The sequence below is a fragment of the Astatotilapia calliptera genome, chromosome 3 (assembly GCF_964374335.1).
Source record: "Astatotilapia calliptera chromosome 3, fAstCal68.1, whole genome shotgun sequence".
NCBI lineage: Eukaryota > Metazoa > Chordata > Actinopteri > Cichliformes > Cichlidae > Astatotilapia > Astatotilapia calliptera.
Genome location: NC_137424.1, coordinates 63206050 through 63278138, shown reverse-complemented (window position 1 = coordinate 63278138; position 72089 = coordinate 63206050). Strand labels below are relative to the sequence as shown.

Sequence of the window (72089 nt, the reverse complement as noted above, 5' to 3'; positions counted from 1 at the left end):
TACAATTCTTCTAGCACAAACTGGATTTATTTTATTATAGGTGCAAATCCAGAACAAAGCAGAGTTGCACTCCTGTTAATACAACGTTTATAATCAAACATTAAGTTTGAAGTAACTACAACATTCGTAAATACAACTTTTTATTTTATGCTCACTGAAATCATTCACAGACCCTGACTTGTTCAGTTTTCTTTTTAAGCATGTGCACACAAATGTTTCTATCCCATCATGCTTTGCAGGAATGTCTGTTTTTAGTATAAGCAGTCTTAAAAAAGTCCCCTGAGGGTTGTACTTTAGTGGAGCCAGGTACAGTGTCAGTACATCAAAGTAGTCCATGTCTTCAGAGACAGCTCAAACTTGATATCGTGATACTCAGCTATGCCTTTATGCTGGTATGCAGGGCCTCAATAGGGGATGTATGGTGAGGCTCTTAATATACCTCTCTATCTCTCCTTGTAGCTGGCACTTATATACTTTTTGACCTCAGAAAACAGAACTTATGTCTAAATAATAATTATAATATCCACATTTTAAGATTGAATTCATTATTTTGATTTGATTTGATATACCTTTATTAGTCCCACAAGGCGAAATTTCATAATTTCATAAGGCTGCTGACCTATTGCACGCAATGGCGGCGCCATCTTACCCTCCAACCATACATATATGACACAAAACATCACATGGGGAAGACAGGTCAGAGAGGTATAACAATGGAAAATGCACCACATGAGGAAAGAGAAGGAGAAAAAAATAACTCCCCCCAGACTGAGCTCCAACAGGGAGATCAGTTTGAGAACAGAAAAAAACACCTCTGCACATAGCACACGAAAAAACTTAATACACCAAAGAAACACATAACAAGCAACAGGGGTGGGTAAAGGGTGAGAGACAGCCGATTTAGACAGTACATCCGGGCCTGCAGCCTGTGTGCTGGTCTCCTTGATCCACCGTCAGCATCGGAAGGGAATAAGCGTCGAAGGCGTTTGGAAAGGGAGGGGGGATGAGTGTGTGCGTGTCCAGAGTTCAGCTGAGACAGTGTCCTTCGCCCTGCTAGGCTAAGTAAACAGTCTTCCAGCCAACCCAGGTGGCCTTGCATGGAATGGGAAGAACAGTCTAAACACAGTTGTTATCAGGGTGTTTTGTTCAGCTCCAGCCTTGAGGCCGCAGCTGGCGCCAAGAGGGTATCTGCATGAAGTGATGGTGCTTTTTACTTTAGTTCGAACAGCTCATATGAATTTCAAAGCTGTTCTAACAGTCCAACACTGGTCTCTCAATCTCCCGTTGGAGAGCCGTGAGCTTTCTATGATGTTATCCAAACTTACGTTCCGTGATGTTGTCGTTCTTTTTGCTCAAAGAGCAGGTTCTGAGAACTCACGACCGCAGTGCACTTCCCCAAGATGTGATCTAATTTGCGCTCAAAGGTGTTATTCGAGCTAGCCCCTCCAGATGTAATCCAGTTTTTCACTCAGAGGTCTTGTTCTGAGTATTCACGGCAGCCGTGCGTTCTCCAAGATCTTCTCCGTGCTGCACTCAATGAGCCCATTTTGAGAAACTCACGCCTCGTCCCATCATTTCAATCCCAGCGGGCAGCCTTGTGGGGGTTTGAACAGCTGGTTCCGCTTCCTTCATTCTTCGATAAGCCAGGGCCAAGCCAGCTCCGATCAGCAAGAACCCTGTTATCACGGTTCCGAATAGGTAGATATCTTCAGCAGTCAGGCTCACCAAAGCCCAGACTTCTCGTTGAGACCAGTTGATCAAATCCATAATTCCTCTTTTAGGTTTTAGAGAACAGACTGTGAGAGAGTGTTCCAGGGAAAAGTAATACAAAAAACACAAGACTAGACAAGGACATAAGAGGCTAAGCAGGGAAGCTACGGGAGAGGAGGAGGAGGAGAGGAGAAAAGTGCGACCGCCTTCATCAAGAGCAAGAGCAGAGATTATTTTCTTTACTTACTTTCAACACACTAAGGCACATATTACATATTGTCTTTCGGGTTCACATAGTTGTGTGATATTTGGCTTAAAGTTTCATAAAACAGTTTATTCTGTCCCCTGCGTGCGTGGTTCTGGTACACGAAGTGACAGATAGCTAAACATATGCAGGCACTGAAAGTGTTGAATAATGAGTCAGACGTGAAATAAAGTTGAGGGCTGTTTACTTGTTTGTCTTCACCAATGTATATCTTACAGTGCTTTCCCAGAACTTGTGAAACTACAAAAAAGAAATATGCTCAACAAAAATAAAGAATTATTCATTTGCATAATGTACATATAGGCATGTATATACAAATACTTTTGATTTTACCTCTATATTTCACCTTTAAAATATGTTTTTCTTGCCTTGTTTGATATCATTATTTTCAGCACAACCTCAAATATCTGAAATTTGAGTTATTTTTTCATTTTAGTATACTATATTAGCACAGTTGACCTAAATTCAGACAAAGAATTCAAAATCCGAGTAGAAAACAGTTATATTTCTTACTGTAAAACCCACAAACATGTTTAATGAATCATTTTCACAACTTGAAATGCAAATAGAAATTGTACATTTCTAAAAATTATGCACAAGTTTTGCAAACAACAAAGTTATATGGTACTATTTACCTGGAAATGCAGCCAAGGCCTCAGGCCTTTATATAGCCATTTAAATCTATTTACAGAACAATCAGGTGTGCTGCATCAAATAAGAAGGCACACAAATTATTTGTGCCAGTCCAGAAAAATAGTTTGTGTTCAGTATAAGACAGAGGAGAACACCACAGGCCTAAACCCTGCAGGTCTGACAGCAGGAGGTGCATCAGTCCAGTTTTCCATGTGGGAACAGCGTTTACACTGGAATCTGCCTTTGACGGCTTTTTTTGGAGAAAATGTGAAATTCAGCAGTATAACTGACACACAATACAAAACAATAATTGCACAACACACTAACTACAGCCTCCAAATACGCTAAACGTCACTAATGTCTCACATATGAAAACTCGCTCTCTCTCTGTGTTTCGCTGGCCTGCTTTCCTTTGCGGGTGTCACTCCTAAAAACTTCCCCCTCTCCCTAAACAACCAAATGTCACATGTTGCCATATCATTTTTTTTGATTGGCTGACATGGTAAACTCACACCAATAGGGAAGGGGTGTTTTTTCTTTTTCTTTTTTCACTCGCCGGCGGAGACAGTGTTGCCAACTTAGCGAGTTTTCAGACCCCTTAGCGACTTTTTTTCTAAAGAAAGTTGCTAAAAAAAGACGTGAAAGCGCATATCGCTTTTACTCTCAACAAGCAGCGGGTGCTGTAACGCAGTCAGTTCTTCTTTTACTCTTATGCTGTTTTGTGGATCACAAGGTTTAAAACTACTTATAAACACACACACACACACAAAGTAACTCCACCAGAGCGCCTATTTCGGGTCACTTGCCGGTCCAAGCCCGGGTAAAGGAGCAGGGTTGGAACTGTTACATTAAAAAAAACCAATAATTGCTGTGCAGAAGAACTGAGATGCAGCAGCTCTTTTCTTTTGAACGGCGTTCAGAAAAAAGATTACAAGAAACAAATAGTTTCATTTAGAATCCTACATAACAGACAGCATGTGAACTTTATTGGTACTTTACACATTCGTTATAAACTGTGACACAGATACCTGTGACAAACAGATACAGGCTGCGAGACAAAGACAGAGATCAATTTCATGTTAGGAGTGATAACAAATATATCAAAGCTAAATGTTTTAATCTATTTTCTGTAACTTTTCTGAATAGCTGCTGCTGCAGTATGACATCAGCCACAGCTTATGTAGCCTGTGCACTATATAAGATTTTATGTAGAGACATGCTCAGTACCAAATTGTGCAGTTATACATACTTCACTGCTTACCATAAATTTGGTTCATCTGTTTCAGAAAACAAAGCAATGCGACACATATACATTTATGGTTGACCACAGTGAGTACCTGCTGTTTAAAAGGAAAGAGCTTCATCAGCTGTTTGTTTTTTTATAACGCCATTCATGCACAAGCAAAAAGAGCAGAAGCAACAAGTGTTTTAAATTAAACATGTAAATAACAGACAGAAGTTTTTGTTAGCATGTGAACTTTATAAGTACATCAGCCACATTTGACAGCTAGCTATTTCTGAATATACATTGGACATTACATTGTACACACTGACATTCACACCAAACCCAGCAGATGATATACAACTTGTTAAATTGCAATAATATGTGATGAATTTGGATTACTTCATCAACTTCACTTTCACTCAGATGTGATTTTGTCTTCAGTCAGCTCTCTTTTTGTGACCTGTGAGATACACAATTAGTTGTTCATATTACACACCAATGTTAACGTCACAGGGCAGCTACTAAACAACCATGAACCTTTTGCCATTAACCATTATATATGTTTTGTATTTAATATTTACCACACATCACATATTACAGATTATCTGAATGCAACAGTTAAAGATTTATTAATCAAAGTTAATCTCACCTTTGAGTTCAGTCTCACCCGGGCGTAAGGTGGTGTAAATGGCTTTAGAATATAATGTGTCATCATCTAATGGAGAGATACAGCCGGAGTGAGAGGACAGATGACCACAGCAACATCAGTGATGATGAACAATATTTGCTATTCACTGTAATTTTTAGGTCTAATTTAAAATCTTAGGAAAATCTGACAATCAGAAGAAAATAATGTCACTCTTACATCAGAATATTATTTTTCTGCAGTTTCATCTTATTTATTTGTCATATTTACATAAATCTTCGACTGGTAGCAGTGTGACTCTGAAGTGAGGGGTTTTATAGCCTTAAAACATCTATAATAATTGTAAAAAATAAATTTGGCTACTTTGCGGATCTCACCTATAGCAGATTATTTTTGGAACTTAACTCACGCGATAAACAAGGGAACACTAAATAACAGAATTAAAACTGTCAATGCCATCAGTGTGCACTGGGGAAAAAAAGTCTAAAATGTCATTAATAATAATTTAAAAAATTAAGACGTTCAAGCGATAGACACATACATTTTGTCCTGTTGTATTGCACCCATCCCTAATTGAACATACTCATGTTATTGAGTATTAAAGCACTTTCTCTATATGATAATAATCTCAAAGTGAAGATAGGTAAATGAAAGAGAAATAGCAAAACTGAAATGATAATGAAAATGTTTTGTTGTTGTTTTTTGGTCAATAAGTTGAAAAAGCTTTAAATTGAATCTTACTAAAATAACCAAACTTAACACATATATTACTTAGATCTTACGACTCTGAAGGTTTTTATCTCTATCAGTTACTACAAATATTATCATGTTGCGGGCTAACATTAGGGGAAGGGAACATTATTTACTAAAGGGCTGTGTTTCAGATTTCCATGATCCTGCAGATTTGAAGTAAATGGTTTTTATTCTTAAACAGATGTTGGCCTTCCTCACCTGTTTGTGCAGAAGAGGGATGGCCACCAGAAATCACTAAGCAATCTTATTGTTATAAAATAAAAGTTCATCTTTTGATGTCAGCATACCTGGTGTCAAAGACATTTCTTTCGTGTGACTTCTGATGGTTTGTTGATGTTTATGATGTTGAAACAGTCCTGCCAGTATGAGCAGAATAACCACCAATAAAAGACTTAAACCAGTGTAGAGCACCAGATAGAACTTGAAGTAAGGCACTGTAGGATGACCTGCCAGAAAGATAATTGCACTGTGTATTAGAAATTATTAAAGAGATGTTGTCAATCTTTCAGTCAAGTTTCCTGTAGACTCCTGGTGAAACATACAGCAGAAATGATGTTGTAATTTAATCTAAATATTTATATATTTATTTCATGTAAAAACGCAAACAAATCCTATTCAGTACAATTATGTACACCCAATATGATTTAGTCCTCTTTGGGAAGGTGCACGCTGTTCCAGATAATTTTCCAAAGATTTGGCTGAGCTGCAGATGATAACTGGAGATGCATACAAAGGTGTAAACAAATCTAAATAAAACTTAACCTAAGCTAATAAAAAAGACAAAACAGGGACTACAGAAGGGGTATAAAAGCAATTTTAAAAAAAGATGTTGCAGAAAAGATGTCTACAACGACCACATTTGGACTACAAATAGCCTATGCACAGAAGTCCTATGGATGTCAACACCAGATGTTTAGTAGATGTCGAAAAAAAGATCTTGCCTTGTGTTACAAAACAACTTCTCAGTGGACAAAAACTGGATGTCCAAAAATGACAAATGAAAGTACCACTCTGATGTCACTTTGCACAGTGGATATGTTCATGTTTATCTATCTATATATATATTTGTATTTATATATATCAGTGTTCGGGAGTAACGGAATACATGTACCGCCGTTACGTATTTAAAATACAAAATATGAGTAACTGTATTCCGTTACAGTTACCGTTTAAAAAGGTGATATTCAGAATACAGTTACTTTGTTGAAATAAATGGATTACACAACGTCATTTCCTGTTTAATATGTTAGGCTATGCCCTATCCTGGTAATTCCATGCCGGTGGAAACCCAAACAAAACACTTTAAGAGGCTCTAATGTCTGTGTTTCAATCTTGCGGCCCATGTCAGCTCTACTTGCAGCGTTATGTGTCTGTGAGCGCGAGGGAGGGAGAAAAAGGAGAGTCGAAGTTTGCGAGTTATCACCAACCAGAAACCGGAAATGGAAGCATCTAAATATGATAATAACCACTGCAGCCAAAAAGAGTGCCCAAGTGTCTAGTTGTAAGTAAGCTATTAAGACTCGATTGTACACTGTGTTCGTATTTTCCTCCTGTTTTCCACCCTTTCAACGCCTCTCTCTGTCTCTCGCTAGCAAAGTTGACGCAGACAACAAAGTAAAGCTAGTTTTCAGCTACAAGCCTGACACAGAACCCGAAGTTTTAGCCAGAGTTCCCTTTACTACAGTTCAGAGCCGCTAACCTGTTTTAAATACGCGCAGAATAGTTTTCTATACGAGATCGCAGCAAAAAGTGCAGCCTTACCGAATGTCCACCTACTGTTACACATTTTATATTAAGATTTTAAATAGTTACTGTATGTGATAAACCAAACAGATTTGATTGACTAAATATATAGTAATATGTAATATAACGCATATTTTTTCCCATGTACATACCAGATACAGTGATGTTGACAGAGTTGCTTTTTTGTATTTCTCCATGTTCACACCAGTATTCTCCACTGTCAGTTGAAGGATATGCATTACAAATATTGCAAGATCCAATCAATGTTTCCCAGGTTGAAGCACATATTCTAATATCTCCATTTATCTTTTTCATCACTCTCCATCCAGTCCGCCCATTTAGCCCTTCACAGCTGATAGTGATAGGTTCTCCTTGAAAGAACTGCTGTCTGTTTGGAAGAACTTGAGGAAAACCTAAATCTGAGACACAAAATCCAATAAAGACTCTTTTTTTTTTAAATTGAATCTCTTCTATTTAAAAAATAACAATTTTAAAGACAAGGTTCTTGCACATGTGCTTCTTTTTATTATTGTTTTTAGTTTTTTTTGACAAACACCAATATATACACATTAAGCACTAAAGCTTTCAAATGATATCGATTTATACATATACAGTTAATTTAGCAGTAGCATCAGTCTAACATCACTTTGCATAGGGGATATCGTCATCGTAGACCATACAAACTTTGTTAGGACAATTTTAAATCTTTTTAGTTAGAAAATATTGATGCATCTTACCTGCAACACTAAGCCAGCTCTCTGGTGATTCTCCAGCATCAGCAATACTACATTTGTAAAGTCCTTCATCAGATTTGGATACAGTGGGAGCCATTATGTTTCCTGATGAGCTGCTCCCAATGGAGATGCCATTTTTATAGAATTTTGCAGTGTAGCTGGAGTTTGCATCCTTTTTTCTACAATGTAAGCTCACATTTTCTCCCTGCATCACAGGATAGACAGGAATCTCCAGGATCACATGACTCTCTAAATCTAAATGGCAGAAAATATGGCAGTTATTTTGTGTAAAAAGGGAATTTTACACAATAGTCATGGTCAACAGTCATGACATAATAGCTCACATCATTTTTAAGTAAACATCTGTGTCAAATATATGCTTTTTCTGCTTATTACAATGCACTTGCAGCTTGTGTGTGTGTGTGTGTGTGTGTGTGTGTGTGTGTGTGTGTGTGTGTGTGTGTGTGTGTGTGTGTGTGTGTGTGATATTAAAACTACCATGGTACAACAGTACCAAATATGACACCATCTATTGCTGTAAGTGATGTACTGAACAGAATTTTTAAAAAAATTGTTGATGGAATAAATGTCAACTTATAATTTAGGATTTTTTTCTATGTACATACCAGTTACAGTGATGTTGACAGAGTTGCTTTTTTGTATTCCTCGATGTTCACACCAGTATTCTCCACTGTCAGTTGATGGATATGCATTAATAATTTTGCAAGGTCCAATCGTTGTTTCCCAGGTTGAAGCACATGTTCTAACATCTCCATTTATCTTTTTCATCACTCTCCATCCAGTCAGCCCATTTAGCCGTTCACAGCTGATAGTGACAGCCTCTGATTGAAAGAACTGCTGCCTGTTTGGAACAACTTGAGGAAAACCTGAATCTGAGACAGAAAATCAAATAAAGACTCTTTTTGAAAATATCTAGCAGCAGGAAATCTCTCTCTCTCTCTCTCTCTCTCTCTCTCTCTCTCTATACATTTTCTGTGCTTAAATAATGAATTGGAGAAAGTGAAGTGGCTTCAGTTAATTTCAAAATAATAATTTCAACAAAATAGTAAATAAACATATGCAAGTGGTTATTTCAGAAGTGTTTTAGAGCTGTATTATAGCTCTATTTTAGCTGGAAAATAACAACTGCAGTAGTTTCAGAAACTAAATATTGTTAAAAGATATATAAAATTTATTACACACCTACACACACAAACACACACAGAGTTAAAAATACGTAAAAAAGACTTAAACTTACTATATGCTTGAGAATCACTGGATTCAGCTACTATAACCAGCAGCAACAGAACATTCATCACTGAACAGATTGAGAATAACAGTTTTAATATTTAACATGTTTTTTGGCCATCATTACTAATAAGTCCTATGCATTTATTAGTGAGCATTTTCACATGTCCAAAATGAGTACATGCAAATATGTGGGTGCATTTTGGATATATTAATTTCCCTTGCATGCACTTTCTCTGTTGCAGACTCAATATCTTTTTTTTATAAACAGACAAGGTCAGTACTCACAGAGTCTGATGGTGGGAAATCTGACCTCCATGTTGTCTTGGTGCTGAGTGCATGAGCATCAGACTGAACTGAGGATATATCCTCTTGTAAGAACTTCCTCTTCCTGTGGTGACTGAGGCCCAACAGGGTTCCATTTCAGTCACATGTGATTGCATCTTCCTGTAGCCTGCTTTATGCCGTTGTATTTATTGAATTTCATTTTTTATCAATTATATATAATCGGGGTGCAACAATACATGTATCGGTATTGAACCGTTCGATACAGTGCTTTCGGTTCGGTACGCATATGTATCAAAAATACAACTTTTTTTAAATTTATTGTATCAACTTTTCTTCTGACGAGGCTGTCTGTGTTGAGAGCTCCCTGCGTTCGACTTATCCGCCTAGGCTGCACTGTCGAGCAGTGTTGCCAATTTAGCGACTTTGTCGCTATATTTAGCGAGTTTTCAGACCCCCTTAGCGACTTTTTTTTAAAAAAGCGACTAGCGACAAATCTGGTGACTTTTTCTGGTATTATTGGAGACTTATTTATGACAACTTTTTGACGTGATAGCGCGTATCGCTCTTACTCTCAACAAGCAGCGGCGCTGCCGTGGGCACTTCGCCCGTGCCAAAGCGCTCAGAGGCGGAGGATGGTCCTCCCCCAGCTGCTATGAGGGCAGGAGATGTGCACACCTATGTGTTCAAACTGCAAATGAATCGCGCATGAAGCCGCTGCTCCCGCACTGACTGTAACGCAGTCAGTTCTTCTTTTACTGTTGTTGCTGTTTTGTGGATCACAAGGTTTAAAACTACTTATAAACACACACACACACACAAAGTAACTCCACCAGAGCGCCTATTTCGGGTAACTTTTACCGGTCCAGCCCTGGTTAAAGGAGCAGGGTTGGAATTGTGACATTAAAAAACAATAATTGCTAAAATAAATTTAATTTGTAGTTCTAAATAAATTCTAACTGCATTTAGTACATTTTTGACTCACTTTATGTCTCTTCCACGATGTTATTTCTCTCTCCAACAATGTAGGTTACAATTACATTAGCATGACCAATTATGCAAATTAGGCGATGATGTCATTTAGCAACTTCTAGCGACTTTTAGGACAGCCAATAGCGATTTTCCTTACTGAGGAGTTGGCAACACTGCTGTCGAGCGCAGATCCACTGAGGGCAGCGCAAGCTAGCGAGACAGATAGTGACGGAATTTCCAGCTCTTTTTAGAGAACCGGCTCTTTCGGATTGTTTTATTGCTTTAATTAATTTATTATTAACAATAATATAAAATTATGCACAAAATGAATTACTAATGGAAAAAAGTGGTTATATTTATATATGTTTATATATAAATATATGTGGTGGCCCCTAAAGACAAAGCACGTACAAACTCCATCAATCCTGAAATATCGATTCCTCTGATACCAATCATTTATGTTCTAGAATCGATTCTCACATTAAAATATCGATATTTTAGTAATTTAGAGTAAATTTGTAGTTTATCATTAACAGGAACACTGAAAGAAACTATAACGTTCGGATTGTCTACATTCAAAGGAACTACTTCCTCTTCCGCCTTTCATAGTGTTAGGAAATCAGTTTTACCCCGGTTCTTTTTATTCTTCGAGCATCCAGAGATGGCACCGGACTCAGTAGTCATTTTCACAAAATCTTTATTCATCTTTATTCATCTTCATTTAAGCATGCACTTCTAGAAGGGAAGACGAGGCCGGTGTCCCTCTGCAAAAATTTTCACCCCTTTGTTCGTTACAGCCAGCTTTATAGAGGCGTCCCCATCATAAAACCCCCATGGTGTGCTGCAAACTCTGTGTCTGTGTCTATGTGCACGAGCACATGAATGCCTACATGTGCGCGTTCCCATGTGTCTATGTGAGTGCTCGTGTGTGACTGTGTACGCATACCTGTGTGTATGTGTGAGTGCACATGAGTGAGTGTGCGTGTGGATGTGTGTGTGTAACAGTTAAAACACTGTGGGTGTAGGTAACTCCCTAGAGGTCATAAAACCCCTCTCACTTCCAGACCACAGTTACAAATGTTGAGACCCCCACCCTAAAACATCCTCTGGGGAATTTCCACTCAGTGGGGGAGAGGCCTCCTACAATCTACTCCTAAGTTCTCGACACAGTGAGCCTTTATTACTTTAAGGGCAGTGTCTCTACAATAGTTCTACATTCTATGTTAACACATTTCTAAACTCTAAAATCAGCTAAACATTTTACAATAGTCATGTGCGAAATACGGCTGTATAACATGACCTTTTCTTATTAGTAACTGTAACGGTGTTGTAAGGATAGAAATAGTAATTAGTTAGATTATTCATAACTGAAAAAAGTAACGCCGTTAGTAATGCTGTTACTTGTAACGCAGTTATTCCCATCACTGCTAATCGCAAATTGAAAAGGAGGGTTTGGCTAGTGTGTGGGCCTGCGAGAAGTTTGACAAGTATCCATGTGGCTTAGATTGCTTCAGGCTTGAGATTAATAACAAAAAATTTATCAATAGTTGTTTTCAACCTTTCTTATTACCCACAGCTACATCCACTTCTCTCGGGTCTAGGCTACTCACTAGGGCAGGGTATCATCACTGATTTCTATAATCCATTTGATTCTGATTCACGAGATTTGATTGAATTTTGCCTCAGACAGTCAGAAATACTACAACTGAGGATAAAACACAGAAAAACATGAAGGAGATTTTCCTGGCCTGGCTTTTTATAGCAGATAACCTTAAAAATGTTCTGCAATATTGCATAATTTTAAAAAGTATACATTTCTTCAGTATTGAACAGCAGAAATTAGGCTTTGTTGTCTGAGGACATTCAAGTAAAAAAAAAAAAAAAGACAATGGTAGACTGGAGGGTAGCAAGTGAATGATGAATAATGCTGAAAACAAAGATTTGATATGGGACACAGAGAGAGAGCTTGAAGTGCATGAAGTGTGATTTTATCGTGGTGGAAGCAAAACAGCAAAATTAAGAGGGAATTAATGACGACATTTATCAAATGTGAAGCGTAGTTTGCAACTTATTTTGCTGCTGGTTCAGTGAATTTTAGTTGGAGGGAGACAAAACTTGCAGCTCAGAATCTTGTGCAAAAAGACGTGAACACAAAGCGCGGACCCGACGCATCAGAATCCCTGTACGTGCCAAACTGGAGAATGCACAGAGAGGGGATAGTCTAACATATGAAACAGGAAATGACCGTTGTGCATTCTATTTATTTCAACAAACCGTATTCTGATTACCACTTCTAAACAGTAACTGTAACGGAATATAGTTACTCATATTTTGTACTTTAAATGCGTAACACCGGTACATGTATTCCGTTACTCCCCAACACTGCCTGTACCGCTCCAACTCTTAACTACATTAGCTCTTAAATGGTAAATATATTATAGCATCAACACAAACAAAGGCAAAATACAACTCAGGTTAATACTCACTTATCATTCACACACACATCACATCCCACAGGAATCACCAACACTGATCATTTGACACTAAAGCGGCCCACCTTACTAACTGGATGAAGTGACCAGACAGTGGGCTGGCTCAAACTAACAGAAGGTTAACTACTAAATGAACAGTATATAAACTTATATAAACTTACAAACACCTGTGTCAGAACTCAAAAAGAATTGTCCTATGAACTTTGGGGCCTTTTATAAATTTATTGTCTTTCCCAGCTGCTAAACCTGTAAAGACAGTGTCAACCTTGTTTACACTGTCTTTTGTTTCTTTTTGATACCACTACATGCCAATAATTCACAACACTGAAAGCACAGAGAAGTTCAGTGAGTTACTTAGTTACCTGAAATAACATCAGTGTGTGAATGTGTGTGTGAATGGGTGGATGACTGGATATGTAAAGCGCTTTGGGGTCCTTAGGGACTAGTAAAGCGCTATATAAATACAGGCCATTTTTTTTTTTTTACCATCATAACGCCCTTGTGGAAAACCTTAGATTATGGTATTCATGATGATGTGACAACTACCAATTATGTGACCACTGCAGACTATACGCAAAGCATTGCTAATAGGGCAACACCCAACCATGCAAGAGATTTCTGCCATACTACAGTGCAAAACTGCTTGAACAACAAACACCAAAGAGCCCAAGGATGTTCACCCACCCTCCAAGCTTTACAGAAAACCATTTTGGAAAAAAACTTAATCCACTGAAGCACCACCCTGCAAAGCGCAGAACCCAATGATCCTCTGATAACTCCAGGTGGCAGACACCACAGAAGTCCCCTGTTCAGGCCCCAGTGGGTGTGACCTGATCAACACTCTATAAAAACATCTTAACACCTCTTCTCATTAACAAGACACAGCACACTAGTTGACATTAACATCCTGGAGAAGCCACAAAAAAGACACAATTTTGCTTGGGCTGGGAACTCAAGGTTTGGCATCTGTTCTCTGTTTTCTTCCCGTGGGCTGATGGATTACCTTTATTAAGTTCAGCATCCCTTTAGGGAAGGAAGTGAAGCTAGTAAAGTGGGTATATACCACTCTTTATTGGCCAACTTAACATTTTACTAAGCAACAGTTTAATACTAAATAACAGTAGATTTTAATTTTGTTTAATGTGAGCAAAAATTTCTTAAAGCCAGATCCGTCATGGCTTTTCTTACTGTAATGACTACAGAGTGCAAACTTTACCAACAGCTAGATAAGTATGTAAAAACATGCTGAGCCAGACACCCACAGATGGGTTTTAAAGAGAAGAAGATGTGGTATTTTCCTGTTGCACTGAACAATTAACGGGTGTCAGAATCCATGGGCTGTATTCTCCTGAGGCCACATTTGTAGACCGATTACGTCGTTGTGTCGCTGTGTCCAGATTCGCAGACTCCTCCAAATGCAGCTGGCAAAGGTATCATCCTTTTTCCTGAATTGGGTCGGGTGTATCCTTTGTGGCCCACCATATCCCAGAATTCATAGTGCTGCCCAGACAATTCCAGTTTTCAACAATGGCTGTCGCTACTAAGTTTTAATATTACTCTTATTACTCTTTCTGTGTTTCTGGTAAATAAACTTTTAAGATATTTTTAGGCGAGAATGTAGTTGTTTAAACTTCACATATCTGCTCGGTTTATCAAGACATCACATATTTGCAAAAGTGCTCCGATGTTTTCGGCGATATCTGCTACCCACCAGCTCGATAGGCAGCCAGGGCGGTGACGCAAAACTGAAGTCCAATTTCAAATCCGCTTACTTCCGGCCTTCAGAGGTCCCGGCAGATTTCCTATCAAAATTGCTTTATAAACATTTATTTTGTTTATTTTTATTTTATTAGCATTTTCCTTAAATGTGTTAAATATATATTTTCTCATCTAAATGTCCACTGAGCTGTGAGCCAGGGGGCGGTAATGCACCTTAATGAGTAATGCACCTGTTCTGAGGAGCTTGCAGGAGTGCTCACAGACATATTCAATCTGTCCTTGGCCCACGCTGTGGTACCGGCCTGCTTCAAATCCACCTCCATCGTCCCGATACCCAAAAACTCCAACCCATCTTGCCTCAATGATTAGTAGCACTCACCCCCATCATCACTAAGTGCTTAGAGCGACTGGTCCTAGCACACTTCAAATCCTGTCTCCCCCCCACCCTGGACCCCCACCAATTCGCATACCGCCGGAACAGGAGCACAGAGGATGCAGTCTCCATCGCAATGCACTCTGTCCTCTCACACCTGGACAACAACAACACCTACGCCAGAATGCTGTTTATAGACTTCAGTTCAGCATTCAATACAATCCACCCCTCACAACTCATCAGGAAACTGACAGACCTGGGCATCAGTTCCCTCATCTGCAAATGGTTACTGGACTTCCTGACCAACCGCCCCCAAAATGTCCGGTTGGATAACCACTGCTCATCTACCATCACAATGAACACCGGTGTACCACAAGGCTGTGTGATGAGCCCTTTCCTCTACTCCCTCTTCACCCACGACTGCAGACCTGCTGATGGTTCCAACACCATCATTAAGTTTGCAGATGACACCACGGTGATTGGCCTCATCAGTGACAACGATGAGGCCGCCTACAGGGAGGAGGTGGATCGTCTGGCTGAGTGGTGCGACACAAACAACCTGCTGCTTAACACCGAGAAGACCAAGGAGCTCATCGTGGACTACAGGAGGAATGCTGACCCACATCCACCCATCCACATTAAGGGGACGGCTGTGGAGCGTGTGAGCAGCTTCAAGTTCCTGGGAGTCCACATTTCCGAGGATCTCATCTGGACGACCAACTGCTCCAAGCTGGTCAAGAAGGCTCACCAGCGCCTCTTCTTCTTGAGGACTCTGAGGAAGAACCACCTGTCCTCAGACATCCTGGTGAACTTCTATCGTTGCACCATCGAGAGCATCCTGACAAACTGTATAACAGTCTGGTACGGGAACTGCTCTGCCTCGGACCGGAAGGCGTTGCAGAGGGTCGTGAAAACTGCCCAGCGCATCACCGAAGCACCACTTCCTGCCATAAAAGACATCTACAGGAAGCGGTGTCTGAAAAGGGCTGGGAAAATCATCAAAGACCCCAGTCACCCATCACATGGACTCTTCACCCTCCTGCCCTCTGGGAGGCGCTACAGGAGCCTCCGGACTAAGACCACCAGGTACCGGAACAGCTTCTTCCCCACAGCTGTCAGACTCCTGAACGCTGCCTCCTGACATCTGACCCAGGTTAAAACATGGACTGAACATACACACACCCACAATGGACAACTGTACCCTCAAACACACAATAATAACATGGACTGAACCACCACTCACAACCACTAGCACTTTATATAGCCTCTGTAGAATTATCCACATATCTCACTTATCTTAACTGCACTACTGTATAGCTCTGTAATAATCATTCTGTACATACGATAACTTTTAACCCTACAACTGTTTACAACTTGCACAGTTCCCATTTCTGTATAGCTGTATATCTCAGATTCTGTAAAGTTATTTATTTCATATTCTGTATAGTTTTTCATATTTATATCCTGTTCATAGCCTGTACATAGCTTGTACTCACTACAGCCTGTACATACTTATAGTTATACAATATTCACAACATACTTCATACCGTGTACATTATAACATTCCATAATAGACCCACTTCTGTAATATATTTACATATCTATATTATTGCTAATATTTATTGTAATATATCTATATCACTAAAGCACTTCTGGATGGATGCAAACTGCATTTGGTTGCCCTGTACCTGTGCATGTGCAATGACAAGAAAGTTGAATTCTATTCTATTCTATTCTATCAACATTGGTTGCCAACCAAGAAGAAGAAGAAGCTGTGAGCCAGGAGGGAGGGGGTGAGTGATTCGTTCGCGCTACGATTCAGCACAGGAAGGGAGGGGGTGAGTAGCTCAAATGTGCTGTTAGCATGTTAGCGGAGCGATGCTACTGTGAACCGAGGAGTTATTTTCTTGATGTGAGCTTCTACTCAGGGTTTTTTCTTCCAGTTCAGAGCAGAAATTTTTTTGTTAAGATACTGGATGTTGTGTTTTTCTCCACAATTTTAATTATAAGCTAGATATATTCCTGTTAACAGCAACAGGGATGAGTCAGTTGGCCTTGTCAGTAAAGTGATTCTCGAGTATTGAACGATTAGTTCATGATTCGCGCATCACTAATCTGCAGCAATGTCAGCAGTAAACACTAGAAGGCAACATACCAGAAGCTTCGTCATTATGTGATGATCTGTGGTCATCAAGTGAACAGTATGTTGTTGTTGTTTATATTTCTTCCTAAAAAAAAACATATTTTGAGTTAAAGCCACTTTGTTCATGAATGGACAATAAAATTCTTGTAGCACAAACTGGATTTATTTAATTATAAAATATTTATAATCAATCATTAAGTTTGAAGTAAGTGCAACTCATTTAAATATAGCATCATCTAAAATCTTACCATTTTCTATTTCAGAACAGTAAATTGATTATTTTATGCTCAGTGAAATCATTCACAGACCCTGACTTGTTTTTTTTTTTCATCTTAAGCATGTTCACACAAATATTTCTGTCCCATCATGCTTTGCAGGAATGTCTTTTTTCACTAGAAACAGTCTCCTTAGTAGGGATGGGTACCGGTATACGGTGCCATGATGGCACCGGTTCTGACATAAACGGTAGTAACCAGACCGAAAAGCAGCGCACAGTTTTTTCCTGAGCTGTGATACACTTTAGATTCTAGACAATCATTTTACGTTTCCGAGGATAGTAGGCGGGGTCAGGTACGTACGTTCTTTTAGAGCAGAGCTACAAATTAAAAATGACCAAGGCAAAGCGGTCAAAAGTCTGGCTGTACTTCACAGCAAAATATGCAAACTCAGCAGCCTGCAACAAGTGCTTTAACCCTGATGCACCCGCCAGGGGGAGAGCGGCGGGGTCGGGGGATGCGGGTCCCCCGCGGAAGGAGAGAGGGAGGGAGGGAGGAGGTCGGGGTCGCGAGATCCCCCAAGGGGATGGGATGGGATGGGAGGGCGGGGTCGGGGGATGAGGGTCCCCCGCCGAGGGAGGGAGGGAGGAGGTCGGGGTCGCGAGATCCCCCGAGGGGATGGGATGGGATGGGAGGGCGGGGTCGGGGGATGAGGGTCCCCCGCCGAGGGAGGGAGGAGGTTGGGGTCGCGAGATCCCCCGAGGGTATGGGATGGGATGAGATGGGAGAGAGAGAGAGAGAGAGAGAGAGAGAGAGATATGAGTTTGACAGAGAACACACGTGCAAGCGTGGACGATAAAGTCTTGTAAAAGGTGGTCGAGAAACACCCCGGCGAAAGCACAGCGCGTCGCGCGGCGAGATGATAAGAGCGTGGATGGCGGGTACTAAGCGTGTCGGGGTTACAGGTTACAGAGGCGGTGTCCGGGCGCGTGCTGTACAACAACAACAACAACAACAACAACAAGGTGCCAACGAGAAAGAAGAAGACGAAGAAGACAATGTCACGCACTAGACCGTGGGAGCCAAAGAGCACTAAGGTCGGTACAGGCGGATCGCAATCGCCGGCGGTGTCATCGTCGTCCTCCTCCTCCTCCCGCTCACCATCGCCATCGCCGTCGCAATCGCCATCATCATCACCATCACCGTCGCCAGCGCGTTTGGTGTACGCGGCGGGGTCGGCTCCGGTGGCTCCGTTGTTGCGACCGGCCACGTTTCGCTATCGAGGGCTAGGGGTCGAGGGAGACCAAGAGCAGCAGCAGCAGCAGCAGCAGCAGCGGCGGCAGCAGCAGCAGCTACAGGAGAACTTGAAGGAGGACGAGAGCGAGGAAGAGGAGCAGGAGGCCGAGGGGGACAACGACGACCCGACGGCCCGAACGCTCGCAGACGAGGAGCGCTACTCGGAGGAGCAGGAGGACGAGAGCGAGGAAGAGGAGCAAGAGGCCGAGGGGGACGACGACCCGACGGCCCGAACGCTCGCAGACGAGGAGCGCTACTCAGAGGAGCAGGAGGACGAAAGCGAGGAAGAGGAGCAAGAGGCCGAGGGGGACGACGACGACCCGACGGCCCGAATGCTCGCAGACGAGGAGTGCTACTCGGAGGATCAGGAGGACGAAAACGATGGGGTGGCGGACCATAGGTATTTCGCGGAAGAGGATCACGGTTACGAAATAGCGTTGCAACTCTGCCAGGATAGCGGCTCGCAAGGCGAGTCGAACCGCCGAGAGGGAGAGGAAGAAGCAGGCGCCGAACCGGGGCGGCGGACTTCGGAGGTTTGGCGAGAGGACGACGCCGACCGTGCTGCAGTTGGCGTTCATGATCTTGGGCGCATACGTGGTGCGTGTGTGTGTGTGTGTGTGTGTGTGTTGTGTGCGTGCGTGACTGGGGGAAGAGAGGAGGAATAGGAGCGGGAACGGCGAAAACACTCTAGCTCGCTTTGTTGTATACTCGTGTTGGGTTCCGCGTGTGTGCTTTCGCATGACTCTTTATGTCTTCCACGCTTGCAAGCGCGTTCTCTGTCAAACTCACGTCTCTTCTCCTTGCGTTTCTGCCCCAATCTCCCCCACACTTTCCCACATCGCTCTGGGCGACGAGAGGAGGAATAGGAGCGGGAACGGCGAAAACACGTTAGCTCGCTTTGTTGTATATTCGTGTTGGGTTCTGCGTGTGTGCTTTCGCATGACTGTATATCTTCCACGATTGCAAGCGCGTTCTCTGTCAAACTCACGTCTCTTCTCCTTGCGTTTCTGCCCCAATCTCTCCCACACTTTCCCACCTCTCTCTCTCTCTCTGTCTCTCTCTCTCTCTGTCTCTCTCTGTCTCTGTCTCTCTCTGTCTCTCTCTCTCTCTCTGTCTCTCTCTGTCTCTCTCTCTCTCTCTCTCTCTCTCTCTCTCTCTCTCTGTCTCTCTCCATCAGGACGGTGTCCGTTCAGACAGTACATGCCCAGCAAACCGGCCAGGTACGGGATCAAGATATGGGTGGCGTGCGACGCGCGTTCCAGCTACGCGTGGAAGATGCAAGTGTACACCGGCAAGCCCGACAAGCGCGGCCCTCCCAAAAAGCACCTGGCCACTCGAGTGGTCGTGGACCTCACCGAGGGATTGACGCCGGGACGCAACGTCACGTGCGACAACTTTTTCACCTCGCGCGAGCTTGCCGACAGGCTCTATCGCGAGAGAGGCCACACCGTGCTGGGCACTCTGTGATCGAACAGACCCGAGATCCCCAGAGAGCTGCGCTGCGTCAAGGGCAGGGCCGTGGGCTACGTCGAATCGGTAGTACTCGGCGGCTCCGCAGGACGAGGGGGAGGAGGAGGAGGAAGACGAGGGCCCGACACGATCATCCTCTCCTACGTGGCCAAGAAGAACAAGAACGTGCTGCTCCTCACCACCGCTCCTCGCTACCACCATCGCTCCGGCCCCGAGCCCCGGCCTAGCCGCCGCATCAGCAACATCATCATCAGCAGCAGCGGCAGCAACAGAAGCAGCGGCAGCAACAGAAGCAGCGGCAGCAACAGAAGCAGCAACAGAAGCAGCGCAAAACCGCCCTTGGTGCTGCATTACAACCGCACCAAGGGAGGCGTAGACAACCTGGACAAGGTCGTGAGCACGTACAGCTGCAGGAGAAAGACCCGCAGGTGGCCCGTGGCCCTTTTCCACAACATGGTCGACGTCGCGGACTACAACGCGTTCGTGCTGTGGAGGGAAATTCACCCCGACTGGATGGCGGGCAAGCTCAACAAGCGAAGGCTCTTCCTCGAGCGACTGGTCAAAGCGCTCGCGCGCCCCATGCTCGAAGCCAGGGCGTTAGCGCAAGGAGGAGGAGGAGGAGGAGGCAGAGTCGCGGCCCGAGGCACTACCGCCGAGGCCGACGGTGCCGATGAGCGAGATGCTCGTGCCGCCGCCTCTAACGCTACGCCACGCGACTCCTCTCCGGTCAAGAGGCGAAGGTGCCGCGTGTGTCCCAGGAGCAAAGACGTCAAGACCAAGATCCTGTGCCGCGAGTGCCGAGTGCACGTGTGCACCAACTGCGCCGTCACATACTGTCCCAACTGCGCCGCTTCTTCCCGCGCCGCTGCTCCCCAGACGCCACCGACGCCGTAATAACACTAGCGCCCCGCGGGGGTCCTAGCGACCCCCACCCTAATCACCATAACACACATATGCCCCGAGGGGGTCCTAGCGACCCCCACCCTATCATCATCATCATCATCATCATCACATATGCCCCGTGGGGGTCCTAGCAACCCCAAACCTATCATCATCATCATCATCATCATCACATATGCCCCGTGGGGGTCCTAGCGACCCCAAACCTATCATCATCATCATCAGCATCATCATCATCACATATGCCCGAGGGGGGGTCCTAGCGACCCCCACCCTAATCACCATAAAACACACATATGCCCCCCCCCCCCCCCCCCCCCCCAGGGGGGTTACCAAGACCCCCCATCACCATCACCATCATCATCATCATCACCACCACCACCATCATCATCATCATCATCATCATCATCAATACCATCCTAATAACAACACACACGCCCCTCGGGGGGTCACCACGACCCACGCCCCGAGAACAGGCGGGCGCACAAGGGTTAAGCTGATACTGTGATACTGTCAAAGGAGGTAACACCTCAAATACGATGAAACACCTGGCTACGCATAGCGTTTTTTTTAAAAGCCGAGAAATGCGCCGTATTTGATAGCTTGCTGCGAGACCTCACACCGAGCACATCTACTGCGGGTGTGGTGCCTGTTATCGGACCTGGTCCTGGCCCCTAGCCCTGCCAGTGTAGCAGAAATGATGACGGATGATGACGGCAGCAGCAGCCGTTCTTCTCTGCGTGAGTAGCTTAATGTTGTTCGTGTGTAATTTACGTTGAGTAGGCTAACCACGTTTATTACATTAATGCATTGTTGAAATCTCAGTTCTTTGAATCTTTGGGCTGAAGGAAGGACAATACTCGGTGTATAAATGCTCAATCAACAATCATTTATTTCCATACAATTCAACACATAAGAGCATTACAACGTCCGGACGGGAGAGATGTCAGCCGAGGGTCAGCCACATGTCTCAAAATGGTGACAGGTTGCTCAGCTTTTTATAGTCTCTAGTGGCCCCCCTCCTAGTCATAAAAGTCTAAACATTCACATTCTTTCTCTCTTACTAAATTATGACCTCGGCTCCCTGTCTTCTCTGCTCCCTGCAAAGGTGGGGCTATGGAATGTTGTCTATCTCCCTAGACACCAAGTCTCCTGCTTACAACCTTCTCTTGATGATTCAGCAGTAAAACATGTCAAGAAACAATGTAATACATTCAACAGTGTTGAGTAATACAGGTCAATCCAATAGATCGAATAATTTTCACACTCTTTTAAGTCAGAAGTATAATGCAAACTAAAACTACATACTAATCACACACTCTATGTTAAAGGGTATAATATGATCTACAGCAGTTAACATAATTCAACTATTTTGATTACATATATAAGGTAACATATAATAACAGAATAATCTCACAATACCCCCTTTTGATCTCTTAAAAAAGAGATCACTTACTACATACACTCCAGCATTACAAGGTCCAGGTCTTCTTGATCCTGAGGCCCTCTGTCCCCCTTTAACGGGTGGACCATCTGTGGGATGACCTCTGTGTTCACGCAGTTCAGATGCAAGCAAAGTTAGATTTACAACCATACCATCAGTTACAGATGACACTCCCATCACTCCCCAATTTTCCCACAGCTTTATTTTGGTGCTCCAGTTTTCCACCCCCTTGATGCCACCTAATAGCTTTCAAATGTACTTAGACTAGAACCTCTGTCTAAGGAGCTTTTAACTTTTATTTTTATTGCTGCAGCTACCAGTGTCTTCCAGTTGGGTGATTCTCAGCTTCTTTCTTCGACCTCGGGGTTAGACCACCCTTTAGTCGTTGCACAATTCTGGGGATTATTCTGCCCCGATTTCAAACAAAGATCTATGTGTTTGGGGTCACCGCCGTGTCCCCCTTTTTCCCAAGAGCTTCTCGAACCTCGTTGGTCTGGTGTTCCTGGTTTCCGCCAACCCCTTCATGGTTATTGCTGTGTTCATGGGATCCATCTTCTCAAGGAGCCCAAACGTCATGACACTTGACCTCAGTTCCTGTCTCGGCCGTCCCTACATCTGCCTCTGCTGTGAAGGGTCCTCATAACTCCGTGTCCCCGTCTGGTGTCTGTTCCTTTCGCTGCAAGAGACAGAAAAACAAAACACCTCTCTCCCTAGCCTTGATAATCTAATATTGTTATCCATTGTTCTTCTAATGATTCAAATTTGGTTTAAAATATTATGTTCAGGACTTATTCTAATCATAATCTATGTGTGTGTAAAAGAAATCAAAAATCAATGAACCATTTCTAAGTCTAACACATTATAAGCTTAAGTTTTACCATAGCTAAATTATTAAACACACAAATAAACTCATGTAAATTTTCATATCACCAGTGTTTGATGTTCAAACTCAAATTCCACTTTTATTAGTATTCCTCCCTCCAATATTTGCAATTCCCCTCCTTTCCTGTGAAACCTTTTGGTGTGGTCAAGTGGGTGCTATAAAAAACAAAAGCTCCGGACAGAACAGTTTTCAGTCATGTGCTTCATACAAAATTGGCATATCTCTATTTTGAATATGGCAAGTCTACCATTCCCCTGTTATTCATAAACATTGTTAAGGTTTTGGCGATTTTCCTCTATAAACTTTAACTGACTTTTTTTTTACAGTGACCTTCTATGGTCAATAGTAACATATTCCAATCATGAGTGATATCAAAAGTTTTTCCACTGTAGCATTTGGCATTCCCAATAATATAACATGATACCTTAATCAAAACAAAGCTAATATAGCACAGTTTTTCTTAATGCAAACATCAGTAACTCAAAATTAACAACCAACGGTTTAAATCTGCAGTTCCACACTTGCCTGTGAAGCTACAGTCTCCTCCTCCAGTCTCTCTTATCCTCCTGCTCCTGCAAAAACAAAACAAAACAAAGCGAAGCATCCACCCTTCTCTTGCCGGCTGGGTGAATTGTTTGTTGGCATTTACTAATCCTAAAGTTGGTCCAGTCATTGTCTCAGTATCAAGTCAGTCAAAACTTTTAGTCCGTCCATCACAGTCCAGTCACATGCATTCATTCACACACATTCATACCAGATGTTGCTGATAATGGAATCTCACGCGCAACCTATTCGAGCCTCCATCACCAGCAAGATGACGTCATCATTTTAAAAGGAAAACAATTCCTTGTTTTTTCTTTTTGGACCGGATTGACTCGCTGCAATCCTTTTAGACTGAGTACAGTGTCCCCTATAAGTGAATTTCTCCCAAGCCAATTACAATCATGGAGAAGCACACTTTGCAACTGTTTACAGTAATAATATTTTATAGCGCTTTAAATCTCAATCTTTCAGGCCTGGTTTAAAGAGCTGATTGTTAAATCATGAACTCACAAAATATCACCACATCACCACCGGTGGATCACACCTCTCATTTGTCTTTTCCTCAGTGCACTGTAACAAAAACAAAAACAGACCTAACAAACAAAACACTAATAAAAGTAACACAAACTAGGGCCCGTTGCAGACATGTCCAAGCATAAAACTATCCTCTCTCGCTTACGAGAAAGAACACAAGCCAAAGCTCACTGATAAAATCAAGCTAGCGCTAGGCCAAACCAAAAAATCAACCAGAAATTCACAGGAACGTTTTGCTTCCTGCCGGGACAATATTGTGTGGGAATGAGAACTTCCGGTGCCGTAACACCTTTTGTTCCTCTTTGAATTAAATCTCAATCACAGAAAATGCCGTACTCCTAAAACTTACACCACTAATTCATCATCTTCACTCTGTGCCACTGTTCCTCCTCAGTGCTGTGTGAAGCACAGCAAAGAATTCAGTCAAGGCCTTGAGCCATAAACAGACATCACGCACAGACATTGTTTTCATAACCAAACCGTTTTAGACCTTATTCCTACCTAAATGCCCTCTAGGTGTCATGTAACACATTCTAAGTAATCAATGGTAATCAATGGCTCCTCATAAAAATTATGTATTGGGATGTTTGTGTGCAGCATTTTGCATATCAGCATAAGCAAAGCATAAGCATTCTTCATTGCATCAGCGTATATGTGTGTGTGTGTGTGTGGATCACTTCTCAGTGAATCAGCATTCCAATGTGTGTGTGTGTGTGTGTGTGTGTGTGTGTGTGTGTGTGTATGTGTGTGTGTGTGTGTGTGTGTGTGTGTGTCATTTCTCACTCAATCAACGAGTGCACATGTGTTCATGTGTGTATTTCACTTGATTCTGAATCTGTGTGTGTGTGTGTGTGTTCATCACTTCCCTGTTCTGGTGTTCTGGGTAAACCACGGCCTGAAGCATGCCCTGGGGTCCTGCCCTCCTCCTTTTCAGTTCGTTTGCGACCAGTGCTGCTGCTGCTGCTCAAAGTTCTGTCCGTCCTGGTTCTGACCCCAATTAAGGCAGTCCATTTCTCCAGTGTCCATGCTCACCGCAGGTGAAACCTGCATCTTCTTCTGTGTTTTTTGTCCATTCTGAGGTGCCTTCTGACCTCAGTTACTCCTCCTTTCTCGGTCACGCCCTTTTTGCTGCCCGATCATCCGTGTTGGTCCATCACTGTCCTGCACAGTGTTAATGCAGAGTTATCAAGGTCAGCATTCTTTTGCTCGGCCTTACTTTTCATTCGGGCTTGGTGGGCGTCTCGTCACCGCTCTGTCAGCTGAAGCTGACTGAGAATCTTCCCCCGTGTAGTGAAACGGGCCTTGGGTTTAGTGCTCTCCGTTTCTGCTGCATGAGATCGCATTCCTGCAGCACTGTTGACATTTTCCGGTCGTTGTTGTGGGTCCAGCTTTTGCAGCATTTGGTCAGGGTCACGTAGAGGGGAGAGCAGGAGTCCAGTTCAGCCTCGGCTTTCAGGGCCGCAAAGCAGCCTGTAATTAAATATGTATAGAAAAAACAAAAACAAAACAAAACAAAAACAAACGGAAAACAAAAACAAACGAACAGGAAAATGATGTTGTGTTGGCTGTGTTATTCAGAGGGGGAAACAACGGGACCAGGCCCTGTGTCAGCCTTCTCTCCCCCTTTTTTTGTTTTGTTTTTTCTCACCATATAATCCACTCATGACCCACCAAGCTGACAGGACAACACAAGTACATATTAAAATTCTTAAGATCATGTTCAAAAGCCCAAAAATGGACTTCTCTTTCATTCAGAAATCACTTGTATTAATCAATCAGCAGAAAACATGTCACAATTTGACTCTTTTTACCACTAAATTTGTTGTGTCTTGCCTGGTTGGTTAGACCAGTGCTTCTTTTTTTTTTTGTTAAATTGTTGTCCTGCAACCCAGAGGGTTTCTTTGTCAGTCATGTATAGACTTCATCATTTAAGTATGTTAAATTTTTCTTTAACTTTGCTGGAAAATCTTCACGTATTCATGAGTTTAAGCTGTTTCTTCATTGCGTGTATGTGCGTTTGTAGGCAAGCAGGTTAATTTTAACTTTTTCTCAAACTAGGCGTTACCTTAAAAGGAGCCTTTCTCTCACACTTCTCTGCTTGTGTGTGTTTTTGTTTCACCTTTTGTTGTGATGCTCCGGACGCCTTCCCAACCTCCACAAGTCCGTTGGCCCCAAAATTCAACCCAATTTCATGTGCTCTTAAAACCTTCATTTCTCCTCTAATTCTCTCCTCGCTGCTGTCTGTTTCACAGCTGCTGATTCGTGCTGGGTGTGGTTCCCATTACCTATAATTTCGCTTCGGCTGCTGTGCTTGTGGGGGCAGTTGGTCCAGGTCCGCAGCTTCCTGTATTAACACACTAAGAGATTTATTTAATTTCATTTTCATCACTGTTAAACAGATAAGCAGGCAACACGCCTACCTTGACAGCGTAAACTGTACGCCAGTCTCCCAACACATTCCTCTCTCTGCTCCTCCATAATTCTCCACTACACACCTCTTAGTATCTCTCCTTTTTATTTTTATTACACCACAGAGTAATACACCCAATTATGCCCGTCTATCTCTATGTGGCTCCAAATTCCCTCTTTATTTAATTTCACACTCGTCAGGGGACAGGCACACAACAATTTCAACCACTGAAACGAGGAATTCAACCTTTTTTATTTCTTTACTAATCTAGACTCAACCTTTGTTCGCAAAATGTGTCTTGTTCTAGTCCGGAATAAATGTGAACCCGTGATTACGCTGCGGTTCCAGTGTTATTCCGTAGCTAAGCGGGAGTCCTCAGTTCCCAAGTCGCCACCTCGGCACTTAACCTGCCTGCACGTCTACAGACAGGGGGGTTGCCAAACCATGAACAAAATTAGTTTCCACAGGTACACTAGGCATCAACCTTTGATCCTAAAATGTGTCTTTGCTCTAATGTCCTCCTATTCAAACACATCAACCGCCACTGTGACTGTGTTCACACTTCACACTCACAAAAACACTCTCAGAGCGCGCCTCACTCCCACTCAAAACAGCACCTGGAGCGCGCTTTACACACAAAACAGCACCCAGAGCGCGCTTTACACACAAAGCAGCACCCAGAGCGCGCCTTGCACACACTCACCCACAGTGAGACACACAGAGAGCGCTCCTCATCAGCAGAAATTTGCACAGAAACCTCTGAGCTCAACTGTTAAAATTCCTTTGAAACACAACAACAAAAGATCAAAATACCCCTTTCTCTGCGTTTATGGCCACCACAACAGGGCAAAATCGCATCATAAAAGTGATGCCTGCGTCCCCAGAAGTTATACCAGACACCATAAACCAGGTTTTGCTCTATGTACTTCTTGGCAAGTAAAATTTTACTTTATTTTATGACCGCAGCCCTTAAACTCGACAGACACCATAAACCACCGTCAAACCTCTATTCAATGTACTGAAACCAGCACCAACCACTACTGCACTTCACGGCCGTACCACCGGAACACGGCCGTATCATAAACCAAAACTACGGACGTGTTGCGCTTTCGGCGTTGCCAGCGTTCAACTGCACCATGAGCCAGTATCTGCTTTTCCTTAAATCAACTTCTATTTCATAGCCGGCAAAGAGCAAGGGCTTAACAGACACCATAAACAAACTTCAAAACCTCGACTTCAATGTACTGAACTTATGGCCGCGTCACCAGAAGAAATTCTAATGTATTATTGCTACAGAAGCCAGTTTTAGACAAAATTAAATGTGGAAGGTAAAGTGGGCTGCAACTAGACCAACGTAGTATGTTATTAGTATCTCGGTAGAAGCAGTTTACTCAACACACTGGAATTTAGCCTCAACTTATGTTGTTAGTATCTTGCGCTAAAAACCAGACACCGACAATTTAATGTGACAATACGTGTAACTCAGTGAACAGATTAATTTGGAAAGCCCAATATGCACATTTGGTATTTATAATACAACAGGCTGTGCTTACCTTTCTGTTTTAGGCCGGCCCTCTGTTCGCCTCGCCTCACGATCTCACCAAAGGCCAAATCTACACCTCCTCAGCACGCCAAAGATCTGGGTCACACGGCACCAAGTTGTTGAAATCTCAGTTCTTTGAATCTTTGGGCTGAAGGAAGGACAATACTCGGTGTATAAATGCTCAATCAACAATCATTTATTTCCATACAATTCAACACATAAGAGCATTACAACGTCCGGACGGGAGAGATGCTACCAGAGGGTCAGGCACATGTCTCAAAATGGTGACGGGTTGCTCAGCTTTTTATAGTCTCTAGTGGCCCCCCTCCTAGTCATAAAAGTCTAAACATTCACATTCTTTCTCTCTTACTAAATTATGACCTCGGCTCCCTGTCTTCTCTGCTCCCTGCAAAGGTGGGGCTATGGAATGTTGTCTATCTCCCTAGACACCAAGTCTCCTGCTTACAACCTTCTCTTGATGATTCAGCAGTAAAACATGTCAAGAAACAATGTAATACATTCAACAGTGTTGAGTAATACAGGTCAATCCAATAGATCGAATAATTTTCACACTCTTTTAAGTCAGAAGTATAATGCAAACTAAAACTACATACTAATCACACACTCTATGTTAAAGGGTATAATATGATCTACAGCAGTTAACATAATTCAACTATTTTGATTACATATATAAGGTAACATATAATAACAGAATAATCTCACAGCATGTAAGGTGAACTAGCAAACATCATCATAGCTACATGCGGCTGTCTTCTTGTTTGATGGCAGATACTCCCTTCACCCTGGCCAAAAAGGCTAAAATGACCAAAGAAAAAGTGGAAAACAGTTAAACATGAGAGGTTTTTGGACAAAGTTTGTGTTTTTTCCATTGTTTAAGCACTGCTTCCAGCCAAGAGTGATGCCATAAATCCCCTATAGCTGCAGAAAAGGCTAACATTGTTATCTTTTTACAAAAAAACAGCTGAACATGAGAGGTTTTTGGACCAATTTTGTGTTCTCCATTCTTTAAGCACCGGTTCGAGCACCGTTTGAGCACCGGCACCGTTTCAAAAGTACCGGTTTGGCACCGGTAGCGGATAAAACCTAAACGATACCCATCCCTACTCCTTAGTGGAACAAGGTACAGTGTCAGCATATTAAAGTATGGAGGACCACAAGAGCCACACGCATCGAAAAAGATGCGTGACAACTAAGAATTCTGTGCTTAAGTAATGAATTGTAGAATAAATTATGCATTTGTCAATCCTTTTGCTAACATGTTGTCATATCTATGTCGGGCAGAGTGTAAATCCCGAGGCTGAACGGCCTTTGTACAAGCACACACGCTTCTTAGCGGGTCAAAGCTATGAGCTGATTTTGTCTCTATCTGTCATTCTGCAATTCATTTCTTTTTTTTTCTTTTTTTTAAATTTTCTTACATTTTTTTATTCATGAAGAATTCATGGCTCCTTTTTTTTTTTTTTTGCCTGTCCCGTTTGGCTCTTTTGCCATCAGAATTATTGTCTAAAGGCAAACAAAGATGCCCAACGGATTTACTTTACCAAAGTGACCTTCCCAGCCTTGCCATAATGGTCCATTTGATTCACCTTTTATTGTTTATTTTATTTTCACTTGCTGAATACGGGACAGACTTGACTGGGGGAAAGAAGGGGAGAAAGAAAGAGGGAAAGAGAAACAGCTGAGAAGAGGGACGGGGGAGAAGGGCAAAAAACAAAAACCAACAGAACGGGCAGAAAAAAAAAAGAAAAAAAAATGCATATATCGATCACCTGGATCACCTGTTGAGAAAGAAAAAAGAAAACGAGCAGAAGAGAACAAGAGTAATAGAATAAACAACATCACAATGATATATGGGAATATGACAGTGAATACTAAATATTAAACATTATTGTGCAGCTCATAAGATCAACAGAACACAGTGTGCTTTGAGGTTGGAGCCAAAAAGGGTGTAGTTTGTGGGAGTGATCACCCGTGTGTACACCTGTGAGCATGGACGCGCTTGTTTTTTTAAAAGGTTCCTTCATGTAATGATCTGCTAGAGGGTGTGGGGGGTCCACTGCCCCGTCCTCCAGGGCATGAAGCAGGTATGGAGGAGATCAAAACTCCAGACATCCAGAGGCCCCCAGAACACAAGAGACCAAGGAAGACCAACAGAGGGGCAGCTGCGCCACTGTCCCAGAAAGAGCTGAGGAGAGTCCCAGATGAGGGCTCACTCAGCAGCCGTGGAGCAGAAGCCAGGGGGGGTTGCAGTGACGCGCCCGTGAGCTCCGCCGCAATTCATTTCATGTAAACTATAACATGGCGCACAGAACGAGGTGAAAAAAGGCACATACCTTTGACTTTGCGTGACGAACTCTGTATTCCTCGTCCACACATAGTCTTAAAAAAACCTGAATTTTCGGTGGTTCGGCGCACCGTTTACGTGTGGATGAAAGGCCCAAACGCATAGAAACAGCTGCGTTTTCAAAAATACACTTGTAGGTGTGGACGTAGCGTAAAAGAGTTAGTAGTTTATTTTATTACTACCTTTAATTTATTGCAGATTACTTGTATTTGCTTAATTGTTTACTAAATGTTTGAGGTGTGAAATAAACCGCAATGTGGCTGGAGGATATGTTTGTGCGCGCAGGGGGCCTAGCAAAAAACGTTTGGGAACCACTGATCTAATTGAACATATGCAAGACAACAATTTATAGACATGCACACTAAACCTATCTAAAGTAACCTGTGTTACTTTTTCACTCATGAAAACAAGTAACACGTGAGTGTGCTGTTTAACGCTCCTCCTTCATCAACTCTTTCTCTCTGCACCCTGCAAAGCACACAGGAAGTACAGAACAAATATAGATACAAGACCTTATGATTAAATCAAAACTGAACTTGAAATTGAACTTTTCCACATTTTGTCACATCACAGCCACAAACATGAATCAATTTTATTGGAATTCCACGTGAAAGACCGACACAAAGTTGTGTACACGTGAGAAGTGGAACGAAAATCATACATGATTCCAAACATTTTTTACAAATAGATAACTGCAAGCCATTGTGTGTGTAGTGAGACCTCTTATGTCATTTGATACGGCCAAATGGATTTGGACTCACTAAAAAAGTGAAATGAGTAATGGGTCCAGAGGTGGACCCATTTTACAAAAACTCTTTAAATGCTTGCAACTTCATTGCCATTTGAGCCAGACAGAAAATACAAATGTTTCCTGAAAGACCAGAGTTGTTTTTAGTTATTATTTCACAAAATATAAAATAAATACATTAGGCCTTGCATAACCTTAGTCCATGTAGGGTTAGGCCACTTTACAGGGCATCTACAATGTAACACAGACATCATAACAATCAGATGATCAGGATAATGGCTTATCACCACTCTAAGATGATCAGTAGTGAAACAGGCTGGCCTTCTCTGAACTGCTGCCTATTTGCTTCTGGTCCTTCTGATGAGCAGCAGGATCATGGGTGGTGGACTGGATTTGCAGCAGTTTCTCAGTTTTTCCCGTTCCAGGCAATTTCTTTTTGCAAAGTACAATCTTACTGGTTTATCCATAACCATGGCTTACTGCACACAAAGAGATGGAATTAGTTAGAATTAGCATCTTTAAGTGGCAGGCAATTTCAAATGCAGCGTTTCTATCAGCCCAGCAAACACACAAACTGTTTTTGTTTTTGTGGGGTTTTTTTTTTCAAATGTCCTAATGAGGAGCTACTTTTTACTTTATTTTTAAATACATTTCCAAGCCTGTACTTTCAGTAAAATAACTTCAGTAAAATAAGTTGCCAACATTAAAAGTACTTTTTGAAAAGTAATAATCTATTGAAATCTGTATTAACTGTCCACTCTTTAGTATCCATCACATATTATCTGCAATATAACACCACTGCCTCAGTCTTACCTCTTGTAATACAGAATAAAAAGCGTCATCTGGCACAAGTTGATAGACATGTGACGAAGTTCTTCTTGCAGTGGACTTTTCTGGTTCTGTTTTGACAACAGAATTAAATCAGTCGATAGCAACAATTTCTACTCAATAAAACACTTATATTGCCTTACATTATTATAAGTTAATTGATAATGTATTTAATAGTGGTTGATCTGAATACAAATGGCTTTTAACAAGTCATAACAAGTCTCACCTTCATTTACTTCAGCGTACTCCTGTTCTACGAGGTAGTAACAGGGTCCAGAAGACAATCCATCTTCATCTAAAGGAGACACAGAGTGAGAGTAAAGAGAGGATATCAATATGTTGAAAACAATGAAGTCGAATTTGACATTTTCGAAATGCCTAATATACATATAAGGCAATACCTGCAGTTTTATACATTTTTATGCTACATGCATTGTTTTTGTCATTTCCAAATGAGTAAGATGATTGAATATTGATTATATCATGTTCCTATTCTTGTTTTGTTTAATTTATAGTTTATTATATAAACTTAATACAAAATTTCAATACAAAACTTTTAGTTTTGAGCTGTACAAAGCAAATTCACACCTCTCACTCTAGATGCGCGTCTAAAATACATGCTTGAACTGTATTAGCACTGTGGTTTTTATTTGAAGTACAAGTCCAGGAAACTCATGTTCTCACCACCGCCTACACATTTAGCAATAACAGATACACATCACAAGAAAGGGTAAGGCAATACCAGACAAACAAGTCTTGTTTGACTTCATAAATCAAATTTGCGACAAACGTTATATCAACTTAAATTCTGTTAGTGTAAACTTAATAAGTTATTTTTTAACAGGAGATAACTATAATTTACATGACATTACCTGTTTTTTTCCTGTTTTTATTTACAGTAGCGTATGTTGCTCTGCTTGCAATAGGTGCACTGGCCTCTGTGATTAAAAAAACAACAACATAAAACATCACAACAGTCTTGAGACAAAATAGTCTAAACAGAGTTTTTTTTATGTCAGGACATTTAGCTTCTGTTTTTCACAATTAAAAATCTTTTAATGTATATTACTTTAACCAAGTATTTATTTCATGTTGGTCAAGAGGACACAAGTTTTTATTTATTAATACAATAACAATTAAGAGCACATTCTAATACATAGTTCTTGTCTTTCCTGTGTGGTGACTGTTAATGCTTGGTTTAAAGTACTTTATAGGTTCCAAGTTAAATTATGTTTGCATAAGTCTTTTGCAGGATGCCATACACATGGGTAATTAAACAGTGTTTGTGTTCTGACCTGTTTGACGCTCTGTTGAATCTGAAGTACGCACCTTAGTTGACAGATAGAGCAGTGCTATAGTACAAGGAAGAAAAACAACGTCACCAGTGAACAACATGGAAAAAATAAAGGTATTTTTTAAAACTTTAGAGAACAACAGTGCTATGAAAAAGTTATGAGCCACTGCTATTTCTTTGTATTTTGTTAAAAGAATGAGCACAAAATTCTACATGAAATGTAATGTTTGTTATTTTCTTTACCTCTGTCCCAGTAATCTTTCCCAAAGTGACGCAGTGCCCCCACCACCAACACAACACTCAATAAAACAGTGACAATAATCCAAGGTGTGGCAGGATGGCTTTCCTTTTCGGAACTATCTGTAAATATTTTTAAATATATTTGTAAATATGAATAAAGTCGTTTAATTTATGTTTTGAAAAAAATGGAAAAAAAGCAAAAAAAAAGGTCAAACAGGAAGATGAAAATAAGTCAGAGGGTATGTAAAAGTTTAGTACACCTGTTCCATTTCCTTAAAGTGTACCTTTAATACTGCACACTGGAAATTCCACAGTATTTCAAAAAGCTACAGATTTGAATGATAGCAATCAAATGTATCTATGGGATTTATTTTAAAACTTTGTTGTTTCTCACCTGTGTTCTGACCTGTGACATTCAGCCAGCTCACTGGTGACTCTCCAGCTCCTGAAATGCTGCATTTGTAACATCCTTCATGAGAATTTAAAACTCTGCCGATGGTCATGTATCCTGTGGAGCTCTTCCTGATGAGGAGTCCATCTTTGTAGAACTCAGCTGTGAAGTTGGAGGAAGTTGTCTTGTTCCTGCAGCTCAGAGTCACAGCTTCTCCCTCCATCACAGGAACAGCAGGACTCTCCAGGATCACAGGACCAGCTGAAAACCAACATGTATAAATCTATTCAATGATGTGTTTGATTATGACAACATATTGCTTACTAAATGGAAACTTACCAGTAACAGTGATGTTGATAATGTTGCTTTTCTCCCCTCCTCCAGTCTCACATATGAACTCTCCACTGTCTTCTGTATAAACATTTTTTATAGAGCAGGACAATCCTGTTGCTGTTTTCTCATTAGTGTAGCCGCATGATTTCATTTTCCCTCTCAGCTTATGTACAATATTATAATGAGAGACGCGCTCACAGTAAAAAGTTACTGACTCATATTCAAAGAACTGTGATCTGTTTGGAACAACACGAAGAAAAACTGCACCTGAGATAAGGAAAAGGAGAAATTCAGTTCAGTTTTATTGTTTAATAAAAATGTTGTCAAACTATACAGAACAAAATAACAACAGATAAAAATAACGGCAAATATGTATCAAATATACATGAGGGATGAACACATGTCCTACATCTAATTTCTAAATTATCTACTTCCCCATCAAACAATTGCAAAAAAATAAATAAATACTGATATCAGTGAGCAGGTAGCTGGGACTCACCAACGTTGTCATCATGTGCACACAGCAGGATCTTGACAGTTATCACTGAAGAGAATTAAAGAGCTATTAAAATAAATACTTTATTATGATCTTAATAATTACTGACATTTTGACAGCATCAGTACCTTTAACCTTTATATTGCTTAGTTTTATTGCGGATGTAAGACCGTACTCACACAGCTTGATGCAGGTAGCTCTGAACACCATGATGTCGTGCTGCAGACTGAATACTAAGTGTGAAAACTGAGAGCAGGGGCGTCTTCTTGTTTGTCTTCCTGTTCCTAAAGCAGTTTTACTACCACTACTACTTTCTACTATTTCTGTTACAACTCAATGCTAATTAATGTAATCATTTAACTTTACTAAAGTAGTTTCCACAGTAACCAAGTTGATCTTGTGTCAACTTAGGAAACTGAAACACTGAAGCTTATCTGTGGGTGGAACAAGGAACTGCTTCAGTGTCTGAAAAATGGTGGTTAGACTCCAATGGCCCATCACAGCATAATGGATTCCTATCAGTGATAGGGATTAGGAAACCTCTGGTGGTTGTGGTGGTGGTGGAGCCCGAGTGACATAGGAGGGGTGATGATGGGGAGGAGGTGGGTTACACAAAGGTGTCTGCAAGAGAAAGTCTTAGGTGTGAAGGAGTAAAAAAAGTGCCAAGTAAAGACCGATTGGCCAGCTAGATGATTTGAACCAGACCAGTGATGTTACAGTCGGCCTGACAGTGTTGTAACCACTTTAGATATACTTTATAGTCTTTAGTGATACTTGTCAACAATCAGGAGTCCTATTTTAAAATGTCTTAGTAGTTTCAAAACACATGAACCAAAGCAAGGCAAGGCATTTAAATATGATCGATATATTATTGAAGCGGAAGCAATACTCCAAAAACAACCACACAACCAGGTAAAAAACAGAAAGACAAAATTAGGGAAGCACATCAGAGAAAAGTTACCACAACACAGCTACAGAGATGCTTCTGCAAAAATAAAGGGGAATACTGGGCTATGTACACTGAGGAACTGAATGGAGGTGTAAGTAATCTCCAAACACAGAGACATGACGGATAAAACTCATGCTAAACACAACAAACATGTTACAGACTACACAAAAACACTCAGGATCAAACTCCATATTACTAGACCTGAAAACCAGTAAATCAGCCTCTGTGTCACAATCAGCAGGGCTGGGGCTGTGTGTAGCGTGAAAGGTGGACCCAAATGCAGATACCAAATGTACTCAGAGCACTAGGTCAGAGACCCAACCTGTGATACTTTGCAGTAACGTCGGTTAACAACTGTAAAACTCTGATCCCTGCGATTCATTACCCAGCAGTCATTTCATTCAGTTTTTTTCTTATCACAAATAAAGTTTTTCTTTATTATTTCAAATATATTTATTTCAACTACATAAAACGCAAAGCGACCTTAAACCCAACAAGTGATAGGAGAAATACACATTTCAATAAAGAGAAAATAACCACATAATCTATGAGTGTAGAAATAACAATGCTGTGGTTGGGTTGCACATCTCATACATGCACACGTTTGAGATCAGCAAGTTAGAGGTGAGGCGTGTGATTGGACTGACACATGGTTTAAGCTGGGAGAAAATTAGGTCAGGTTGAGAGATGAGGTCAGGCAGGAGTTTCGGTAGATTATGACTTTCACAAACCACAGTGTGATCGGCAGTAGAGCTGATGTTTATCACGTATGTTCAAAGTGACAAAAAGGAGTATAAAAAAGTTTTTTGTAGAAACAACAGATCAACCAGTTCATTTCTTGAGACAGTCACTATTACCAGCAAAATTAATGAATCAGTAAGTTATTCATTAACTACAAGAAGTATGATGGGATAATTGGTTTTATTGCTCTATTTTTCACAATTGCTTGGACTATTATCCGCTTCATGGCAATTACACTAACACATAGGTGAACACGAGTTAGTTGGTCTAGCTTTGACTTTCTATCAGTGAAGAACAGCAGCAGAACCACAATCACAACTATGAAAAGTGTCTATAAGATGAGGTGACCGCTGTGCTCTGAGGCATGATCTCACTCAATGTGTCTGCAGAGATTATTTATCATGTATAAAGGACACGGGCAGATTTAAATGTGTTTTTCTGATCAAAATATATTAAACATATTTGTTTTTAAATTATGTAATAATATTGGATGTGTTAAATCTGCCCCCTGCAGTAAATCAACCAGCATTACAACACTGGCAGAAATAAAAGTTACACACAGTTTGACTTTGAGTTGATTTCAATATTTCTTCAGTGGAGGTTTTACTTAGTGCAGTGTCAGTGCCAGCAGCTCTTAATGGCAGAGAAAGTTGAGTCTTTAACTCATCTGACTCAGGTACAGCCTCAGGCTGGCATTGAGGGCTTCACCATATAGAGTATCGTAACTTGTAGCATACTGGAACATACATGGTGGAATTAGAAGGGGATGTTTTTTGTAACATGAACAACACACATTTCTGTAATGTCTAAATTCCAAGAGATAATTGATTTAAAAAAGTAATGGTAATACTTTGCATACTGATATGACTTAAATATTTTAAATATGCTTGATAAATTATCCATATTGCAGTTCACCATAAAACATGATGAAGCTTTGTATCTTTTAAGAAGACTTATCACTCACTCACAAGATTCTATTTACTTCCCTGCTTTGTGGATGTTTTTTTAAAGAAGACAGAAAGATTAAATAAAGGCTAATTTTTATCCTTCTTAGTAGTAGTAGCTCAGAAAGTGACCTTTTGAGGCCCATCATATATACTACAAACAATTAAGGTCAAGCTGAAACAAGCTGAGCTCCACCTCAGCATCACATCCTCTTCTCACTTCTGCTTTTACAAAGTCTAACAAATAAAACAAACAAACAAAAAAAAAAAACCCAGCTTATTTTCTTTACTTTACTGAACAGCTGCTGCTACAACATGAAATAAGCCACCAGATATTTAGTCTGTGCACTAGACCACAATTCACATAGAGACATGCCCAGTAAACGTTGCAGGTGTATTTCACTGCTTACCACAAATTTGGTTCATCTGTTTTGGAAAACAAAGCAATGCAACACATTTACATTAGCGGTTACCACGGTGACAACCTGCTGTCTAGAAGAAATGAGCTGCAGTTGTTCTTTTCTTTTAAACAACATTCACACACAAGCAAAAAGAACACAAGAAACAAGTGGTTTAATTTTAACTTCTACACAAGAGCCAGATACATTTGTTACTATGTGAACTTTATCTGTTCTTATAACCATGTGAGTCTGACAGCTGTTTCTAGCTGAAGAGGCACATAACAGTTTGTTGACTTTCACACCAAACGCAGCAGATGACGTACAGCTTGTTCAATTGCAATAACGATATGTGATAAATGTGGATTACTTCATCGACTTCACTTTCACTCAGATGTTATTTTGTCTTCATTCCGCTCTTTTTTTGAGACCTGTCAAGAAGTACAGAACAAAAAAATATTTATATATTTATTTTGTTTAAAGGATAGAAAACATGCTGTTGTTAGTATTAACTTCACACCAATATTAACTTCACAGGGCAGCTACTAAACAAGCATTAACATTTTGTCATGGACTATTAGTGTTCTTAGTATTGCTAGAATTTGGGCGACCGTGGCTCAGGGGATTGGGAAGCTCATCTGTAACCGGACGGTTGCCGGTTTGATCCCCCTGCTCTCTTTGTCCTGGTCGTTGTGTCCTTGGGCAAGACACTTTACCCTACCGCCTACTGGTGTTGGCCAGAGGGGCCGATGGCGCGATATGGCAGCCTCGCTTCTGTCAGTCTGCCCCAGGGCAGCTGTGGCTACAACTGTAGCTTGTCTCCACCAGTGTGTGAATGTGAGAGTGAATGAATAGTGGAATTGTAAAGCGCTTTGGGTGCCTAGAAAAGCGCTATGTAATTTAATTTAATATTTACCACACATCACATATTACATGTTATCTGAATGCAACACATAAGGAATGATTAATAACGGTTAATCTTACCTTTGAGTTCAGTCTCACCCGGGTGTAAGGTGTAATAAATGGTTCTAGAATATAACGTGTCATCATCTAAAGGAGGGATGCAGCCAGAGTGAGAGGACAGACAACCACAGTAACATCAGTGATAACACTATTTTCTATTCACTGAATTCATTTGAAATCTTAGGAAAATCTGGTAATGACAAGAAAATAATATCACCTTTTTTTCAGATACTTATAAGGCACCACTAAAACGACAATGCACTATAATCTTTAACCAAGTCTGGGGCTTCATCTTGATACAAACAGTATCATCTGCTTTGAACAATTTCTTAAATATCTGCACTATATTTCATTAATCTAGCTACTGAAGCTTTAATGTTGCTTTGCTAGCATCATAGAGTTAATTACAACACGCAAAAGCAGATTTGTGTGTGTGTGTTTTACTGTTTTAAAATGCATTAGAAAAATGTATTCCTTTCCTGCAAAAATAAAATTAAATAAATAAGAGAAATAATAGCATGCAAAGAAGAGAAGTCACTGAGTAGCCATAGTTTATTTCTTAATTTAAGTTATTTAGCTCAGCAGTCCCAGACCTTTTTTGCCCCACGGACCGGTTTAATATCAGACAGTATTTTCACAGACCAGCCTTTGCCGATAAATCCAACAAAATAAAATGATATGAGAGACAAAAACTGTGGAATTTTGTAAATATAATAGTAAACACGAATTCACTGTGTAACTGTGTAACTTTCTTAGCAGCGTCATCCTGAAATGTGCCAACAATATTGAGAGTAACATCCTCCTCTGTGCCCCTTAATGCTCTCTGGTCACTATTGTAACGCGTAAATATTTCTTTCAAAGACCCAGTGAAACCTAGTTATCTGATTCTGAATGATAAAAACCCTGAAACCCATACATTTCACACCTGAGCCTCCACTCCCGAGGCCCGGTGCCAAGCGACTCACATGCCAGTACCGATCCGTGGCCTGGGGTTTGGGGACCACTGATTTAGCTTACAGCAATTACCTTTCTTCTTAAACTTTGAAAAAAAAATTATAGCATTGCCAAAATTTCCTTGTGAAATTTGTCTCATAATAGGTAATATTGTGTTTCTATTTCCAAGTTTGATAACAATTAATAGGAAATATTGGCACAACATTCATGTTCTGACTTGTCGACAGACAGAGTAATGCTGCAGCACAGGAGTTCCATTTAAAAATACTTGTGGTGCAATGATTTAATAAAGCATGATGAGAACGCAATGAACACAAAGATGTGCAAAAAATATTACTTTGTACTTTCTTTTACCTCTGTCCCACGAATCGTTGCCAAGGTACACTCCAAATGTCAGCACCACAGCGCTCAAGAAAGCAATGGCAATAAGCCAAGGTGTGTCCTCAGAAGAGAAAAGGTTCGGCTCTTTGAGACAGTCTGGATTAAATGTTGTATCTAAAAAAATTCAAAGGGAAGAGAAAGCTAAAATACATCTTGCACATGCATTAAAAAACTGTAATTGTGTAATTGTGATTAACTTATATCAGTCAGTACAACAACAAAAAATTGCATACTACTTAAACCTACTGGACTGTATTTTTTTTTTTTATGAAAGAAACAAAAGACTAAATAAAATAAACAAACAAAACAAAAGTAAAACTGCATCACAACTCCTCTGATCATTAAGAAATGGACAAAGAACCTGTTTCCCACTTTTTTTTTCTTGCATTGTTTGCTCCTCCAAATTGGAAAATGAAGTTCATATACGAATATAGCTGGCACTCACCAACTCTCTGACCTTGAACCCCCAGTAGTAACATAATCGTCATCACTGAAGAGATAAAAAAGCTGCAGATTTATGACGGGACTTACAGCTAACAGTAACGCATCTCAAAACTGTCAGAAAAAAATCAGAAAAATGCAGTTCTTTCACTTCTCACAAAAAAATGGCACATTTCCTTTTTAACTTTGATTAAAAATTATTATTTATTTTTGTATAATTTTATGTTGTTATTCTTTAAATATGAAAAATACTTACAGAGTTTGGTGCCGAAAGCTTTGACTTCCATTGTTTTGCTGTTGTTTCACTGCTAACTGAAGACTGAAGTGTTACAGCAGTGAGCACAGGTGTCTTACTGCTGATTAAACAGTTTTAATATCAAATATTTTTAAAACTTCATACAATTAAACAAAGTAGTTTTACAAAATTAGCTTCCACTGAGTCTGATTTGCTTTTGTGACAAGTCAGTCCTCAGTGATTAAGTTCACTATCAGTGGGTGGAACAAGTAACCACTTATGTCTAACGCTGCATTTGACGTAACTAGCAGGCTGGTTCATGTTTTCTGTTGTTAGTTTGAAGTTTATCATGTTAATACAGTACAACTGATGGTAGTGTCATCAAAGAAGTACAAGACACACTTAAATATTTATTTTGTCCATAGTTTACGGTCCATAGACTATACAGAGTGTAAACTATACCGAATTCTTATTTAATGAGATACTTCAATGAGATATATGCCTAAATGTACTTGTTTTGTTGTCATGTGACCAGCTTACAAGGTGTTTGCATTGTGGAATTTTTTAAGAGAATATCCACTTTGACCTTTTAAGTCTGATTTGTGTGGAAAGTATTAATATCATTATTATTATTATCATTATTATTGTGACCTTTGACCCATTTAGCATGACCTATTTTTTATTAAAATAGCAATAGATTTAAAAATGTAGTTTAATGTAGGGATGGACCGATCCGATATTACATATCGGTATTGGCACAACACCATTAATGAGCACATGTGAATGAAAGTACAATACTTCAGATTCTTTTGCTGGTTTTTCACACCAAAGACCAAAGAATCAAGTTTTATGAATACTTGTAATGGTGTCTGCAAAAATAATCAGGAAATTCTAGGGTAGATTCAAGTCGTTGAGTAAGTGTTATGTGAAAACAGCAAATCATGCATTTCTTAAATTTAAAAAAATGCATAAATATCAGGATTATTATATAGGCCACATATGTAGTTTTATAACTTGTTTTCTTTGAATTTTGTATTTTGCAAGAGTTGCTGTGATATCTGCCCTTTGCAACAGGGGGTGCTGCAGCACCTTTACTTCACTGTGCCTTGCTCTGATGTGTCATCGACATGGTCCTCTACCTCTAAAACATCACACAATTTTGACGTAATTTTAACAAACTCTGTAGTTTAGTTCTTTTTTTATATGGAAATGGAGACAAAGCTCTCAGAGTCTGATGCAGAAAGCTTAACAGTCTCAACAGTCTCTTCCTGTGTAGGTTTATCCTGGCGCTGAAGCAATACTTAATATCCAAAAATAGCTTCAGGGTTCATTTCTCTATCAGAGGGTAAAAAGACACAGTTTAATTTTGATGCATTTTAATAAACCAATATTAGTTTATTACCACTAAGCCCAGAGTAAAGATCTGGATGGTGGGAAAGTCATTATTATTATCAACGTCAGGGCACAACTTCATTACAAGCAACTCTTGAGTTAAAGAGAAATTTAACTTTTGAGTAAGTCCTAACTACTAAAAATTTAAATTCTTGTTAACAAGTAATATAGCCACACAACTGTGACGAACGCCTGTACACTTATCAGTTTTAAAGCTTAACTTGAAGATAAGAACAACAAGGATACACAACTGGTTATGGAGATGTAAGTATATCAAAAAAGGGCACAAATTCAAACCAATACTTCAGAGTTGGCTGTAATTTAGACATTTTTTTTACACACTAAATAAACATGTTTACATGTGTACTTGTTTTACAGCTTTGCCCAGATATACTACAAATAGTACATATTATTGACACAATACAAATGCAAGAAAAAGTATTCAGTACTTTTCAAAAGGATTAGTTTAACAGACTGTGAATACTGAATAGTAACATTATAAATATGAATAAGAAATGAGCATGAATAAATAAAAAAATACACAAGGTGGCAGAATGAAATGTTTCAGCTCAATTAAACTAACATGTTTGTCCAAGCACATCCAAGTAATAAATTGGTCAGAGCATGCTTACCTTACATCCGTAAACAGCTCAGCTCTGAAGAGTCAGTGAATGTGATGAGAGAATCTGTTTAATCACACAAAGCTAGAGATTGAAGTGAGCTGTAATCTTTGGACTAGAATTTCTGACTTTGTGTGAGAGACTAGAAACTCAGTTACGAGTCATTACATGATGCAGTTGTAATACTGCTGCCATTACAAAAGGGAAAACACAAAAGGAAATGATAAACGCTTCTTCAGGGTATCACACGTGACAGTCAGCCAGCTCTCTGGTGATTCAGCTCCTGCTGCACTTGTAAAGTCCTTTATCTGCCTTCAAAACTCTATGAATGATCATGCTTCCTGTGAAGACATTCTGAATTTCGGTTGTCTTTTGCACTGTAAATAAACGCACTGTCTTCATTCAAAGAGTCTCCTGCTCCTGTATCTGCAATTCTGACATCAGGTCCTTTATTCAGGTAGAAATTTGCCTTTGTGTATGCTAAATCTGAGTCTCATTGTCCTTATTATAGTCTCATCAACACTTACTTGGCTAGCGACTTCAGCTTTTACACAATCTGGCCAAACAAGTGTTGTAAGTTAGCTCATTTCCTTTTTTTCTCAAACACCTAAAACAAGCTACAGTACTGTGATTTGAATACATTCATGGTCTCTGGCTCTAGGAACTGCATATAGCCAATGTTGGGAAGGTTATTTTTAAAATATAATCCACTACAGATTACAGAATACATGCCCCAAAATGTATTTTGTAATGTATTCCGTTATGTAACATATTCGGAATACTTTGGATTACTTAATATATTATCTAGCTTTTTAAAACTAAGTGACTGTACTATTGCTGTGTGATTTGTTACTATTGCTGAAGGGCACTTGCAAAACAAATACCAACTAAATTTTTAAATCTTATTATAAAATGAGTAACAGTAGGGTGGACATCATGTAAGTCTGCACTTATTGCAGCGATCTCGTATAGAAAACTATTCAGCGCATGTATAAAACAGGTCTGCGGCTCCGAACCGTAGTAAAGGGACCTCTGGCTAATATGTCGGGTTCGTGTTGGGCTCGTAGCCGAAAACTAGCTTTACTTTGTTGTCTGGGTCACACGGCAGTAAATGTTACTATAGATAAAGTAATGCCATCCTGAGATCAGATTGAAAAAATAGTAATGATAAAAATACTGAATGTCTTAATCTTTATAAAAAACAGAGGAAAGGTAATGAGATAAAAATATAACAAAAATAATAAAATATAGAAAACCATCAAATTTCTTTGAAATTATATCAACAAAACAATACCTCATTGTGCCTAAATATGGTTAAAAGTTAATAGAAACTTTTCTCATTAACCTCTCAGCAATGTCTTCAGAAAACCAGAGTATATGGCAGTAATACAGTTTGACTATGTAGAGGCTTAAACAAATCATGCTCATCATGCAACACACAACGAGACGACCACATGGAAAACATCATTTCAATGTGGCTGCTTTATTAGGTACAAACAAACAACCTGAAAAATTTGTTATATCATTTAGTAACATTACTGCATGCTATATTATCATTGCATTTGATGGCTCACCTGGTCTTGCTCCACAATCGGTGTTCCCCTTATTCTCATGCAAAGCTCTGTAGTGCCTAAGCATGGATGAGGTGTTGTTGTATCCCAGCTCCCTGCCACATAGCAAACACTTCACCTTGTACAAAAGTAAAGACAGCTTAACATAAATTATATTGCACCATCAGTATTATGAAAATACATCTTCTGTAGAAATTTACATACCTTGTTGGGAGGAATAAAATCAAAATGTTCCCACACTGGGGAGGACATCCTCCTCTTCTTAGCTGCCTCCATTCTCTCCTGACTTTCTCTCCTCACTCTCATAAACCTCCAAACTGTCTCCAAACTCTCACTAACCACAACTCTCCATCAAACACCCACATTTTGAATGAAGTCTGGGGGGTTTATATTGCTGTCATAGCTCGCGGCAAAGTTCGAACCGCTTCATGAACCAGTCACGTGGTACAGCCGGGCAGCGAGGCTTCGGACATCATCATTTTCAGCTCCTCCCATAAATGAAGAAAGGCCTCGATACGCACCGCGGACGCCCCCTCCATTACTCGACACAAGCTTCGAAGTCTCGATACAGAACGTCACATCACTACTATACTGTACACTGGCTGCAGGTTTTAAACTGTTAGACACACTAGGTTATGCAGTTGATGCCACTTTTGTATGTTTTTACTAACCTTTTGTCTAGTAGCTAGATAGGCCTTTTGTTTTGCATTTTTGTTTCAGTTAGGCCCTGGAAGCTATCGACCTCTTTTTGTTTTATTAATTTCTTTGATTTGGCTCAACCACCCAGTCCTCCTCCCCCACCTTTTGTTTGTTAAGTTTGACGATCAAGGCAAGCAACCAATAAATCCTGCCTGATTCTTAACTGTCCTGTTGTCTCCTCCTTCATCGTGGCTCAAAAGTTGGGAGTTCGCCTTGTAATCGGAAGGTTGCCGGTTCGAGCCCCTGCTTGGACAGTCTCGGTTGTTGTGTTCTTGGGCAAGACACTTCACCTGTTGCCTACTGGTGGTGGTCAGAGGGCCCGGTGGCGCCAGTGTCCGGCAGCCTCGCCTCTGTCAGTGCGCCCCAGGGTGACTGTGGCTACAATGTAGCTGCCATCACCAGTGTGTGAATGTGTGAATGGGTGGATGACTGGATGTGTAAAGCGCTTTGGGGTCCTTAGGGACTAGTAAAGTGCTATATAAATACAGGCCATTTACCATTTCATTGATTGTGGTTGTCCGGTGTTGCTGTCTCCTTCCTACCTTTGCCTCCACCATGATGGTGGGTGGTGGTGGGGGGGACGTAACACCTGGTAATGAACTAATCATTTTATTCAGGTGTATTGACTCAGGGTGATATCTAAAACCTGCAAGACACCGGCCCTCGAGGCCTTGAATTTGACAGCACTGCCACTGCCTTAATGAATACTTTAACCTCCTAAGACCTGAACTCTGCCATCGCATGCATTTTTAATTTCTCTCTGATATTTGGGCTGATTGACACCTGATAAATGTAAATACAAAGAATTTTTTTTAATCTAATTTTTGTTTCTGAGAAAAATGAGATCCACATGTGAGCATATTTGTTTAAAATTTCAATAGAACAGTGGCAGTATGATGTCCTCGTAAGTGGATATCAGGCCCTTGTAGAGCAAAATGCAGTATTTTGGTCTAGACAACCCAAAATGTGATGTCCACATCTGTGGACCCCAGGTCCCATGAGGTTAAGTTTAGGTTACTCACACCTTAATTAATAAACATGAAGAAAAGGCTTCACAAGGGTGGAATAAACTCAGTTGAATTTAGAATCAAAGTCACAAGTTAAATTGCAATCACACCAGGTGAAATTATACAGAGTGCACGGGACTGGAGTTTCCAGGAATCCAGGGATGGAAGGAAAACGGGTCCAAAACACACTCCACACTCCACACATCCACTTTAATAATCCTTTTCAGCACTCACGCTAACATCCTTTTCACACCTCACTGCCATACTCAGCGGAACAGATCAGGAAACAGGGACGGGTCAAGGAATTTCTATACTAGGAAACTCAGTAAGAACAGACTGGAACTTCACATGGAAAACAGAGGTTAATAGAGCTGTACTGACTAGAGTTACTCAACAATCCAGCAAAGAAGCATTCTGAGCCATCATCTTAATTAAATAGCAGCTCAGGCAGATTCCCAGCAGGTGAGTGATTACAACAGGTGCATGGGCCAAGGGCGGGAGCCCAGCTGAGCTCAGGTCAGGCAGATAGGAGACACAGGAGAGTTAGGAGAGAGAGAGAAAAACAAAAACAACATGTGGCCTGAAACTAGTTAACATGGAATGTATTGTTTTTAAGTACTTTTCTTAACTTCATCTGCATAGGTGTTCCATGCACTAACTCCTGTGACTGTAATGCTGTAATATTTTACATTAGTCCTTACTAAAGGCTACCTGAACATAAGGATTCCTCTCAGGTCATGAGTATTTGGTCTTATTTGGAACAGGTTCTGAATGTTGTGGGGCAAAAATGTGTTTGACGCTTTATACGTTGTGTGTGCAGTTCTGAGGTCAACCAAATCCTTAATTTTAAGAATATTAAATTTAATAAAAAGTGGATTTGATGGTTCTCTTGAAGTGGTTTTATTTATGATCCTTATTGCTCTCTTTTGCAGAATGTGTATTGGATGGCTGCGTCTTTTATAGGTGTTCCCCCTCACATCCACACAATATATCGTGTATTGTCTAATTCAATGTTCTTTATTGTCCGTTTACTATTGGTAGAATGTTATGAATACTTTGAAACCCAAATTTATTTGTATTTATTACGTATTATTTGAATTCAGCACATAAGGTATAACTGTCTCCAGTCTTACCAACTACATTGCAGAATAGAAGGGATTCTCTGCTATGGGCTGGTTTATACCTGGTGATGGGATCTTTCTGCTTTGATAACTGAAATAAATTAGTTGGTAGCCCAGTTTTTTATGTAATAAAATGCTTATTCACCTTAGATTGTTACACATTGCTAGGTGATGTCTGCTGTTGGTTTGCTGGCAATGCCACCATTAAATAGCTCTTAATCACAATGAGTCTCACCTTGTGGCTGAGTATGTGGGCTAAGCTGTAGTAAATGGGTTTAGAAGTCAGAAGACAATATTCATCTGCTAGAGAAAAACAGTGGGAGTGAAAGGATAGACAACGAAAGAAATATTGGTGGTGAGACTTTAAAAAAAAAAAAGAAGAAGATGCTTCAGAATTACAATCTATGTGGTTTTCCTTTGAGCTGTAAGTTCAGTAAGGTCAAATTATCATAATAGTATAAAAACATATAAACATAACCCCCATTCGTCACTTTTTTTTCTGCTTGCAACTTCATATAAATAATTTCCTACCCTTGTTAATAAAATCTCATCCTGCCATCCTGTTTTGCTTTGTTTTTTCTCACAGCAGCAGATGTTGATATACCTGTATTCAGTCTGCTGGCCTTTATGGACATGGAAACTCAAAACAAGAAAAACTTTAAAACACGTAAAAAGTTCTCAAATATCGATACTTTTCGAATACTGGTGACGCCCGTATAATGTAATTCATCCACAATGCTTGGAGTTATTTAAAGAAAAGTAACCATTATTCTGGAATTGTATTTATTTATTACAACTTTTTAAACTCAAGGAGGAGATGTAAATCCCTTTGATGTTGCATCTGCCAAATAAAACATGTGGAGTTATCCACTGTAATGACTCCTTGTGACAAGGGAGCTTTATTACATATTTTATTATTACATCTTCTAAATCTAAAGCCACATATTTCTGAGATAAAATAATTAAAGACCCAAACCCTAAAACAAAGTTTTTTTGTTCTTTTTTCTTTTTTTACAATATATTTTACAAGGGGTACTGTAACAGCTGCCTTTTGTGACAGGGGGTGCTGCCGCACTTGTATTTCACATGGCCTTTCTCTCAGGCGTCACCAAATGATTCATTTGCATGCAATATCAAACACATTGGAATCATATTTCAACAACATTAGTCATATAAATGTCTAATCTTAAACTGTATTGTCAGTGATGCTTACAGAATTAAAATCACTGGCTCATTTTTGCTGCTGAAAGAAAACATAGCATTTAAAAAATGTATATTTTCTGTGTTTTCTATCAAACCAAAGTAATGCTGCATTAAATACACCTTGCAATGTAATGTTCCCCATGTTCACATTCTGCCTGTGATGCATTGACATTATAAACAGTCTTATTACCACGAACCCTACAAGTAAACAGTTTTACACATATTTACTCCTTTTTGTTTTGACCAAGATATACTACAGATAATTGATATTTTTAAAGGATACACATGACAGGAAATGTATACAAATATATTCCCAGCTATGGTGTGGGTACTTTAGAGATGTTTAACAGAGTTATGTTAGAATTTTACAGACATTTACATTTTTTCAAACTCCACAGGATGCATCTGCTTATAGAAACCTAAAATTACAGCCGTCGAAGTAATCAGTAATGTATGAATGATAAAATCAATGGTTTATATTTTGGTTTATGGTTTTTGTATATGGTTTATATAATGGTTTATATTTTCCATTTATGGTATTTATCATCATTTCTCTGATTTTCCTACAGCGAGGGAGTCCCACCAGCAGCAGCAGAGCTGATAATTGACCTGAAACTGCAGTTCCTCTAACGTCCACATGAGGCTGTCTCCACTGTCTCCCTGGCTGTGACCCAATCCAGCGGATGCACACTTCGTAGTACCCGCACTTCACGGACTACGTATGACGGGTACTACGAAGTACGAGAAGTGCGGAAGAAAGAGGCTCGTGAAATGGGACGGCCTACCCTTCCAAATTTTCACCACCAGCTTTACCTTCCCATATCACTCCTCCCGATCAGCAAAATGGATACAGACCACGTCCTTGCGTGTGTCATCTCTCTGCTAATTGAAGAGATCCAACAACTCACCTGTCACAGACAGTAACTAATTACTGATTACTTCCCCCCAAAAAGTAATCCCATTACTTATTTTCAAAAGTAATTAATTATTTAGTTACTTAGTTACTTTTTAAAAACACGATTTACAACCTGAATAGGTGATAAAGTGATAGATCTTTCAGCCCAATTCTACTTTTTCTGCATAATCTATCATACAAAATGTAATCAAATGGAAAGGTCCCTTTTTTTAACTTGTTTTATCAGTTTTAATCTTTTAACTTTAATCATCAAGCAAAAATTAAATTATATGCAACATTCTCTGATTGATATAAATTAGTTTAACATTTAAACCTATTTTCTGCACATTCCAGCACATAAAATAAAATAGTTTTTGTGTTTACACTCAGTCTTTCAAATAAATGGAAGTGGAACACAGCAGAAAATAAATAAAATCAAAGAGTCAGCGATCCTGTTGCTCTATTTTCACCTGTATAGCAGGAGGAGGTTTGCCCTGGTGCAGGTGTGCCGCGGTCAGTGGAAGAAGCTGCGAGTTTGTCTGTGAATTTCCCATTAGGTGGTAACGAACTCGGTGCTTGCTCGGAAGTTAAGGGTTTTTTTTTCGCTGTAAAAAGAAGTTTTCTTCCCACGCAGTGAACAGCGGACACTAACAGCGGTCACTTTTTACGGAATCAAACTCAAAGTAAGGTCAGTACTTCCACGCTTTAAACGCTGCACTCTCATACTCTCTCCCACACTCCATATATTATCCATTGTTGATCTGCACACAGCTTTTGCCGCGAATGTCGCACTCGCTTACGTCATTGTCATGAGACACTCTCGCAACAAATCGCGGTTTTAGTAGCACAGTAACACAGCGTGCTTACGGGAAAGTTCGTAACTCCGTTGCATCACTGTGATGTAATCGTCCCACAAATGTGGCCTTAGAAGGATGCAGCCCATGAATTTGGACATCCCTATTGTGTAAAACTAATGGCATAGGGAGAGGAAATTCTGCTGAAATAAATCATATAGTCACTGACCTTATTTAGCCTCTCAAAATATAATCTACTGTAACCTATTGAGGCCAAGCCCACAGGAGTTGAGCACTTCCTCCCTCACTCAGCTCCTGACTTCTGCTTTTCACACAGTCTGACCAAACAAAAGTAGAAATTCACATAATTTCTTTGGCTTTATTGAAGAGAAATTGCAGAATGAAATAAGACACCACTTATTTGTTTCGGTACTAGACCACACTTAAAGTCAGTTAAAGTCATTCTCAGTATCAAACATGGCAGTTATATTTGATTGCTGACCACAAACTCAGTGCATCTGTTTTGGAAGAAAGTAATGTGACACTTATTAGATTAGAGGTTGACCTCAGTGAAAAGCTGCAAAAGCTCTTTCCGTGTAACAGCATTCATACATGTCTAAAAACAGAAAGAAGATCAAACAAGTTGGCTAAGCTTCAACGTCTGTATTTCAGGCAGGTGCCTTTGCTTGTGTTCAAACTTTAATATATACTTATAACCAAATAGGAATGGCAAATAGTTGTATCTGACTAATTAAAGAAAAGCTATAACTGTCCATACACTTGTACATCAAACCCAGGTGACAATAACAAAAACAATATATGATAAAACCGGGTCTTTGTTTTCGCTCTCACTCAGAGGTGATAATTTCTTCAGACAGCTCTCTCACTCTGAAAACCTGTAAGACACACAAAAGAAGAGTAGAAGATAAAACAGAATAGAAAAAGTTAACAATAGTTTAATAATAAAGCAGTAATAAGATAAGCTAAGACAATTTTTTTTGTCAATGTAAAGTCATAATTAGCACAATAGCACAAAGATATTGGAAGGTATAGTAGCGCAACAACGCAGAAACAAAAACATAACAATGTTCTAAGTATTACCACCCAATTCCCAAAGTAGTAACCACTTAATGTCCAATTAATATCATAGTACAATGGAGCTATACTACATTAAAAATGCTTCTTCATCTTGTAATGAAGAAGGACAGTGGGAGTGATGGGAATAATAACCACATCAACATTGGTGATGATGGTCTCTGTCTGTTATTCAATCTGTTTCTTAGGCTTGATTTAAAATTTTAGGAAAATCTGATATTGAGGGCTACAAAAAAATCATTCCTACATCACCCCATTTTGTAAGACTGCTAACAGAACAGTGAGCTTACGAAAACCTTACATTTCTAAATTAATTTTTGCTGTTTGCCTGATAACTCTCCATCAGTCACAAGAATATCAGCTATTCATAACTGTTTGTTGTATTTAATGTTGCCTTTGTACGAAACTAATAATAATAATAATGGATTGGATTTATATAGCGCTTTTCAAGGCACGCAAAGCGCTTTACAATGCCACTATTCATTCACTCTATTCATTCACATTGCTAGTCACTGGTGGAGTCAAGCTACAGTATTTGTATTAGATTAACATATCCTCTATGCCCTAGAAATCTCAGTTCTAATATATTTAACTTTTTTTTTAAATATATGATGACCTCTACATCATATATATTTTTGTTTTATGGGTGGTCCAATGGTAAAATTCTTAATTGTATTCTACTTTTTTTTTCTTCTGTAGTAGAACGATTTGCTAGTCACTGAATATTATTATTTAAAAGTAATTGGGTTCAATTTAACCCTTGTGTGGTGTTCATATTTTTGTTACTCAGCCAGTGTTCATGGGTCTGGTAGACCCGCTAGAGTTTTGGCTTTCCAAATTAACACTATCAAACAATTTTATGTTAAATTACTCAACAGATGTTTACTTCATCCCAATTACAAGACATATGAACAGCAAACATGGTTATTTTTTTCCCTTTACCTTTGTTAGATCACATTTATGAATTAATGTGCTTCTCGTTTTTTTGGTTTTTTTTTATAAAATATTATAAAAAAATTAATCAGTTGTAATCAAGTGGAGTGAGTGGAAATACAACACATTTACACGTCAAGCAATATGTTTCACAACTAAATGGGATCAGCTGCTCATCAATGGTGACATTAGGCCCAGGGTTGTAAAACAGGGGGAGGTGGTGCACACACTTATCCCACACTGTCCTGATGGCAGCTAGCTTGTCTCTCTGCCGTCGAGCTGGTCTGTCGTCTCGGTTATCAAAATGGATAATCCTGGAAATTTTGTGGAAGTTTTCCAGAGACATTGATGCACGGAAAGGTTCTTGCCGGTTTCTGCATCCCACAGGGATTCTGTGGATTCCCCTTTGGACCTGAAAACTCCTGCAAGGATAAGAACCCCAAAGTAGGCCTTTGGGGTTCCTAGATGAATCTGATCCATTTCCTTCCACCTCTCTCCAAAAACACACCTTCCTTCTAGATTACTGCAATCCAGAATAATTTTCTGGATGGAATCTGGGATGAAAAGCTCAAATAAAGACTTGATGTCCTGCACATGAGTAACTGTCAGCCGTGTTGGCCCTGGCTTATCACAGTAACAGCTCTGTAGGGTGACTCATTTCTTGGGCAAGAAGACCATTCAATTTCACCAGTTATTGACATCCATATTTCTTCACTTGCTGTCTGGTGGGCTTGTTCTGGTCCTGGAGCTGGCTGCAGATGGGGTACTCGTCTTTGTTTTGTTACTAAATGGTGCTCAACCTCATCCTCTTCTTCAAAGTCACTGTCAGACTCTGAATTTTCAGAAATGTGAAATATTCTGAAACCTCTTTGTCAACATCATCATCCGAAGCTCCTCTCTCTTCCAAAATCAATTGGATGGCCCTCGCAGCAGATAATCTTTTGCCATCTTGATCAGTTGTGATAAAGAACCACACTGGCAAAGTCTTGTTTATAGTATTATGCCCCTAATTTGCAGGTGGGACAGGGTATGAGAAAATAAAATTTGGATCAAGAAAGAGGGTAAAATGTGTGGGAATGTAAGAGCAGACGGTGTTGATGGTTGAATTTTCAACATGTTGCAACTTTGTGCGGAGCAGGAGGGGAAGAAAACACTATCAGCAGCACCAGAAAGGAGGAAGACAGAGTGTGGGAACACAGGACCTAAACTTTCAACACTTTTATTAGACCTGGGTCCAGTGGACCCAAACACCTTGTATGTAATGTAAATGCGTGGGGGGAGGTACAGTATGAGGTCATTGAAAATTAGTTCGGATTTATGTTCTTCACAGAAAATAAGCCAAAGCCAATGAATTTCAGGTTGAAAAAATAATTCATTGTTTAATTTTTCTTTTGAAAAAAACTGAAAACGGGTCTCACAGACCCGAACACCATACAAGGGTTAAAGTGAATTTTAAAACTGAATGCATGTTTGAAGTTGTACTTCATGCCACATGTAACTACTGTATCTTGAGCTGTCTGAGATACAGTATGTGTCTAAAATAAGAGCTTTAAAATTGCATTTATAGTATTTATTTATATTTGTGTGGTTTTCATTTACGGTCTACGTTTTGGAAACTCAAATTATCACTCGCATCTATACATAATAAATACATAAAAGTCAAACAAAGCTACAGACAACATCACATGAGAAAACAAATGCAATCCTTTTCTTCACAGAAGTATTTTTGTGATATCGTTGTTCAGTAAAATACCTCCTGTCTTTCTATTTGTATTTCTTTTGTTTTATTATTTCTTACAGCTTTCACTTTTATTTAAAAAACCTTTGGGAAAGAAAATCAGACACAGTATCTGCCTTACAGGCTAATTTTTAATATAATGATTATAATAATAATAATAATAATAATAATAATAATAATAATAATTTTAATTACCTCTCTTCCAGTAGCCTTTGCCAATGTGATACAGGCCCGCTGTCACCAACAGAGCACTGACTAAAATGGTGGAAATTATCCGTGTGGCAGGAGAGGAGGAATGGCTCCCCTGTTTCTCTGGATTGGTTGTGTAATTTAAATTTTGAAAATCTGAATGATGGTTAGCAAAATAACAAAGGTTTAAATGAGGCAAGAATGGTAAACCATGAAATGTTAATTTCAACTTCTTCATAAAGACATTACACAACAGCTTTGCATAAAGAGGATCAACTTTTATTCATATTACAATTATAAATAAACCTTATTTTAAAACATCCCAGTGTCTCACCTGTGATGTTCAGCCAGCTCACTGGTGATTCTCCAGCTCCTGAGATAACACACTTGTAAAGTCCTTCATCTGACTTGGAAACTCTCGGGATGGTCATGTTTCCTGTGGAGCTTCTGTGGATGAGATATCCATTTTCGTAGAAATCAGCTTTGAAGTTGGAGGATGGAATTTGGTTTCTGCAGCTCAGAGTCACAGTTTCTTCCATTAACACAGGAACAGCAGGACTCTCCAAGATCACAGGACCAGCTAAATGAGATGCATTTATCAATTAAATACAGGAAATTAAATGTAATTATAATATATCATAAAATATTGTCCTTCTTTAAAAGTAGGCTACCAGTGACAGAGAGGTTGATAATGTTGCTCCTTGTCCCTCCTTCAGTCTCATACCAGTACTCTCCACTGTGGTCTGTATAAACAATTTGAATGGAGCAGGATGATCCTGTTGGTGTCCTCTTGTTAGCTTTACTACATGATTCTACTTTCCCATTAATTTTATGCACAACTTCACAATAATTGACTCCTTCACAGTGAAATGTCACTGGTTCATATTCAAAGAACTGCAATCTGTTTGGAACAACACGAAGAGAAACTGCATCTGAAACAAAGAAAAAAGTAAGACTGTTGAGAGTTTCAGTACTAAAACTGGCATACTGCACTTAAACATTGAACAAATAAAAAGGTCAAAACAAGTAAAGTTCCTCCTTCATCCGCAACATGTATTAATGCAAGCAAAACCATTGGTACTCACCAACTTTATGATCCAGTACACACAACAGAATCATGATGGTAATCACTGAAGAGAGATAAAAGAGTGGAGTACTGTATAATTACTAAATATACTAAAATTAAAGTATTACTACATCTTATACATAGTCCATAAAAATACCATAGCCTACTTTTCTTACCTAAAACATAAGAAATAAAACTGTCATGTTTTTAATCAGAATGAATGACCTAAATTTTATAATGATGTAGAAATAGAGCAACTACTCACACAGTCTGATGCAGAGAGCTCTGATCTCCATGTCGTCTTGATGTAGATGGAAGACTTAACAATAGTGAGCACAGGTGTCTCTTTCCTACTGAAAGTATTTTTAAAATAATTAAATAGTTTTCAGACTTAATGCTATTATATAGTTTTACAAAAGAAGCGTTCCCAAAGAAGCTGAGCTGTTTGTGTGTCAAGTCAAGCCTCACTGTTTCAGTTCACTGTCAGTGGGCGGAACAACAAACCAGTTCAAGATTAATACTGTGTTTGATGCAGCTTGTTGACTGGTTTATGTTTCCTGTGCTCAGTTTGGTGTACGGTGCTGAGATATAGCACAAAAGTAGAAATCTCGTCTAGGGGTACTCAGCCCACTCAGGGAATCACCAAAGTCATTAAAGTTATTTTCAATCACAGGATAGCAAATGTTACTATAGTGTGTGATTGGATGGATAGATAAAACAGCAGCCATTGCATTCTCCATCCCAAGACCAAATAAACAGATGTATGGTTTTGCCATGTTTTTGGTTGAATAGTTATTTGCATTAATGAGAAGCTGAACAAGTGCGAAGTAGCTGATAAATGTTTATATAAATATCGTTAGGGTGGCATAAAGAATTACCATCTGATTTGTTACTTGTTGCTAAAGTGAATAGTGTATGTAATATTTATATAAAATGTTAAATGTTGTACCAAATAAATAAATAAAAATAAAAATAATGGCTTCCATCTTTCAAACAATAGCTGTTCGTGATTTAGTATCTTTCTCATCTTTAAAACTGATTACTTTTACTTTTCTCATTCTGATAAGATCATGTCAGGTTCTTTAAGGAGCCAACATTTCCTTCTGCCAATCAACTTCATAAATAATATGTAAAATGTATCACAGTCAAAAAACTTGTTTTTAAAATGTAACTTTACATTTTCTTGATTATGTTCAAGTAAAGAAAGAACTGCAGCCCTGAAACTGAAAGTAAAATCAATGACACTTTTATAACTATTTTGCAATCATGTGAAATAAACTGACAAATGAAATTATAACAGAAGACAATTCACCAAAATGCAACAAATACAGGTTTTAAACAGCTGGTTTTGCAGATTGTTGTTTACTGGGAACATTTACAAATCGTGTTGTGTTCTAGAGCAGGTTGATCAAACTCACTCACAAATTTAGTTTTAAAATTATCTACCCTCAAGTCCAACGTGGTATGTGTGTGTTTGATATCCACCTTGTATTGTATGAGTAATCCTTAAAATATATAATAAAATCTTTGTTTTTTGTATTTATTATTTCAGTAATATAAAATACAATCAGATAAAAGTATATATCAATATATACAAAATCATAGGTCACACGGTGTTCACAGATGTTTCCAGATGTTTGTCAGAATTATGTTTGTTTTAAAAATTGCACTTACAAATATGACTTTTATTTATTTATTTTTTTAAATATTGTCATTTCTTAACACAGTCACAGAACATGAAGCATCTGCTTCTAGAAGCTTAAAAAGACAGAACACAAAGTAATGAGTATCTGGATGAAACATGATGGGATACTAACTATTTAGCTTTCATGTTTCCATTTGTCATCATTAGCTGAATCATGTTCTCTCATCATCTCTCATCTGTAGATTTGATTTTCCCAAAGTGAAGACATCCCAACAAAAGCAGAAGCAAAGCCAACATCATGATAGTGAGGGCAGTTCATAAGATGAGGTAAATATGGCAGCTGCGTTTTTTCTGTCTCTGTGTGAGGGGATTCAGAGATGATAGAAATAATTTGTGAGACACAATTAGCTTTCAGTGTGTTGTATACATTTTGTATAAAGGTCTGGATACAGCAATATTTAGTAGACAGAAATGCATAATATGATTGTCTTTTTTCACCCTGGTTAATTATGGACTGTCCTCATTTATAAATTGTTGTATATGCACCACTGGAAAAACTGACTGCTAAAAAAGTAAGCTCGAGTTTCAAAGGGTCTCTCTAACTTTCACAGAATGATCACAGAATTGGCAGAATAAACCTGTTATTCACAGGTTGGTGTAGCGACATGAGTTTAATATAATTTTTTGGCATTTAATAAATACTATTATTAGGTTTAATAAATCAGTTGTAGTTTAGTTTTTATGTGGAAACAGACACGTGCACAGTTTGATACACAGAGCTCTGACCTCCATGATGCTGTGGTGCTGACTGCGTGGACAGATGTAAAAGAAGTAAGCATGGGCTTGGCCCTTCTCTTCTTAGCAGTTACCAACCAATCTGAAAATTGCTGTTCAATGGTAAGATTTTAGAAAGCGTTATACCCAGTGGCGTGCACAGACATTTTGGGGGGCAAATGCTCCAGGGGGAAAAAAGGGCACTTTTTGCATATGTGGAAAACCTTTTCTTTTTATAATAAAAAAATCGCACAGGTTAAATGCAATTTGACTTTTATTTCAAAACATTCTCTAAAAATCAAAAATCACACCACAAAAAGATAAAATCTGTATCCAACTCTAAACTATATACATACATATTCTCAAGTGTCCATTAAATGGAGTGTACTGCTCTAAAGAAGCATCCTTCTTGGTGCCATGTCTTTGTAGATGTTGATGACCTCATTGTAATTGATCTCCACATCTTTCTCAATGGCCAACAAGAGGAGATCAGACAACCTTTCTTCTCCACACAAACTTCTTAGTTTATTTTTGATTATTTTTAGCTTTGAAAAGGATCTTTCAACTGTCGCAGTTGTCACTGGTAGTGTTGCGTAGATCTGAATCATTTTGACAAAGGCAGGAAAGATCAGCTGGCCATTGTTTTCCCTCAGTATCAGAAATATTTCTCTGAGGTCTTTTGAACTAAAGCTGGAGTGGAAGACCTTTAATTCTGTTTTGAGCTGGTCCTCATCTTCTCCATAGAATTCACAGAGGATGTGGACAGCTTCAATGGCTTCTGGGTTTGGTGGGCCTACCCAGTTAGCATGCACAGTTAAGGGCTGGAAGGACTGAATGATTCTGGCCGTTGGGCTTCCAGTATTGTCCCCTTTGAACCTCCTGTTCAGTTCCCCAGTCATGATGTCCAGAAAGGTGAAATATACACCACTCCTGAAATATGCCTCCACTGACTCAAACTGAGCACCTACTTGAGACACTGTGGTGCTGTGTTGGAAACGCACTGGAACTTTTCGCTTTCTCTCCTGACCAGGCACCACGGTAGGTACTGGAATGTTGAAACTCTCTGCCTTCTCTGATGCACATCTAAATATCTCTCCAAATTTCTCCTCAGACCTCATGGTTTGCAATGTGTGAAGCACACCATCAATTACCTTGTAGGCAGTGGAATGGTCCAACCCTTCTTCCTGCAGAGAATCTGATGCCAAAGCAGTGACTTCGAATACTGGTGTGGTGATTTCCATGCAGAGAATGAACATAAAATTAATGGCATTTCTGTACATCTGAGCATCACCTTGGGCCAGGTTAGGTGGGTCACTGTCACTGATGTCATCAAGGAGCATCAAAATGGCTTTCAAATTTCTCTGAAGTGCCTTCAGTGCTTTTTCCCTGCAAGCCCATCGAGTATCTGACAGCTGCTGGAGCTCCATAACACGTTGTCCAGGAAAGAGAGACTCCTGAAATTTGACCAAGGCAGCATGACGCTTTGGGGAGCCTGAGCAAAAGGCATACAATTTCTCCACCAAGTTGAAAAATGTCACAAAATGCTTGCTGGACTTTGATGCCTCCACTAGTACCAAATTGAGGCAATGGGCTTTGCAGTGCACATAGAGGGCCTTCTCATTGTGTGCACGGATTCTAGCTTGGAGACCTTTATACATGCCACTCATGTTGGCTGCTCCATCATAGCCTTGACCATACATGTTCTTCATCTCTAGGCCATTCTTTTGCAGAAGCAAGAACACTGTATTCTCCAGCTCCTGGCCTGTAGTTGTATCAACATTGCACACTTCGATGAATCTCTCCTTTATTTGCATATGATGAAAATATCGCACAACAAATGACACTTGCTCTTTGTGTGAAACATCAGAGGTTTCATCAAGTAGAATGGAATACATTTCAGCCTCTTTTATTTCACGTTGTATCTCCTTCCTGATGTAAGTTCCTAATGCTGCAATGATGTCATTTTGACTTCTGTTGGAAAGCAGTGACACATGTGGCCTTGTCTTGGTGGCTTTAACTGTGGCAATTTTTTCCAAATGCATTTTCAGCACACTATCGTAGCGGGAAAATACATTGACTAATTCACGAAAATTGCCACGGTTATCACTGGACTCACTCTCATCATGACCTCGGAATGCTTGTCCCTGACGTGCAAGATACACTGTTAGGTCAATTAATCTTGTCAGGATTTCTTTGTTTGTCTGCCTCTCTCGCTCTCTAACTTCCACCCCTTTTACGTCTGAAACATCAAATGCAGACTGAAGGGCCTTTTTCTGGAAATTGATCCATCTAACCATGCTTGTCATGTGCATCTCTGCGCTGGAGTGTTGTTTGATTTTTTCAAGAGCAGTACTCCACTTTCTGATGCCATCAGTTGTCCAGGCTGTTCTGCTTTTATATTTTTCATCCGAGAGGAAAAGCCGACAACTAAAACAATGCATTGAATTAGCAGTGGGTGAGTATTCCAGCCACACATTAGCAGAAAACCACTGTTTCTGGAATGATCTCCCCTCAGTTTTTGGGTAAGGTATATCAGGCTGACATGGGCCCACATTGCAGCACATTGAAACGTATCTGTCATTGCGCTTTATTTTAAATGTATGGATGTGTGTTGGATCCGTTGGGTATTGTAAAGCTGCTAACTTTGACATTATGTGATCGATCTGTTCTTCCTCATTGTGGTCTTCAGAGAGCACTACATCAGTGTCTGTAGGCCTAACTGAACCTGTTGCTGCATTGGTCGCGGCTTCATCTGTTTCTATATCTCCCTCTTCTGCTATGCTGGTAGATGGCATAGAGCTGCTTCCCTGCTGTGACTGACTACAATGGAACAATAATAATAATAATAGTATTATTATTTATCATAATAATAAGCTTAAACAGATAGTTTTAATAATAACCCATACTGCAAGTCTTGTAACATAGAAATAACTTTCGTAGGTACAAAATAATAGTTAGCTCAATGCCTGCTGATTAAGTTCATTAAAAACTAAGTGTGAACAGCTTTTAAGATTTTCCAATAGAATTAACTGCAAGGAGCAGGTTACATTAAAACATTAAAATAGAACCTGACTCTGCCCTTGACTCTGACCTTTCATCTTCATTTTCCTTTGCTTTCATCCAGGAGAGCAGAGAACTGCTTCCCTGGGCTGCCTGTTGTAGATCCCTTTCTTTCTCCTTTCTCAGCCTCTCTTTCCTAGGCATTATGCTTGCTGAAATTAGTAAATAAATAGACCAAAATGTATGAGAACGAATAAGACTGACTGTGGTCATTACAAGAACAGGGCAGAATGGTCGTTTTCACAGGCAATTGGGAACTGCCTATTTTTCCTTTAGCAAATTAATGTGTTAATGTTGCCAATATGTTACACCAAAAAAAATTAACATGTCTAACCAGTGCTTCTCAAAACTTTTAACATGCACCACCCCCAACACCGTACCCTTCAAACTACCAATAACAACGTCACTGTTCTGTCACAATCAGGTCACAACACAGCGCGTAAAAGTCTGCGAGCATCGCTGAGTCAGTAACAACCAGTTAGGCTAAAGACTGCATCTTTAGACAGTTGGATGGTGTTCTAACTTTCTCACAGGAGACACCTGCTAAAGACAGTCAAAGACATTAATTTCAATCTTTCCAAAGTAGGACAGTAGTTGACGTTAGTTATGGAAAGGCTAATCCGCAAAAACGGAGAAATGTCCATAATTCTATTATTCATAATCATGTCAAGGTTTTAGGTTTTTCTGCAGTTCCATCTCTAAAAAGTGTGATGTCTTCCCGTCACTGACTTCAGTTTGAAAACTTTGTATTTATTCACAGATTTCCGTGAGATCATCCTAAAATTTGTAACGAAAAATGGGCTCAAAAGAGCCCTCTGCCTAACGGCATGTAGCCTTAGCCTATAGCATAACGTGATATTTTCAATAGTGTATGCAAAATGGTCAGAATTGATGGAGAGTGGGGTTGCCTAAATGGTTTAGGTTACATTTTAAATGTGTCGTTTTTTTTGTTTATCCATATGGATGGATGGAGGGGGCAAGCTGGCAAACTTTGTCATGTGCAGTTTCTGACAGGCTACTTCACAACAAAACAATTGCAGGTTGGTCTTAGAGGGCAAACAGAATAATTTCACTCGATTCATGGGTTACCTGACTGGTTGGGAAGGGAAAGAGCTGCCGTGTTGTCCGCCGTGGCTCCCAGTCGCTATAGTTAGCCTACTATGCCTACTCCAAGTAGTCCTATGTCATGCCGCTGCTACACGCCTCACAACAAATGAACTGCAAGCGTGTTCACGCGACACGGTGACAGTGAAAAAGCGACAGGGTTCGGGTGTCTTTGAAGAAGGGGCACAAATCAAGCCATTATTTTCACACCTTTTTAAATCGCGCAGCTTTAAAAAAAAAAAAAAAATCACGTCTTTCAAAAGGGCACTTTTTTGGACTGAGGGCAAAAGGGCAAGTGCTTCAGCACCACCTCGTCTCTATCTGTGCACGCCAGTGGTTATACCTGACTAGCTAACAGTCGTCTTTGACAAATATTTTACTTGACACATTTCATTTTGGTTTTCATAAATCTCATGTTCTTTCTAGAGTGTCAGGTGACATTTTTACCCAAAGCGATGCAACTGTATTTTGCTGATGTTGGAGCTGACCTCCGTTAATCAACACACTTTTCTTAATTTATTAATTAATGAAATAAGCAAAAGTGTTTTTGGATCTGCTTTGGTCTGCATCATATCTGTAAGCATGTGCACCATCACGCAAATAATAATGGATTGGATTTATATAGCGCTTTTTTTAAGGCACCCAAAGCGCTTTACAATGCCACTATTCATTCACTCTCACATTCACACACTGGTGGAGGCAAGCTACAGTTGTAGCCACAGCTGCCCTGGGGCAGACTGACAGAAGCGAGGCTGCCATATCGCGCCATCGGCCCCTCTGGCCATCACCAGTAGGCAGTAGGGTAAAGTGTCTTGCCCAAGGACACAACGACCAGGACAGAGAGCCCGGGGATCGAACCGGCGACCTTCCGGTTACAGATACGCTTCCCAACCCCCTGAGCCACGGTCGCCACACACACACACACACACACACAGACACACACACACAGATATATGTATATATATATATATATATATATATATATATATGGCCAATGAACTTTTTGAAACAATGTGATGTTCTTGATGATAATGTTTAGAAACATGTAAATATTATAAGTGACTGGTAACCCAGATGGTACCTGTAATTTGAAAGTGAATACAGACTTCGTAGTCATGCTCGTAGGCAAGAAGTGAAGCAGCACAAGTGAGGAGGAGAACAGACACAATTTTGCACCGGAGGCTTTCGGAAAGCTTTTATTTTGGTATTTCCGCTGATCCGTGCAATAAATTTGCATGTTAGCCTAAACATTTAGATTTAACATTTAACATTTAGCATTTACATTTAACATTTAGATTTAGATTTAAATATAATATTTAGATTTAACATTTAGATTTAGATTTAAATATAATATTTAGATTCAACATTTAACATTTAGATTTAAATATAATATTTAGATTTAACATTTAACATTTAGATTTAAATATAATATTTAGATTTAACATTTAACGTTTAGATTGAATATTTAACATTTAGATTTAACATTTAAAATTCTGTTTTAAATATGAAAAGTTACTAATATTTTACTAAATGTTGTAAAAAATGACTTGTTTTGAGCTAAATGTGGAAAAATGTTGCTGTTAATTTCAGCATGTTTCACTTTACAAACGGCGCCCCATAAAGCTTTGGTTAGAGGAAAAACTAAAGCTCAAAGCTGAAAAAAGAAAAGAGTTAGTAATATTGACCTACTGAAGGCTTCATTATTTACCAAGAGAAAAAAAACCAAACAAAGCTTGACCCGTTATTTCTTAGCAGTTACCGACTTAGCACGTACCTACCAATCTCAAAATTACTGTTTATTGCTAAGATTTTAGAAAGGCTTGTAGCCAACCAGCTAGCAGTTGTTTTCGGCAAATACAGTGTACGTTGCAAATTTTCTTTTCTTCTTCAAATTCAAATTGATTTTAGAATTTTTGTTAGAATTCTTGTTTTAACATATAGAATAATAAATGGCCGGGTCCCACATTATTTATCCAAGCTTCTTATAAAATACACTGCTGCTCATTGTCTCTGCTCACAGACTCAGAGTTTGTTGGTTGTTCCCAGTACAGGACTGAAGACGAAAGGGGACAGAGCCTTTTAGTCTGTGTCACCAAGGCTGTGGAACAGTCTACCACCAACCACAACTATCTTTGGTTGACTCTGTGGAATCCTTTAAAAAGCAGTTAAACTTTTCTGTTTAAACAAGCCTTCTGTTTATCAATGCTTTTGAAATTTTACATTTTGTATTTACCTTTAATGTTTTATATTGCGATTGTTGTCTATTTTGTTACTCAACTTTCTGTTTATTTTAATCTTTGTGTACAGCCTATCTATGAAAAGCGCTTAATAAATGAAGTTTACTTACTTACTTACTTACTTAAATTGTCTTTTCCTCAAGGTATTTTCTGCTTGTATTTTGTTGTGAAGTAAATCCACAAGTGAGCCCTGTGTCTGCCAGGCTTGGTGAACAAGTTTTATATTATTTTGGATTTTTTATAAGCCACACAGGGTCAAAAAAGCGTAGATGCTTCTGATATAATTTGGTCTGGATACTTGACCACTCTTCTTGCCAAAATTAGTAGTTAATTCAAACTGGTTATTTTCCTGCCACAAACTTTGATTTTAACACTAAGTGTTAACACTTAGACCCCCGTCTAAGTCAACAAATTTTAAGTAGGGATAAGGGAAGCAGGCTTTAGAAAGTTCATACAACAACTTTTCCACCAAGCCCAGAGTAAAGGTTTGGCTGGTCAGAAAAATCAGTATGATCAGCGTTGCAAGTTGCCTACAGAGAAATTTTGCATTTGACAATCAACAGTTGAGTGAACGTCTGCAGCACATTTCACCAGTCCTACTCTTCCCCCTGCTGTGCAGTATTAAATATTGCAGCATTTTCTCCAAGGCAAGTACTGTAGTAAAGTTACTTAACGTTAGACACTGAATTTATATAGATGGTATTTTTTGGCTTTTAACAACAGTACTGGCTAAATCAACAGAACTGACCTCCCAGCCCATTGTTCCTTCAGTGGGCTGGTTTCAGTCATTATGCAAATGTACTGTTTATAAGATTGGAGAAACCTGCAGTCAGCTGAGACTGAAGAAGTCGCTTGGATGAGTGATGAAACGTTTCTTCCACTGAAAACACTATGTACTGATGAACAGTATCAACTTTTGGGGATATACATAGATGATTAAGCACAGGTGGATAATTCATTATCAAAGCACAAAAAACAAACAAACAAAAAAAAAAACAAAAACAAAAACAAATTTAAAAAACTCACTAATTACTATTTCAGTTTCTTCATCATTAATAATGATTATTCTAATATGGGAAACTAAGGTCAAATATCACCTGTACTCATACAATGCACACTTTCATCTTCTCTATAACATATCCATAAATTTAAAAAAAAGAAAGAAAATGTTGAATATTTAGTTCATTGATGAATTACCAAACTGACGATCTTTAACTGTACAATAACAAAATTAATTTTTAAAGCATGATAGGAGACCAGAGGCATTTTTAGCCTATTTTGGGGGTTAAAAGAATCAAAGCACCCCAAAAGATTTCTTACTGTTTTGAGAATATTAGGTTGAAACTTAATATTTTACCAACCCATTTCAAGGACTCTTCTATTTTTGGAGTGTATTTTTTATGTATCTGTATTATATTATACATACACATTAAAAGTGAATCTCTGTCCAAAAAATGCACTCAGTTTACTTGTTACTCACTATGAGCATCATGCTTTATTCTCCCCCAGTAATTAAGGTTAGGATATGGTTTTTTTTTTTTTTTACATTCCAATCCATTCTTCATTTGCAGTAGTAGTCTTTGCAGTATTTAAATAACCTTTATCAGATTTGATGGTTTTGTTACAGACTTTTCAAAAAAGTGTTTTGCTTTTCTTTCACAAATGTGGGGATTAAATTGTGTTAAAATGTACAAAACAGTGTGTCTGTAAAGGTTCTCAGTCATCCAGGTCATCGTAGTCCAAGGAGCTTCCACTAGGTTTAAATCTGGGACTCCCCACCCTTTGACCTTAGAACTGAAGAAGCTTCTCGGATGAGAGATGAAACGTCTTCAAGCAACTTAAAGAAGTCCAGACAAACCATGTTGGACCAGTTCCTCCCTCCTACTACGTGCGGGACCATGTGAAGGTGGATTACGAGCAGTCTGTGACCATCAGCCGAGTTTCTTCAGAGCAACTGGACTTTGAGATCTTGTTCCCCGGCTGTGTTCTCAGGTGGCAGTTTGCCAGTGACGGTGGAGACATCGGATTTGGGGTCTTTCAAAAGGCCAAAAAGGGTGAATGGAAGAAGGCGGCTGAGATGGAGGAAATCGTGCCCAGTCAGCGATACAACGCCCACTTAGTACCCGAGGACGGCTCACTGACCTGTGAGCGTCCAGGAGTCTATGTGCTGAGATTCAACAACACCTACAGCATCTTCCAGGCCAAACGCATCAGCTACAGTGTTGAGGTCCTGCTTCCTGATCATTTACAGCCTGCGCAGAACAACGGGAAGTCTGGCGACCACGTGGAAGTGGAGTGCGACAGTCAGTTATAACAAAGATGATGTCATCAGATCAGCGATGTTTAGCCGCTCAGAAAGCACAGCCTGACATACTTGATTTGAACATGTCGTGTGGATTAATAGTGTTATATCTCAGTGCTGGGTGACTCGTATTCATGTGGCATCTATTTAGAAACTCCACTTCACCCAATCTCCTCTCAGACATCACGGATCCCAGATTTTCAGCCCATTTTTTCAGCCTGTTTATCTTTACTCTGTTATTTTTGTTCCACATCAGCACTGGTGTTTCAAACAGGCGCCAAATAAATGAGCTGGTTATACCACAGCGTGTTACGGTGTAAACAAACAACTGAAACCAATAATGTTCAATTAGTATCAAACTTTGTCCACGTGCAAAGAAGTATTTTCTATAGACATTTTCTGAGTAGATGCAGTAAAATTAAAGTAAAACTCTAAATATTTGAATTAAAAAAAAAAAAAAAAAAAAGAAGTCCAGACTTTGAGTACAAAACAGTGATGTCATGTTTTGTGACGAAGACCCAGGCACAGAGAGACTTGATGAATTTAAGAATCTTATTATTTAATAAAGAAATTTGCAGACATGCACAGAGATGTTAAAACTCTGATGACTCTGATGATGATCCACAGCATGTCTTTATCCTGTCTTCCTTCTCTCACCCCAACCGGTCACAGCAGATCAGAATCAGAATCAGAATACTTCATTGATCCCTGGGGGAAATTATTTAGATTAGATGGCCGCCCCTCCCTGAGCCTGGTTCTGCCGGAGGTTTCTTCCTGTTAAAAGGGAGTTTTTCCTTCCCACTGTCGCCAAAGTGCTTGCTCATAGGGGGTCATATGATTGTTGGGTTTTTCTCTGTATCTATGAAGCGCCTTGAGGCGACTTTTGTTGTGATTTGGCGCTATATAAATAAAATTGAATTGAATTGAATATGGAGACGAAGACAACAGACGACAAGGACAGGAAGAAACAGGGGTTTAAATGCACCAAAGAGACAGTCAAAGAGAACTTGGGACAACTGGAGACATTTAAGGATGCGGGGACCTAAGGGATCTAAACAGGGAATCACAGATAACTGAAATTTTGCCACATGTCCACAGACACTGGATCTTTACAGTTTAATGAGTCTGCAGATGACGTGACATAATTTGTGGTTCTGGTATCCTCACATTTCAGGACCAAGAGTAACCACTAGATTGCAGCAAAAGAACGTTTTTTTCTCTTCACTACATAATGATCAGTGACCATCCACAGATTATCACTTATCAGTAAAACAGCTAAAGAAACTTCTTTAGTACTTTATTACTTAACGCTTCTGTGGTGTTTATTTTTTATGCTACTCAAGTAATGTTGGTGCATTAGTTTCTTTACTTACTGGCTCTTGTTTTTTTATGAAGAATGTTTGGCCGACATAGTCCATGTACATTATTCTCTGTGCAATTGAAGAATCAAAGCAATTTTTCTAAGATGAAATACAAAAAGTGCAACATTAAGACATCTTTCACATGGATATCTACTTTTTTGTAGAAACTTGTGGGGTTTTTTTGTCAACTACTTCAAATTCAAATTTTTTAATGAAATTTGAATATGCAGCGTAACAATTTGCTTTGCATATTGTCAATCATGACAAGACATGATGAAGCTTCGTAATGTCATAAAAAGACATGCAAACAGTGCAACAAAGGACTGAACAGAATTATGCAGACACAAGACAGTGCCTGCAATAGAAAATATGAATAATGACAGTGAGCTGTGCAACAATGACTGTAAAAAAGGTATTTGGTAATTGGAATGTATAAAGGTGTGTGTGTGTGTGTGTGTGTGTGTGTGTGTGTGTGTGTGTGTGTGCACGTGCATGTCAATCCAATCACTGAGTGGCTACTGTATTTGTTAAGGCTACTGTATTTGTTAAGGCTACTGTATTTGTTAAGGAAGGGCTTTTCACATATTTGGGCAGTGGAGGTGGGCAAAGAGAGTCTCAGCTGCATTCTCAGCAGGGAAAAGATTGATTACTATATTTGTTAAAGAAGGGTTGTTCATAACTTTAAGCAGCGAAGACGGGGCAAGAAACTCCCATGAGAATCTTTAGCAGTGCCACATTCAATTAATTATTTTTGGACTTGTCACCGTTGGCCATAACCCTAACCTCGGATAGGAGGTTAGGGTAATAAATCAAATACCTCGGAGTTCACATCACGCAGGACCTGTCATGGTCCTGTCACATCAACACCGTGGTGAAAAAGGCCCGTCAGCGTCTTTACCACCTCAGACGCTTGAGAGACTTCCAACTGCCCTCCAAGGTGCTCAGGAACTTTTACTCGTCCACCATAGAGAGCATCCTGACGGGAAACATCTTAACCTGGTTCGGGAACAGCACCATGCAGGACAGACGAGCTCTACAGAGGGTTGTGCGATCAGCTGAGCGCACCATCCACTCCGAGCTCCCTGACCTGCACTCAATCTACAGCAGGCGGTGCTGGACCAAGGCCAGGAAGATCGTGAAGGACCTCAGCCATCCCAACAACAGACTGTTCTCTCTGTTGAGGTCAGGAAAGCGATTCCGCTCCCTGAAGACCAACACAGAGAGACTGAGGAGGAGCTTCTTCCCGCAGGCGATACGGTCTCTCAATCACAATCACACCACCACACAGTACTGACCCACACATATAGTTCTTACACACACACTGGACATTCTGGACATTGTTTTCACTTCATCACTTAAATCACTGCTGCTGTTATTGTGTATATATTTATTTATACTTCTTGTGTATTTTGTTGATACATTCTTATATAGTTCTATATTGTGTATTTTGTTGTACAGTTATTTTATTTTCAATTTAATTTATATATTTTATCTTATTCTTTCCCAGTGTGTTGTACAGTTATTTAATTTTTAACCTTAATTTATATTTTATTCCTTCCTAGTTAAATTTACCCTTTTTAATTTTTCATATTTATTTCCTATCTTATTCATAGCCTTTTCCTTTTTTGTTTTCTTTAGGTCACAAGCAGTTGTCCAAGCATTTCACTACATATCGTACTGTGTATGACTGTGTATGTGACAAATAAAATTTGAATTTGAATTTGAACCCTAACACCATAACCCTAAGCGTCCTGATGACACTCGGTTTATGCTCCAGTGGATGATGAGAATCAGACCTTAAATACTGATCTGTATGCTTTGATTCCTGCACTCAACTTTTAAATGTCCCCTATTACTGATGGAAATCTCACAGTCTACGAAGGCTAACCTGACACTTTTCATATCTTCACTGGAGAATGTTCTGTTGGTCCACCGAGTTAATGTGATCAGCAAATTGTGGTACGTCCTGAGATTTGATTTTCACCGAGGTGTCATCCACATCTGAATCAATAAATCGTGGTGTTCCAGGGTAGATAACACAGCCGTCTTTCCCAAACACACGTTTCTGTCTTTAGTACTGACCCTTGTATGTGAAATATGTTGAATGAAAAGACATTCTCCATATTTTGCTGTGTTTTCCAAAGCACAACAAGTAATTCAAACTATCATGCAGTTCCAGCTGGACCACACTTAAAGTCAGTTAAAGTCATGCTCTGTTACAGTTCTTGGTCATTTTGACCCAGTATTTTGAGGTGGCTGTTTTGGTTTCTGTTTGTTTTTTTGAGCCCCTTTGTTCTGTGCCTACCCTGGACCTTCCTGTGGGTCCCCTCTGTCAAGTCAGTCATACTGTCTCCTCATGAGTCTGTTCAGCATACATACTTAACTGGATAAAAAATAAAAAATAAAAATAATCTTAATTCTAACCAATATAAAAACCATCTAATAGATCACATTAGTCTTGATACAGCCTCTGCCATCACATTTGATCAATCCCTTTGGGCTCCTATGATCGGCTTCATCACCTAGTGGGGGTGGGGGGTCATGGTTTGGTCCTGCCTTTGCTATTGTGGTTGATATGGGGGTAGGGACGGCCTTAGGGCGTCTGGGGAGTCCCTAGGGACGTTTTCCCTGGAGGGCCTAACCCGGGGGATGTGGCCATGACCTGGTTAGGTGCTCTGGTTGCTCTTAGATGGTGTTTTCCTTGTGGCTGCGTACAGCGGAGATGGGGAGGGTCTGTGCTGGCGGACGTTGGTTACTGGCCTGGTAGCCTGGCTGCCCCTAGGTAGGTCCGGGACGGGCGTGGAGGCTTGGGGGTCTTCGGGTGCTCCGCCCCCGGTCTGGGGTGCTGGCTGGGCCTTGGGGGCTTGGGTCCTGGTTGTTGTGTCGCCGGAGCTGTGGGCGGGTGGGTGCAGGGGGGCTCAGCCCCAGTGCAGGGGACCGCTGGTGCATCAGCCCAACTAGGGGGCTCTCTAACTGGTGGGGAGGCTGTTATATCTTTGCAGGTGGTCTCCTCTCTACAGGAGCTCACTCTGCCGGTGGGGGAGAGAATGAACTCAACCTGGGTGTCTATTGTCTTGTGTAGTTTGGGAGATGATTGGATGATGGGGTGGGTGCAGTTTTCTTTTGGGTGGAGTCGGGTGGGCTGCCCCGGACTCTGTGGGGCTGGGCGGTGCTGCTGCTGCTGGCCCCGGTCCGGATGGGCCTGGGCCCCCTTGCCCTGGTGGGTTCCAGAGTGTGAGGGTGCCTACTGGGCACAAAAAAAGGGCTTGGGGTGCAGGTATGTCACCAGGGTGCAGGGGAGGCACTCTCTGTCCCATATAGGGCCTTGGGGGTGGCCACGTTTTACAGCATCCAGAGGATGGTCGGTGTATTCCAACCCAACTCTGGTGCTGGTGCCCTGCCCTCAATTTTAAATGCATATAGACACTAAGGGTTTTCGGGAGGAGCCGTGCTGCTCTCTGATAGGAAGCAGGAACCATGCTCTCCTGTGTTTTACATGCACTTTAGAACAGCACACAGCAACACTACATATGAGCGGGCAGAGGGAGGTTTGGGGTCTTCACTCACCCCAGTTCTGTTAGCCGTTAGGGCTGGGGGGCTGGGAGGAGGTGCTGGCCGTCAGATTGGGGTATGTGTCTACTGTATATGTCAGGTTGGGTCTTAGACTCAACCTCTCTGGGTACATCTCAGGCCCTCCAGAGTACGGAGGCCTATCTCCCCTCACCACACTCCCTGCCGGTGGCTGATGCCCTCAGACGTTGGTGTGTTGGTGGTTCTGCTGAGTGACCTCTCGTTTGGGGCTCTACTCAGCTCTTCCCAGGAAGGTGGCACAGTTCCCATCCTTTGGTGGTCCTCCTCGGGTCCTCGTACTCTGGGGCCTGGTTCTCCTCCATACCTGCTTCATGCACTGGGGGATGGGGCTATGACTCCCCACACTCCCTAGGAGATCATTACATGGAGAAACCTTTGGAATGCAAGCATGCTGATCCTCACAGGTATGCACACAGGTGTACACACAGGTGTACACACAGGTGTTCACAGACACGGACTACAGCTTTCTTGGCTGCTGCCAAAGCACATTGTGCGCTGTCTATATTACATGCTGCACAATATCGTTTAATATTTAGTATCTACTGTTATCTACTGCTAGCTAGTTTATTGTGATGGTGCTGTTTGTTATTATGTTGCTCTTTTTTGTTTGTTTTCTCTTCTGTTTTTTTTCCTCCATACAGGTGATCCAGGTGTTTTGTTTGTTTTTCTTTCTTTCTTCCCCCCTTTCTCACCGTCTCTTCTCCCCTCTGTTTTTCTTTCTCTCCCTCTCTTTCTTTCATTCTTTCTCCCTGTCCTATCCCCCAGTCATGTCTTTCCCGTTTGTAGCAACCGAAAATAAAATAAAATAAATA

General features: G+C 40.0%; 3 protein-coding genes and 1 pseudogene across 5 annotated transcripts; 1 reads left to right on the top strand and 3 right to left on the bottom strand.

Moving 5' to 3' along the window:
• Window positions 1–2142: 2142 nt before the first annotated feature.
• LOC145422364 (uncharacterized) lies at window positions 2143–7943 on the bottom strand. Its single transcript, XM_080293646.1, has 5 exons — window positions 7713–7943; window positions 7128–7394; window positions 5520–5678; window positions 4483–4548; window positions 2143–4293 (listed from the first exon to the last, which is right to left on the bottom strand). The coding sequence occupies exons 1-5, from the start codon at window positions 7918–7920 to the stop codon at window positions 4271–4273; spliced, it is 723 nt and encodes a 240-aa protein (XP_080149772.1). The 5' UTR covers window positions 7921–7943; the 3' UTR covers window positions 2143–4270.
• Window positions 7944–31101: 23158 nt separating this feature from the next.
• Window positions 31102–35111, bottom strand: LOC113017458 (high affinity immunoglobulin gamma Fc receptor I-like). Of its 3 annotated transcripts, none has more exons than XM_080293503.1 (10): window positions 35054–35111; window positions 34878–34922; window positions 34385–34645; window positions 34049–34306; window positions 33658–33774; window positions 33416–33472; window positions 32993–33058; window positions 32347–32415; window positions 32106–32191; window positions 31102–31771 (listed from the first exon to the last, which is right to left on the bottom strand). In XM_080293503.1, exons 1-10 carry the CDS (start codon window positions 35082–35084, stop codon window positions 31769–31771), a joined length of 993 nt encoding a protein of 330 aa, XP_080149629.1. In that variant the 5' UTR covers window positions 35085–35111; the 3' UTR covers window positions 31102–31768. The 3 variants fall into 3 exon arrangements, with proteins under 3 accessions (XP_080149629.1, XP_080149633.1, XP_080149637.1); XM_080293507.1 differs by having other exon boundaries at window positions 34061–34306; XM_080293511.1 differs by lacking the exon at window positions 33658–33774.
• A 22903-nt stretch (window positions 35112–58014) lies between these two features.
• Window positions 58015–59919, bottom strand: LOC113033858 (zinc finger MYM-type protein 1-like). Its single transcript, XM_080295894.1, has one exon. The coding sequence runs from the start codon at window positions 59917–59919 to the stop codon at window positions 58015–58017; it is 1905 nt and encodes a 634-aa protein (XP_080152020.1).
• A 2982-nt stretch (window positions 59920–62901) lies between these two features.
• Window positions 62902–66525, top strand: LOC113015490 (SEC14-like protein 2 pseudogene; annotated as a pseudogene).
• Window positions 66526–72089: the final 5564 nt, after the last annotated feature.

Excerpts from the sequence above, each read along its gene's own strand:
- LOC145422364 (XM_080293646.1), bottom strand. The coding sequence starts at position 7,920 with ATGCAGGGAGAAAATGTGAGCTTACATTGTAGAAAAAAGGATGCAAAC. Across the intron at positions 7,395-7,712 it reads GAGCTGGCTTAGTGTTGCAG|ATTTAGGTTTTCCTCAAGTT; the intron begins GTAAGATGCATC and ends TTTGTGTCTCAG. Across the intron at positions 4,549-5,519 it reads AGAAATGTCTTTGACACCAG|ATGATGACACATTATATTCT; the intron begins GTATGCTGACAT and ends TCTCTCCATTAG.
- LOC113017458 (XM_080293503.1), bottom strand. The coding sequence starts at position 35,084 with ATGGTGTTCAGAGCTACCTGCATCAAGCTGT. Across the intron at positions 34,923-35,053 it reads AGCTACCTGCATCAAGCTGT|TGATAACTGTCAAGATCCTG; the intron begins GTGAGTACGGTC and ends AATTCTCTTCAG. Across the intron at positions 34,646-34,877 it reads TGCACATGATGACAACGTTG|GTGCAGTTTTTCTTCGTGTT; the intron begins GTGAGTCCCAGC and ends TCCTTATCTCAG.
- LOC113033858 (XM_080295894.1), bottom strand. The coding sequence starts at position 59,919 with ATGGTTAGATGGATCAATTTCCAGAAAAAGGCCCTTCAGTCTGCATTT.